The sequence below is a fragment of the Plecotus auritus genome, assembly GCF_963455305.1.
Source record: "Plecotus auritus genome assembly, chromosome: 1".
In the NCBI taxonomy this organism is placed as follows: Eukaryota; Metazoa; Chordata; class Mammalia; order Chiroptera; family Vespertilionidae; genus Plecotus; species Plecotus auritus.
In genome coordinates, this window is record NC_137770.1 from 238,753,077 (window position 1) to 238,825,165 (window position 72,089).

Genomic DNA, 72,089 nt, shown 5'->3' on the forward strand with positions numbered 1-72,089 from the left:
GGAAACACGCGTGCCAAACAGAACATTAGAGGAAGTGAATGACCTTCACTACTGCACATTTTATTTTTTTTCATCTTTTACATGAGAAACTATTTTTTTTCTTTTTTCCTCACTTGATTTTACCTCTTTAATTATTACATTTTTATTTTCAATCAATATTATTACTACTACCATTTTACCTTTTTTTTAAAGTGTCATTTTATTTTCTCTTTATTTGACTTTGAGATTAGTGTTCTACATTTTATTTTCATCTTTCTTTTAGCATCATTCTACTCTATCTCAACTCTGTCTTTATGCCATAACTCTCTTCCTAACTTTTGCCCTTTTGTTGTCCTGTTTATCTTACCCTTTTCCTGCTTTAGATTTTTCCTATTCTTTCTATTTACCCCCTGTTAAAATTTCACCCTACTTATATATCTAATTTCCAATCCCCTGCTCCGAGTTCATACATACCTCTCTCTTCTCTGTCTTCACTATCCAAAAAATTGTTTTTCTCTCTGTCCTTTTGTTGTTGTTTGCTTGAATGTTGATTATATCGATTTTTTATGCTTGTTTGTGAGATTGTTTTGCTTATTCTTTTTTTTTGTTTTGTTTTCTTTTTCTGTTTGCTTAGTTTTTGTTTGTTTTTTGCATCTCTTTTTCCTTGCCTTGCTTGATATTAGTTGTTGTTTGTAGATTGTATTCATCTCCAGGTACTTGTTGCTGGCATTTGCTGGGATTAGTGACTGTTCTATTGGAGTTTTCTCCCCATATATATGTAGTTTATTCCCCTTTTCTTTCTTATTCTCTTTCTTTTCTCTCTTACTTTTTTTTTTCCTTTTCCCAATTTCATTTTGGCACTCCTTTTTTTTTTTTTCCTCTTCTTCTTTCTCTCCTATCTCCTAATTTGCCTTTCTCTGGTGGTCACCTTTATTTGGGGTTATTAATATTGTGAATACATTTCTGTTCAGTGCCTTGTGTATTGTACCTGGTTGTGTTGTATTTTGTGCCTTTAAATCAACATAGGAGAGAGAGAACTACATAACCAGACACCCAGAGAAGAGAGACCATGGGGAGACAAAGAAACAGCTCGCATATGAAAGAAAAGCAGGCATCACCAGAAAAGGAAGTAAACGAAATGGAGGCAAGCAACCTGCCAGAGAAAGAATTCAGAGAAATGGTCATAAGGTGGCGGAAAAGAATGGAAGACAAATTTGACAATGTGAATAAGAACCAAGAGGAAATGAAGAAGAACACAGAAGAAATGAAAAATGACATCGCTGCTATAAAGAACTCAACAGAAAGCATCAAGAGTAGACTAGAAGAAGTAGAGCACTGCATCAGTGAGCTAGAAGACAAGGTAGGAAAAAATATCCAAGTAGAGCAGCTTCTAGAAAAAAAATTAAAAAGCAGGAGGAGAGCCTAAGGCAGGGGTGGGCAAACTTTTTGACTCGAGGGCCACAATGGGTTCTTAAACTGGACCAGAGGGCCAGAACAAAAGCATGGATGGAGTGTTTGTGTGAACTAATATAAATTCAAAGTAAACATCATTACATAAAAGGGTACGGTCTTTTTTTTTATTTCAATAGTTTTATTCATTTCAAACATTTTAACAAGAAGAATGTAAAAACTAATTATTATAATTTGAAACTTCAAAAAATGGAGGAATCATAGCACAATAACATACCTTATATTGAAGATGGCAAAGGCAAAATAAAATTGCCTAACAAAGGAAGGGTACAAAAGCCTTTCAAATTAAACTTAAATATAATAAAATAATTTAAAACTAAAACAAATAGAAAAGAACAAAATGTGTAAACAGTAAATGCGGTTAGTGGCCATGGTAGCGTTACTGATACCGCCTCCGTATCAGCAAAAAAATGCAGCCGCAGCATGGCTAGTGTGACATGTCCTCTGTGTGTCTTTTTCCCTGCTGCGCGAGTCCGCAGTGGGAAAAAAAACTGCAGTGGATACAAGCCCTAAAAGCTGAAAGTCTTTGTTGTTTTATTAACAAGTCATTGTGATGTACAGAATGTGGGAACAGGAAAAAATTGTGTTTGAGTAGAGCTCTTAATCTTACCTCAGAAAGGCTCTGATACTGTGCTCTCCAGGGGCATGTCTCCCTACATCACCACGATAACGTGTCTACGCATTCCCAGGGTGATGTTGGGAGACACATCTGCGGGCATTACAAGGAGCCTCTGGAAGATTGAGAGGTTGTTCCTTCTACTGAATGAGCGGATATAAATCCGCCCACTCAGAAGAAGGAGCTGCGGCCGTGTTTCCCAACGTTGCCATGTTAACACTGCTGCTGGTGAAGGAGCGGAGGGGAGAGCAAGAGAACCCTCCGCTCTTTCGGCTCTGCGGGCTGGATAGAACAGCCGAACAGGCCGGATCCGGCCCACGGGCCATAGTTTGCCCATGGCTAGCCTAAGGGAACTTTGGGACAACACGAAACAAAACAACATCCGCATAATAGGGGTTCCAGAAGGAAAGGAAACTGAGCAAGGAATAGAAATCCTGTTTGAATCATTAAAATGTCCATACTACCCAAAGCAATCTATAGATTCAATGCACTCCCCATTAAAATACCAATGGCATATTTCACAGACCTAGAAAGAACTCTCCAAAAATTCATCTGGAATAAAAAAAGATCCCAAATAGACACAGCAATCCTGAGAAAGAAGAACAAAGTAGCAGGGATCTCAATACCAGATCTCAAGCTGTATTACAAAGCCACTGTTCTCAAAACTGCCTGGTACTGGCACAAGAACAGACATATAGATCAATGGAATAGAATAGAGAACCCAGATATTGATCCAAATCACTACGCTCAATTAATATTTGACAAAGGAGGCATGAACATACAATGGAGTCAAGACAGTCTCTTCAATAAATGGTGTTGGGAAAATTGGACAGATACATGCAAAAAAATGAAACTAGACCACCAACTTACACCATACACAAAAATAAACTCAAAATGGATCAAGGACTTAAACATACGACGAGAAACCATAAAAATACTAGAGGAATCCACAGCCAGAAATATCTCTGACATATGCCGAAGCAATTTCTTCACTGATACTGCTCCTAGGGCAATGGAAACTGAAGAGAAAATAAACAAATGGGACTACATCAAAATAAAAAGCTTTTGCAAAGCAAAAGAAACCATCAACAAAACAACAAGAAAGCTCACTGCATGGGAGAACATTTTTGCCAATGATATCAACGATAAGGGTTTAATCTCCAACATTTACAGGGAACTCATGCAGCTTAACAAAAAGAAGATAAACAACCCAATAAAAAAATGGGCAACTGATCTAAATAGACACTTTTCAAAAGAAGACAGAAGGAAGGCTAAGAGACATATGAAAACCTGCTCAAAGTCACTAATCATCAGAGAGATGCAAATCAAAACAACAATGCAGTACGATCTCACACCTGTCAGAATGGCTATCATCAACAAATGACAAGTGCTGGCAAGGATGCAGAGAAAAAGGAACCCTCATGCACTGCTGGTGGGAATGCAGACTGGTGCAGCAACTGTGGAGAACAGTATGAAGTTTCCTCAAAAAACTAAAAATGGAACTCCCATTTGACCCAGTGACCCCACTTCTAGGAATATATCCCTAGTACTAGAAACACAAATCAGAAAGGATATATGCACCCCTATGTTCATAGCAGCACAATTCACCATAGCTAAGATTTGGAAACAGCCTGGGTGCCTGTCAGCAGATGACTGGATCAGAAAACTATGGTACATCTACACAATGGAATACTACACTGCAGTAAAAAAGAAGGAGTTCTTACCATTTGCAACAACATTGATGTAGATGGAGAGCATTATGCTAAGTGAAATAAGCCAGGCAGAGAAAGATAAACATCACATGATCTCACTCATTTGTGGAATATAATGAACAACATAAACTGATGAACAAAAATAGATCCAGAGACAGAGAAACATCAATCAGAACATCAAACGTCAGGGAAGGTAGGGGAGGGTGGGGGTAAGGGGGAGAGATCAACCAAAGGACTTATATGCATGCATGTAAGCCTAATCAATGGACACAGACAACAGGGGGGTGGGGGCATGAATGGGAGGTGGGGGTAATGGGGGAATAAGGACACATATGTAATACCTTAATCAATAAAGAAATTTAAAAAAAATAAATTAAATAAAATATAAAAGGAGCTCTCATAGCAACTACTAGATGCACATAGTAGTGATGGATAGAAGGGGTGAACTAGAGAAGTTGTTTAGATGTTTAAGGGAGCATCCTAAGAGCAACAGACAGTGAATAAAGAGCTTGAAGTAAGAAAGTGTCATGATCATATTTATATTTTAGAAAGATATTTTTATATTAAGCAACCTCATGGATGTACAGGATATGTCTTTCCATTTGGTCAGCCCTGGTTTCAAATATTGGCTCTATGACTTGCACACAGGATGTACTTGGGGAAGTTGCATAATCTTTCTATATCTCAGTTATCTCATCCATGGAATGAGAAACTATATATACATATATAAAAGCCTAAGCGACCATTCAACCAGTAGCTATGATGCACACTGACCACCAGGGGGCAGACACTCAACACACAGGCATGGAAACATGGAACAGACTAATGAATCTCAGAGGGAAGGAGGAAGGGGGAGGGCAGGAAGAGATTAACCAACAATCTTATATGCATACTAGAGGCCCGGTGCATGGATTTGTGAACCAGTGGGGGTCCCTCAGCCTGGCCTGTGGGGTCTGGGCTGAAACCAGCAGTCTGACATCCCCTGAGGGGTCCTGGATTGCGAGAGGGCACAGGCCAGGCCGAGTGACCCCACCAGTGCACGAATTTGTGCGCCAGGCCTCTAGTAATATCCTATCTAATAAAGAGATAATATGCAAATTGACTGTCACTCTAACACACAGATGGCCGCCCCCATGTGAACACAAGATGGCCACCACAAGATAGCTGGCAGGAGAGGGCAGTTGGGAGGGACCAGGCCTGCAAGGGAGGGTAGTTGGGGGCGATCAGGCCTGCAGGAGAGGGCAGTTAGGGGTGACTGGGCCAGCAGGGGAGGGAAGTTGGGGGAGACCAGGCCGGCAAGGGAGGGCAGTTAGGGGCAATTGGGCTAGCAGGGGAGGGCAGTTAAGGGCAACCAGGTTGGCAGGGGAGGGCAGTTGGGGATGACCAGGCCTGCAGGGGAGGGCAGTTGTGGGGAGACCAGGCCTGCATTGAAGGACAGTTAGGGGAGACCAGGCCAGCAGAGGAGGGCAGTTGGGGGGGACCATGCCTGCAGGGGAGGACAGTTAGGGGCGACCAGGTGGCATGGGAGGGCAGTTAAGAGTAACTAGGCCTGCAGGGGAGGGCAGTTAGGGGCAATCAGGCTGGCAGGGGAGCAGTTAGGTGACAATCAGGCTGGCAGAGGAGTGGTTAGGGGGTGATCAGGCTGGCAGGCAAAAGCGTTTAGGGGTAATCAGGTAGGCAGGCAGGCAACCAGTTGGGAGCCAACTGGATTGTGAGAGGAATGTCCCAGATTGGAGATGGTGCAGGCTGGGCTGGGCTGAGGGACACACTCCCCCCATGCATGAATTTCATGTACCAGGCCTCTAGTACACCAATAAAAGAGTAACATGCTAATTGACCATACCTTCATGACACCCACCAGCCAATCAGAAGTGAATATGCAAATTAACCCAACAAAGGTGGCAGGTTGATTTGCATACACAGGCACCTAACAGCCAGGGGCAAGGCAACAATGCAGGCGTTACGCACCACCCCAGCTGCTCCGGGCCTCTGGGCAGCATGGGAAGGTGGAAAGGCGGCGAAGGTGGTGCTGGCAGCCAGGGGAAGGAAGGCCCATTCTTGCATGAATCTTCGTGCATTGGGCCTTTAGTAATAATAATAATAATATCCTTGCAAGGTTTCTGGGAAAGTTAAATGAGTTAATGCATGTAAAGCACTTGGAATAGTGATAAAAATAAAGTAAGTGCTTATCTATTTTTTTCAAATAAGAATTTTGGGTTTTGCATATAAATAAAATTTACTCTTAAAATTTTTATAGATATTTTTTATAGATATACTAAAAATAGTATATTTTCCCCATTTCTCTGTCTAGTTCAGTGGTTCTCAACCTTTCTAATGCCGTGACCCTTTAATACAGTTCCCCATGTTGTGGTGACCCCCAACCATAAAATTATTTTCATTGCTACTTAATAACTGTAATTTTGCTACTGTTATGAATCGTAATGTAAATATTTCTGATGGTCTTAGGTGACCCTGCTAGCGGTTCTCAACCTGTGGGTTGCCCACAGATTGAGAACTGCTGCTGTAGAGCCTAAGACCATCGGAAAACACAGATATTTACATTACGATTCATAACAGTAGCAAAACACAGATATTTACATTACGACTCCAGTTGCTTATAACTAGGCCAATAAAACACATTAATGTTATATTTTTATCTTATATTCATGCAAAATTTTGTTATTATTATAAAATATTGTTAGTAGGTCCCTAGAGTTTTGTAGATAAATGGAATAAAGATCAGCAAATGAAAACAGCTTTATTTTTTTTTTTGCCTACATCTAAATTACTTAATTCCTTTTCTCTTATAATACTTTTTCTACAGAATTTTGGAAAATGTAAGGTAGAAAAGATAAAAGGGGATAAATGGTGATGGAAGGAGACTTTCCTTGGGATGGTGAGCATACAGTACGATAGATGGATGATGCATTATAGATTTATACACCTGAAACCTATATAATTTTATTAACTAATGTCACCCCAATAAATTAAATAAAAAATTTAAAAAGGTAATGAAGGAAATAATTTTAATAAAATAATAAAATTAGCCTAAAATATATTAAATAAGAATGCGGAGAGCTTTCACTCCTGGCCATAAATAGTATAGACAAGAGATTCATTGTCATGTTTTAAAGAACTACAAAATTAGAAAAATATACCTGAAACAGCTGTTTCAGTAGATAGAGAATAAGCAGTACAGGACTATGATCTTTGAAAGGAGGAAAAGAGTGGAAGAAAGCCCTGTGGAAAAAAAGGGACGCATCTCAAAAATTCACTAACGACTCAACTGTATGATACTAAAGAGTACATACTGTACATGTTCTAGAAACCTACTCTATGGTGATAGACAGCATATCAGTGGTTATTTTAAACTGGACATGAGAAGGTGAGAGTTGGCTGGAAAAAACAAGGGAACCTTTTGGGGTGACGGAAATACTTTATATCTTTTTTTTTTTTTTTTTTTTTTTTTTTTTTTTTTTTTTACTTTATATCTTGATTGTGGTGATAGTTACAAGAATGTACATATTTGTCAAAACTCATCAATCTGTGCACTTAAAATGGATGCAATTATTTTCATGTAAATTACACCTCAGTAAATTGTCATATTTGAAAACATGAGAATGGTGAAAATAAGCATCCCTTTCCGGTAATTTCTTTTTCATAGGAAACGGTTCATGTTTCCTAGATTTTCATTTTCTTGTCATAGGGCTATATCTTAAATTGGGTGCCCTTGAAACAGACTCTGAAATGAAGATTTGTGTGAAGGAGTTCCACTGGAAAGTGCACGCAGGAAAGCACCTGTAAGAAGGTAGGGGAGGTGTGATTGAGCAAATGGAAAATTGAACTGTGAAGCAACATTGGCCACAGCTATTCCACGAGGAGCTAAGGCTCTTCAGAGCTGTCTAAAAAATGAGAGAAGAGGACAGCGATTTTATATTTCTGTATCAACCAGCTTTGAGATGTGAGCTGTCCCCAAAACATAATGGACCATATACACTGAATGGTAACTTGGGCAAAACAGCCCCCTTGGCAAAAAGTAATTCTTATAGAGAGAGAGAAGCTGGGAGCCATCAGCCACCAACGCTCACACAATGAGGAAATGAGTCTTCCCATCTGAATACCTGGGTAACATACCACAGTGCCCACTAGAGTTGTGTGTAGTATTCTCTGATTGCTCTTTTCATCTTTGCTTATGTGTACTTCCTCTTCAATATTTAATTTATTTTTTTCTCGATTAGATTTACAGTGGGTGTATCTACTTTTAGTGGGCTTTTTAGCAATCAGCTTTTGGATTGATTCATTATTTCTATTATGTTTATTTTATTATATTCCATTTTAATCTTGATTAATTCCTTCTTCCTTTTTTTCTTTTTTGCTTATTTTTATTTTATTAATTTATTAAAGTAAGTGTTATTTTTTCTTTTTCTTTACTGGTAAAGATATAATGGAGATACTTATTGATTCTCAGATTTTCTTTATGTATCATTCTATGTCCCATAGGTTTGGGTACTAAGTTTTGTGGGGATTTTTTGCAGCTTATAATTTGTCTTTTAAAATTCCTTTTGTTTCAAGTTTATTAGAGTTTTCTATAGTTTCCAAAAGGTAAAACTTTTGTCAACTTTTAATTACTTATTTTAATTTTTATTGACTTAGGGGGAGAATAAAAAAATGTTTTAACCAAAATTTAAAAATAAATAAAATAATTATGATGAGAATATATCTTATAAAATTATTTTTTTAATTTTGAAGGTTAATTTATAATCAAGTAAGTGATTGATTTTTGTAAATATTTGATGGACAAATAAAAATAAGTATATTTCCTTCCTAAATTGTTGCACTTACATAATATCCCTTGTTTTAGTCAATGCATTTAACCTTGAAATCATGTATGTCATAAAATAACGCCTGCTTTCTTTCTGTTTGCATTTGCCTTTTTGCTTTTGTATCTCTTCAACCCACCTTAATTTTCTATCTTTATCACTTTTTAAGTACAGGTATAGATATAGATATACAGATATAAACATAGAAATAAATATAGTTTTTAAGGCATATACTAGTTTTATATTTTAACACAACTGAAAATCTTTGTCCTTTAAAGGGGAAAACTAAGAGTGCCCATATTCTGTATGACTTGATTTCTTCTTTTCATGATAATTTTGATTCCTTATTTTACTTTACTATTTTTTTCATTTTCTTGTGTGTTGGCGGTTTAGATCAAATTGATATTCTATTTTTTACCTTGTTAATTTGGAAGTTCTATTATTTACATGTCATGGTGACCACCTTCTTTTTCCTTGTTCTCATAATCACAAAATTATTTATTCCTTTGAGAAAACCATATACCAACTATTTCCCCTCCACCAAAGCCTTTTATCCCCTCCCTTTGCTCCACCCAAATCAGCGTTTTATCTCCTCCTTTCCTCCACCCCAGGATCCAGATTATTGCTTTTAATTCTAGATAATTATTTGATTTTTCTTTACAATAAATCAGTATGTATCTCCTCTTTTAAGATCCATTGTTTGTCATTTATATTACATATCCCCAATGTGTAATATAATCTTCAATCTAATTTTCAGAAAGAAAGAGGAATTGAGGCTGATTCTGTACCCTTATTCCTCTTCTCCTCATCTTCCCTTGTTTTAAAATATTGGTTATTGTCTTAATATTTCACCCTAGAACCTAGGGATCCTTTTCAGTGTTGATTTGTTTCTTTGTTCCTCTTCTGAAGTGTCAACCCAAGTCTCATAAATCTATCTTTAAGTCTCTTATTTCCTCACCAGAGGCCCAACGCACGAAATTCGTGCAAGAGTAGGCCTTCCTTCCCCCAGCTGCCAGCAGGCACCCAGGACCAGGTCTTCCCTCACAGCACCAGCTTTGTCCAGAAGGTCATCTGGAAGGACGACCAGTCTAAGTAGCATATTATGCCTTTATTATTATAGATTTCCCACTTGTTTTGCTTTTTACATTGGGACTATAGAAAGGAGTAGTGAGAAGATAGAAAATTAAAGGGATGAGATAGTTTCCATGGGATATCCTAAAATATGAGATCTTAACATCCCTGCCCCCCATATTTCACCCTGTATTATCTGAGGTATAGGAAACAGATTAGCTAGGTTAAGCCATAACTCTGCTCCTTGAAACTGATTGTAGGTTACTCATTTGCACCCTTTGGTAGAAGAGCTTATAACTACACCATACTTCAGTTGGGCTCAGTCCATGGAAGGACAGTGTCAGGAGTGCCTCCTGCCCTGTATCAACTAGTTAAGAACTTTTCCTCCCCTTGTGGAGAGAAGTGATCCAGAAAAGATTACAGACCACCAGGTAACTCTCCCCACCATGAACAGTCATGAGAAATAGTCCTTTGATCTCCATTTCACCAGGGACAGCAAAGAACAGCTAGCCTGAGACATAAAGGGCTCAGGTATGTAGGTTCTACCACTGATAGTGATAACTGTTACCATCCAGTGATCTACCGTGTGTTCTACCATGTGCCAGTGATCTTCCATGCACTGCAAAATTTAACCCTCCTAGAGCCGTGCAGGGTAGGTGAGGATCAGAAACATAAAGTAACACATCCAGGGCCTCACAGCACCTAAGTGCTGGAGCTGGAATTCACCCCAAGGACTGTCAGACTCCAGTGCCCCCTTCTTTCCAGATGACCCCACTGATGCTGTCACAGAATGAACAGCATAAACAAACACTCCACATAAATCAGATATCATAAAAATGAACCCAAGACGTGGACATAAATAGCAACTGCCTATAACTCTTGCCACATATTTAAGATTTCTCCTTTCTGCTAAGAAATGTCCCATTCCAAAGGTGGAACCAAATAGTGGAAGCGATAGTGTTCTGAATCAGGCCTCCCCCGCCCCCCAAAAATGGAAGCCCCACAAACCCAGAAACAACCCTTTCCCAGAATATTGAGGAGACTATTGCAGAAATCCCAAGAGAGGGAGAGAAAACAGCAAGGTATGGGAACACTTTCACTAGAGAGAAGCCACCGCGTTGCCTCCAGCTGGCTGGCACGGGTCTGTGCAGTTAGAGTGACCCCACAGGAAAGAACATTGCTCCCTCAGCCCAAGTGTTTGGACTGTCACTGCCTTACCCTAACACACACAGTGAGTGTGGTGAGCGATTGGGACTTGACAGTTAGATGTAGGCTTGAATCCAGACTATGATGCCATGAACTGTGTTTCTTAACTTATCTGAGTCTCAGGTTCTCCTTCAGATAAACATGGATGAAAAGACCACCCAAAGAGTTGGAAAAGTAAATAAACTAACATTTATAAAAGTACTTGGCACATAGCAGGTGTTTAATGAATGATGATCACCCTCCCTTTTAGCACACAACATTTGAAAATATTATTTTCAAAGTCACTTCTTCCAAAAACTAGCCCTGTAGCATTCTGCTATTGGGGCCAGAGATAGGATGGGGGAGATTCTATAGTTAACAAATGTTAGGGAAAAAAATATGCTTTTCCCCTCCTTTAAATTCACAATTAACATTATTCTTTTAAAGGCTCTGAGAATTCCCACTATATTAAGAAAAGTTTCCTAAATTCATTTGGTCACTAAAATGTTTCTATAGTATTGTAACACCAAGTTCCATCCAGAGAACACATTTAGAGAAAAACAATATTTTTAAAGGAGATTGTAGTTCTTTTATACAAATGCCACCAAGTGTCAGAAAGAAATCCATTTTTTCATTATATTTATATTACTTTTATCTGAGGCACCTAAAAATACCCAGAGATAAATTGCCAGCTATTGAGATAGGCAGGCAGATCTGATCCTCATATTATAGCATCGCAGCTGCCAAGAGACATGCTCTGATCCAGGAAAGATTGAAAGCAACAATCAGAAGCTAGGAAAAAATCAGTGTAGAGCATTTCTTAAACCGAGAAAGACAGCAAAATACACATCATCCTCTCCAGAGACAAGGACAGGCAAAGCCTCTTGTCCTCCAAAGCACCCAGTGTGTTCCCCTCTGAGAGCATGTATAGGAGAGAGCACCAACTAAGCTTGGAAGCCAGTACTGGAATTCAAACTCTGTAGGTTGCAGTTCCTTTCCTTAGTTAGAAAATAGGGCTCACATTATGTTGATTAGATAAGATCTTATATGCAAAACACTATGGTATAGTCAATGTTCAATTTAACTAAAGCGTGTAGAAAATCGATATGCATGCCAATTTAGAACCTCAATGGCCTTAGAATTTACCTATTACAACCCTCTAATTTTACAGATGGTGAAACCAAAGCCCAGAGAATGAAGTGGTTTGTCCAAGGTCACACAGTTCATTAGTGACAGAGCTAAGACTTAAACTTGGGTTTCCTGACTTTTAATATAGAGATCTTCCCACTGTACCTCAAAGATCAGATTCATCTTCACTTGTGTTTAACATCACATGAGCACAAAATTAAGCTGAATATAGCAATGGATCTCATGAGTAAATATGAAATCCTCTTATCTAATATATTCAGGGGAAAAGGAAATTCTGGTTAATCAAAGAATCTGCCTCACGGAAATTAAAAAATTCTCTCCACAAAAAGGTCAGGGAGCCGTGATATACACCACACATAGATTAATGACTTTCAAATCATGGGAAAGCAATACAGTTCACCTTTGAAACTAGGCTGGACATAATTTCCTCTGTCTTTGATGACTTTGGATTCTCACATTGCCTTAAGGCACCCACGATGAATATCAATCATCAGCATACCGAGGGCATACACTCAGAGTCCCACTCTGAGATTGCACTGCGTGTGCAGGGCTGGTTAATAGAGCTCTGGGTTAATGGAAATCCAGGTAGCAGAGGGGTGCTGGGTACAGATTTATGACCAATTTCCAGGAACTCAGTAATTTAGGAGATTTTGCACCTTTTTTTTTTTAATTTGAGATAGTCTATTGCTCAATATTTTACCTATTTCAAAATTAAAAGTCAGCATCATAAAACAGAAAAACAGTGTAGATAGTTCACAGAGCCTCAAGACATGAATGAAATTTGCAAGGCAACAATTTGCATGTCATCCTTTAAAAGATAAGGAAGGAGAGGCCCAACAGGTACCAAATTAGAGGCAGAAAAGTGACTTGAACCTGAGAATCCCAACTCTTTGCTGCAATCGGATGCAGAATCTTACATTTGATTTTTTACTTTTCATCCAGGAGAGTCCCAGGGACACTACCAGAAATTAAGGGGAGAGAGTTTGAGAGAAGACAAATCTGGGTTACAGCCGCCATGGAAAGCAAGAAGCAGTGTCTGCTCCAAAGAATGAAAACTCCTCGACTTAGTTACAGCTAACCTGCCCCTGAACGTATGGAACTCGCCCCACACATGCCCAGGAAGTTCTAACAGCACATGGGGGATGGAGCCAAAAGCCCCCTCTGACTGAGCGCTGTCCGGCTTCCAGATGCCTGATACCATCCCACCTGGGTGAACCCCAAATTCTTTCACACTAAATAAGTGCAATATGGAATTTACTGTCTTTTCCTAAATCTGACTTGCTTCCTGCATTCTCCATCTCAGTTGGTGGTAAAATCATCAACCCATTACCCAAACTAGAAACCTAGAATTCAACTGTAACTCTTGCCTCTCTCAGAATTGCTTATTTTTCCACCCAGGATTATGTCTTGATTGCTTTTTTAAAAATTCAGTCACAACTGCCACAGCCATAGTTCAGATTTCTACCATCCCTCATATAAATTACAACAGGATTTCTCCTGACATCACTGCAATACCCACCTCACCCCCAACCACCACCTGCTGAAAACTCTTTGATGTTTCCATTCAGGATAAAACTTCCCTAACAAGTTCCACCCACCCCCATTGCCCAACCCCTGTACACACAGAGTTATATTCCAGAAGTACCAATTCACACTGTGCTCTTTCTTATCTCTGTAATTTTGAGCATGGTAGTCTCTGTACCCAGAATGTCCTTTTTTTCTTACTTTTCTAAGACTATTTTACCTGAATATTTTCTGTTTATGCTCCAAGACTCAAGATGTCACCCTTTGCAGGAAGCCTTCCCTGGTCTCCACATCCAACCTGCAGAATGTATTAAGGACCCCTTCTCTGTTCTTCCAGAGTCCCTTGAAATCAATTCTCTCACTGCATCTAATACATCACTGTATAGAATATCCACCAAGGTGTCTGTTTTTCCGACTCTATAATAAGTAAATTGGCAGCAAGATCAAGACTCTGTCTTATTCCATTTTTTGTCCTCATACCCAGCACATCTACCAGGCTCTTAGTAAATGCTGACTTAACAACCAAGCAAACTAACTAATGAATTAGTCAGTGCTCTTTGCCATCTTTGCTGTCCTTTCTAATTAAGTTCACAGGGTACTATCTGCACCATCATGGGCCTGTCCTCCATACAGAACCATTTGCAATGAAGACAGAAGAGTTTTCTGACAAGCATGCAGTGAGCGAACAATCAGACAGGACTGGTGGGCAGATGCATCATTTCTTCCATATTGAACGTGTGGGGTTTCTTCTTTTAGATATGAACCCTCTGGATCACAAGAATGTCACGGCAACTACAAGGACTTACATTTGTACAACCCACAAGCATGACTGCATTTTAGCTTCACACCAGTTCTAGGAAGGTCATCCGAGCCAGTGTTATCCCCATTTTACAGACAGGAAAACTAAATTCATAGCAATTGTTAACCACACCGAAGTCCAAAGATAAGTTAAAGGAAAGGCTCAAATCCTACTATTCTCTTTGTCCTCTACACCATGCTGCTTCAAAATGTTTTTATTCAAAATAAAAATCAAGCCCGGCCGGCGTGGCTCAATGGTTGAGCATCAACCTATGAACCAGGAGGTCACAGTTCAATTCCCAGTCAGGGCACATGCCCAGGATGATCAATGATTCTCATCATTGATGTTTCTATTTCTCTCTCCCTCTCCCTTCCTCTCTGAAATTAATAAAAATATATTTTAAAAAATCAATGCATTCTTATTCCTGAATTAGCATCTTGACGCTGCTTTCCTGGTGCTCAGGAGAGTGCTGCACTTCTGGGCATTTGTTCACCAGCCACCTTGCCATCCTGAGGCTGGCTGCCCTTCCTCCTCCTCATGAGGGACAAACACAGCTTCCTTTAGGACCCAGTAACCCACTCTGTCCTGACACAGCTTGAGAGCTGCCTGACCCTCTCCCTACTCCTGGTTGCTTAGGAGCAAGAGAGCAAATTAGTATCTAAACAGTCTCCTTAGATGAAAGGCATAATTCATACAACAGGTCAAATCCTACCTAACAAATGTCACGGAACAGAAATCCTCGGGTGATGAGAAGATTCTGAGGCTTCAGCCATGGATCCTTTATAAAAAAGCAACCTTGATGTGACCAAATTCCAAATATGTTCGTGTGTGTGTGTGTGTGCATGCACACACACACACACACACACACACACTCCTATTATTTTAAGTTATTTTGTGCTCTGTTTTCTCTAGGGTTTTCCACATTAACTCATTAATCCCCATAACATGCCTATAAGAAAATCTTAATATCTCTGTTTATAACTGAGGAAATTAAGGCTTAGAGAGCTGTCCACTTCGTGGTTATGAAGACGTTAATCTACTCCACCAAATCCCAGCATGGCCACCTGCCTACTCCATGTAAGTTACTTGATCTCTATCGCCTCAGTTTCTTCCTTTGTGAACTGGAGCTAAGAATGATAACTTTCATCACAAGGCTCTGCTATTTTTAGGACCCCCATCTCTGCTCCAGGCAGTGGATGTAGAGAGTGTGTGGAGAATACACACGAGCTCCTATTCACCTTGACCCAGAAAGAACTCACTTCACTTACATCCCCACTCCATTGCTAGAACTAGTTGTAGACCCACGCCCACAAGCAAGAGGGCTGGAAATATGGTCTAGCAGTGTGCCACGGGAGAGGAAATTCCATAGTGAGTCCCAGAGGAAAACTAGGCACCCTGCTGTACTTTCCACATAGCTTCACTGTGAGGACTAAGTAAGATAGTATGTGTAAAGTTCCTAGCATATTATAAGCATGCAATAAATATTAATCATAACTATTCTTGATAGAACCAAGAGTAGAACTTGGATTTCATGATGTCTCCTCTAGTGTTTACGTCTTAACCATAGAGTACGTTACTTCTTTGGATTTATTGTACAGTCCTTGCCTTCTAAGAAATTGACAAACTGCAGGGGGATACTTAATGTTACCATAATTAAATCAATTTAAAACAGTTCGAGTAATAAATATTTACTTATTTAGTTAATTAATAGGTAGTTACTAAATATCTAGAATGGGCCAAATACCTTTAGTATTTAACATAGAGTTAAATCAGTGTTTTGTGGTAATATTTTCCTTTATTTCTCTTGTAGACTTGACATAATATCACTGCCAGAATTCTTGGAGCAGACACACAGCATATCCCAGTTGAGAGGGGTGTGGGTATCTGAGAATTGGTGCTATCTGTACACCATTTGCCCAACATGCTGCCTGAAAAGCAAGCCTGACTAGCAAACCTCCTGTCCTGGCAGAAATAACATTAAGAACATCATGCAAGTCATTAACATCTCCATCCCTAGGTTCCTTTACAAGGGCAAAACGCCAGGCAGCAGGCATTCAGTAATAAGATAAGGTTCTAAATGATTGGGCAATCCTAAATAATGAGAATATTTGACAGTGCCGGACGTATTTCCCTTCTTGTCACTATCCTCCTGCTCTCCTCTGAACTATGCCCTCTCTGCTGATTCCTACAACATTCAACCCAGGCATCTCTTAAGCCACTAGGTCATTCTGTTTCATGGAGCATCAGAGCTGAGCTTAAGGAACACAAGGAGGAAAGAAATTATATGGCAAAGAGGGAGGTTCCCGAAGTGTTTATTTCTGCTTGTTGATGAGTAATGATGTCAAACGTTCAATCATTCTGAACATTTATTACACAACCACTGTGTGCATAGCAAGTTCAAGAAGACACGACTCCTACCCACCAGTAGTCATCTTGCTTAAAATACAGTCTTAATTTTTCTATGTACCTTCTCAAGTTTAAAGTGGAAATACAAAAGAAACCTTTCAAACCTTCTACCAACGTGACTGTCCCTGTCAGAGTGGCTTTGTCCCTTAAAAAGCTCCCTCTTACAGCCATTGACAAGTTCAAGATGTCCAACAGGAAGGAGTCCCTGCAGGATTCCATCTATTGTTCTCTATCTTCTCTGAACCTACTAGCTCCGTCCTGATGCCTCTAGACTCAGTCCTACTTCCTAGAAAGTGCTTTCCACAACCTGTGTACATTTCAATGCCAGTTTTCCTTTGGGTATTATTTGAAACTCATTTCCCCTCCTCACATTTGATTCGTCTGCATATGCACATAGAAGTGGCAGTGGGGACACTCTTTAACCTTTGATATGACTCTCCAGTGGGTCTGCTTCTCTGAAAGGCCTGTCACCCAGATCCTGCTGTGGACAGTTCTCCTCTTCTGGAAGCCAGTCCTTCTGGGAGAGCCAACATAATGCCTCAGAAAGAGTCAGGCCTTGGTTCTTGCCAGTGTCCTGTCATTGGCCCACTGTGTGAACATAACCGATAACCTCCCCGCTTCATCATGTTTGCCATATCCATAATCCATTTGCATGTGTTGAATACTTTTCTTTAAATTTAAATAAAATTTAAAACTAAAATTTTTATGATAAACTTTAAAGCACCATGTAATCAGAAATGTCTTACCATCCATGAATCTTAAACATAACTATTAAAAATAATTCTATTGCCCTGGCCAGCGTCATTCAGTGGTGCAGGGGTGGGCAAACTTTTTGACTCGAGGACCACAATGGGTTCTTAAACTGGACTGGAGGGCCGGAACAAAAGCATGGATGGAGTGTTTGTGTGAACTAATATAAATTCAAAGTAAAAGAGCGGAGGGGAGAGCAAGAGAACCGGATAGAACAGCCGGATCCGGCCCACGGGCCGTAGTTTGCCCACGGCTGGGTTAGAGTGTTGACCTGCACACTAGAGGGCCTCGGGTTCAATTCTTTGGTTAAGGGCACATACCTGGGTGGCAAGTTCAATATCCAGCCCCTGTGTGGGAGGCAACCAATCGATGTGTCTCTTTCACATCAATGTTTCTCTCACTCTCTCCTCTCTTTATTTCCCTTTCCCCTTTTCCCTTCTCCCCTCTGCTAAAAAATCAATGGAAAAAAATATTCTCTGGTGAGGATTAACAAAAAATAATAATAATTTTATCTATGAATCTCCTAATATCATATATTACCACTGATACACATACAACACTGGGAAAACTCTCGGGTGACTTTTCAAGTAATCTCACCCTGTAAGGTGGAACTCTCCCTTGTACATGTAAAATCTCAGCAAACCCAGCGAAGCTGTGGATGTCTTATCGTCTACTAAACCGGCCTGCCCAGAGCCTTGTACTGCAGCTGCTGTTGAGTGCAATTCGACCTCTGCCTCTGGCTCGTTAGTCCATGTTTTCATCAACATCAAGGTCTTTTGACATCTGCTTCAAGGTCACACCTTACCTTGTTCCCTCACCTCCCCCAGGAAACCCTGATGGTGGCACCTGACTGCTGGCTGCAGGGTGAATCTGCCACTCTGGCATGAGTGTATTCCCCTTGCATGCAGGCACACTGTGCACATCCATGTACCTATTGTCTGGAGCTGCCTACTCTTAGCTTCTGTGATGGCCTTGAAAATGCACTTCACAAGAGCACTCAGCTTACAGAGTGTAATTGACAGAGATCTCACTGAAACTCTCAGCAGGGCTTGTGTGAGGCCCTGCCTTGCCTGGGCTGCCCCGGCCAGGGACTGAGTGTGGCACCGTCAGGCCCATCTCTGGGAGATACAGGATTCCTCCCAGCGTTAACTTGGGCTCCAGGAACCCCTGATGGCTTTGACTAACCTTCCTTCAACTGCACAGCTTACATCCACTACTATCCCCTTCTCTCTTCACATGGGGTCATATTTGCACAGCAATCTGATGGCCTTTCCAGTCTTCCCTGGCTCCCTCATTAATTTCTCTCATTTGGGTGTTTCTCCTAATAAAATCCTTACGTATTTAATCTCATGTTGATGTTTGCTTCTTAAAGGACCTGAACTTACACAGTTCCCCTCTGCTTTCTTTGTTTAGGTAGGAGAACTTGCTCAGCTGTGAGTTTCTTATTTTGTCACTGGTTTAGTGAAGGAGCTTTAGACAATAAAGAAATCAAGTTTATTCTTTCTCTCTGCTGCAGACCTGCAAAGCTGCCCCGTGAACCCATTTCCCCCCTGCCTATAATCTTGGGTAGGTTTTATAGCAGTTAGAATTAGGTTTTATTAGGAAAAATGGAAACCCTGAAAGTACTGGTAAGTGGCTTAAATAAGATAGAAGTTTATTTATATCATTAAAAAAGCCTCGGGCTGAAATGTCCAGGATGGTATTGCAAATTCATGTTCCTCAGGAACTCGGGATCTTTCTAGCCCACTGCTCCCCCAAACCTAAAGTGTGACATTCCTCCCCTGTCTTCATAGCCCAAAATGACTGCTGGAGACCCAGCTAACACCTCTGTAAATATAACATCTCCATAGACCAGGTAAAATAACCATGATTAATATGCTAAGGCTCTAATGAAAAAAACAGAGCATGGAAGAACAGATATAATGTAAGCAGAGAGATGGAAACTCTAAGAAAGTCTCAAATGGAAATGCCAGAAATTATAAACACTATAACAGAAATGAAGACTAGCATTTACCAACTTTCTTTTTGGCTAGGTGAAGCCTGAGTGTTTACTGATAGGATGTGAGAAGAACTGATGTGTGCAACTTTGAAGGAGCACGCCCTCTATGGTAGTCATTAGGACTATTCCCTTACATTTACTGTAGGGTTGTACTGCCTGACTCTGATGTGAAATGTGGCCCTGGGATCATTTCTGGTTAATAGGTAAAGGACAAAGCCATTTAACTTCTGATACAAGACTTTCCAGCTGCCCTTCTCTTGCTACAGTCCCTACCTATGCTTCAGACGATGCATGTCCATCATCTGGTATTCCTGGGTGTGAGAAACATGAAACAAAACCCCTAGTAGTCCATAAAAAACACATCACACAAACAAAAATAAGCCACTAATATTTTCCAGCCTCTTCCAACCAATACTTCCTTCCCTTCTCCTCTCCGTATTCACCCTAGCTGATATGCAGACTGCTGCTGAGCCCACTTGAATCCTTGGACAACATCCTAGTGATACAAGAGCAACAAAATGGAAAGAGCCTGGGTCACTGAAGAATTCATAGAGCAAAGCCGTACTATCTTATCTGTGAAAGAGAAATACACTTCCATTTTGTTTCAAACCTTCTATTTAGTTATAAGTGAACCTATGTCTTAATTAATAAAGTAGGCCACACATCCTCTGGGGTTGCTTACTCTTCAGTCACAAAGAAACCTGAAAGATCCCTTTGCTACCATAACATTATACATTTGAAGTTCTGTGCTTTACCTAAGCATTTATAAACATATTTGGATATACCATTGCACTAATTGTTGGATATTATGAAGTGTTAAATGAAAACACTAAATACTATCACCTATGTGTCTATAACCATGGGGAGAAGTTTGAGCCCAGGCCTACCTTGGCTTTTGTTTAAAACTCAATTTTAACTTGAGTTTATGAGTGTAAATATAAGTTGAAAAGAGTGCCATCACTGAAATATTGCCAAGAATATGGAAGTCAAAATGGTGTCCAGCAGGGAACTCGGTGTTTACAATGGGAACTCCCCCAAGTGAGATTAAAAAACAAAACAGGCACATGATATAAAGCCTTTGTTAAAATAGCCAGTGTATAATCAGGGGTGATTACAATACTTGAAATTAAGAAACATCCCATTTCTCCAATTCAATCATGTACCAAATATAGTCACATAAATAGTGTATATTCCCTAACTCTTTGTATGGTTGTATCACTTATGATGTAATCTGCAAGATGGTAAATTTTCAAGAACAGAAACTATAACTCAAACTGAATTAAATTTTAAAAGGGAGCTAACTCGCTCTGACTGGAAAACTAAATATGGCTTCAGAAAATGCTTCATCAAGCAGCTAAAACAATGACCAAAATCTGGTTTCTCTGTGTCCTATTTCTGGGTACACTTTTAGTTGTTGGCTTCGATCTCTAAGGCACCTCCATACCTCTCTTCTCATCTCAAGATGGTTCCCTTGTTTATCTACATTACGGAAGAATATGCTACCCAACCACTCAACAAAAGTCTGGAATCCAAGTTTGATTGAACTAGCTGAAGGCATGTGTCCATCCCTGAGCAGAAAAGGCGAGGGCTGAGCCACATGATTAATCTTTTCTGGGGTGGAGTCAGCATCCTCTGAAACATGAGGAAGAGATAGATAGCTGCAGCTAGGTGCATTCATGCTATTTGAATTGTAACAAAGAGCATGAAAACCTTGCCCATGACATCATCCCACATTTAATTCTCTTTTGTTCCCACCTGTCAACTAAAAGGAGAAGACTCTTGAAATTTAGAGATCAGAGCCAAGAAGGTAGAAGAAGCAGAAGAAATCTCTGAATGAGAAAGTGGAAGCCAGACACACCCATGAGACCATGACATGAGTGAGAAACACCTTCATAATGCTTAGGCACTGCAACAGTAAGCATTACTTTAACTAATACAATACTGCCAAGAACAGTGGAGTGATGCTTCCAACAGTAGGGCAAATAGATGCTGGACAGACCAAAATAAGCAATATGCCCTGCAACAACGGTTTTCAAAATTTGGATTATCTTTATATAAAATGGAAGCAATTATGCCGCCAGAGACATCTCAGTCTACGTACATTTTCTTTTATAGAAGAGGAGCACTGTAATGACTTAGCCACAAACCAAATAAACAAAGCAGCAATTGCCTCTTGTACTATAATAAGCCTTTGCAAACATGCCCTGCGTTTGCACATGGCTTCCTTAATAAATGGATGCTATTTTCTTATGTTCACCAGCAGTCATATCAAATAAGAGATGCAATTTAAATTTGCTCTGCCTCTCAGGGAACCACTCTTCAATAGAACTAGCATTTTCTAAAAATGAAAAAAAAAATGTATTTTTTTAAAATCTCTTCCTCTTCGTTGTTAATGTGCAAGCAGAAAGCAGACAGAAGAAAGCAAAACCCGAGAGGCATAGAGAAGGCAATATAGAAGAAGCTGTGAACCAGCTCCAAAGCCAGTGACAGAGGCAAAGAATAGTGACTGGTTGAAGCCCAAGCCAATTAGCTCCTATCCTAAATGGAATATGCCCAGAGTATAGCGAGATTGGTACCAAGTTTAAAGTATAAGCAGGTGTTCAAAAAAACCTGACATGCCAGATGACAGACAAGTACATGCTTTGCCTGGAGAGCTCTTTCCTCTTCAAATGGATAAATTCAACTCATCTTGCAGATCTCTGCTGAAATATCATTGCCTTGGGACCGCTTCTGATGAAAATTCCCTCCTCACCTCCATGTAGTTATTCCTCCCCTTATAATTACCTTAATAACCTTCACTCTTCTTCCATAGCTGTTCTCATTACTGTAATTACAGAGTTATCTGTGTAATTATTTAAGGCCTGTCTTCCACCTAGAGTGAGACTACTATGCAGCAATGACTATGTTGCCTCGTTCACCTGTATATTTCCAGGGCCTGGCACAGTGCTTGGCACGTAGCAGAAACTCATTCATTCCAATGGCATTCTGGTAGATGGTGGGGCTGGCATCAAGGACCAAGTGCCTAAGTACATTTTAGCCTGACATTTTCCTTTTGGCCAATTTTGAAGAAAGAAATAAAAAGCCTAGAAACCAATGATACATTGTCTCTTAAATTATCTCCGAAATCATCTGTTTTGTAAAACACTTGGAAATATTGTAGGAATTTTTCTTTGGACTCTTTTCCTTGGAGACAAATGCTATCACATCACTACATACAGACTAATAGCTCTAAAATTATATCCCCTCACTTCTTTCCCTGGAGGAAAACTATGGCCCAGCCCATGAACTTTAGATCGATCTCTATTCCATCAGTCATATTTTGTCACTTCCCTGCTACATATTCCCAAGTCCCTTCCCCTCTTTGAAAGAGCCCCATTTTTCTCATATTTTATAATGGTCTCAATGTACAACTCAAAAGATTTTAAAAATGGAAAAAAGATCATATGGGTAAACTGTCTAGCTCTGGGTCTACGACACAGCACCAATGTCCTATTATCTTCCCTTTCTTTTCATGGCACTCCCTGTCCTAAAGTCCTCTCTGCCATTCACTCCTACTGCAGTCTCTAGACTTTGCTTCCACTTGTCTCCATATTCAAATCCACTTCCAACTCAGAGCAGAAAGGTTTTAATCATCTAACTCAAAGACCTCAATGATTGACAGGGTTTTAATTTTTAAGCTAACATTTATTGATATTTCTATAATCTTATTTAATACAACCACCCTATGAGATGGGCACTATTTATTAATCACCCATTGTCGATGAGAACCCTGAGGCTCATAGAGGGTAAGTAACTTGTCCAATGTGACATGGTTTGGAAATGTGGGCCTGGAATTCAAAGCCAGTTCTGCCTGACTCCAAATCCACTCTTTCCACAGCTCCAGGCTGCCTTTCCACTTTTTTCTGTTACTATCCTTGTTCCACTCAAATAGTGAAATCTGGCCATGGAAAATTGTCTGGTTAGTTGCCAAATCTAGACCAAAATTGTGTTACTACATGTGGGTGGCACAGCCAATATTTACTGTAACAGACACCTTAGCAGATGGCTTTGACCTCAGCTACTGTCATCATGATGCATTTGTAGTGACAGACAGAACAGAGTGGGGGGGAAAGAGTATTTGAATAATGGAAACAATCTTAAAGGTATCAGTCAACCTGGAAGAAATTCTTGATCCCCAACTAAAATCACAACCACTTCAAAAGGTATATTTTTCAGCTGAGGTCATTTGGAGGCTTAAGAAAGAGTCACTGTTCTTTAACTAGTTTAACTTAATTCTGTAATAACAATTGGATACGGAAATAGCAATGACCATTTAAATGTGGTTGCTATACTCAGATTACAATCAATTCAGAAAACCTAGAAGAATTTACATTCAAATATTATTGACCAGTAGCCTAGACCTGTTCACACTGAAAATATTAACTCAGATGCATGGAAGATTTCAGAGCAGAAGGTCAACATGAGATTCTAAAGGGGTTCAAATGAGTTGGAGACCCAAAACCAGGGACTCCAAAGATGAGAACACTCTAATAAGGCCAGAAGAAATACTACCTTCCTAGTTAAGGTATTCAGTGCACTACAGTACGGTAAAAGTTTGGTCATTTAATGCCATACTCCAATACTCCTCTACATGAGATGTATGTGTGTGTGTGTGTGTGTGTGTGTGTGTGTGTGTGTGTACCTGTGTGTATGAGTTTATACTTCCACTGAATATTAATAACAACACAAGTTCATTTTTCTACAATTTGGGCTACATCCTCAAACATAAAATCCTTTAATTGCCTTGACAAACTCTTGAGTCTTTATCCCTCATCAAGTATTTTTAAATGTAGCTGTACCAAGGCTAGGTGACAGTAACTTTTTTTGTATTCACTTTTTTTGTATTCAGACACAAATGCCATCAAAAGCCCTCACTGCTCTGGCCAGTGTTGCTCAGTGGTTGGATCATCATCCTGTATACCCAAAGGTCAAGGGTTCGATTCCCCGACAGGGCACATACCTAGGTTGCAGGTTAAATCCCCTTTTGAGGTATGTGTGGGAGGCAGCCAATCAATGTTTCCTTCTCACATCAATGTTTCTCTTTCTCCCTTCCCTCTCTTTAAAAAAACAACTCACTAGCAGAACCATTTTCCTGGCAACCTACCTTGCTTCCTCTTTACTCAAGATGCATTTTTTAAGGTCTATTCTATGTTAGGCCTGTGTTGTGAGATACCTTCAAGGGACTCACAAGCAGAGAAGATCAGACACGGACAGAAGTTGAACTACTAGTAAAATGTTGTGGTTCCCAGGATAAAAGTTGGTGCAGGACACAGCGACAGCACCAAAGAGGAAGTGTTGGATTCTATGTGGGCAATAATGGCTCTCAAAACATTTAAAAGATTGTGAAAATATGAGCTAAATCTAGAAAGAGAAGTGAGCACTGCTGCTTTATTACAGAGAGAGAGAGAGAGAGAGAGAGAGAGAGAGAGAGAGAGAGAGAGAGAGAGAGAACGAGGGAGAGAGATTGAACCTTAACATAGAATTTTTAATACTAACATCCATGGCAGTGGTGGTATTCTATCACCAGGATCTTGGGCCCACATTCAGAGCTCTGCAGTAGGCCAGTTCCCTAAAACACATCCAGGAGTCCTTTCTTCTATTAAGTACAACCCAGGTTCCTGCCATCTGTAAGAAATTCTGACCCCCTGATGATTTTGAAGGGGATGACTAGACAGAACCTCTCCAAATCATGAATACAAACCTTGAAGTCAGTTTAGCACCAGAAATTGGTAGTAGCCACAGTAGGCATGACAAGCAAGGGGAGTAGTCCTATGAGTTTGACAAAGGCCTGGTGGGATGGAAACCACAATAACAGTAATAGCTGAAATGGACTGTTGTCAATTTTTTATGCTTATTGTGTGTTATGAATACTTTTATATTTTATAAGCATCAACTAATTTAATCCTCAATTTTATGTATAAGAATTATCCCCATTTGATAGATGAGAAAGTCAGGGCAGAGAGAGGGGTTAGGTAGCTTGCCCAAGGTCACAGAGCTAATGAAGAGGGCACCTAAGCAGGAGGCAAACCCAGGAGGTCTCAGTGCAAAGTTCATGCTGAGGATCTCTTTGCTAGAAGGCTGCAAAACCAACAGTGCTGTCTAATGAGTTTGCTAGGAGTCAGATTGCAGGAGGATTAGCAAACTTGACCCTGGAGCACAAGTCACGAGGTCTATGCTGGGCAGTCTCCTCCCTGCAGAGCTAGCAGTCAGGGCCTGCTGCTGATGCAAAGGCAGAAAAGGCAGCATATTTCACTGGGGTTTGATGTCCTTTCTCTGAAGCCTGAAATCAATGATGACAATAGTTTCCCTGCAATTAGTACAATAGAAGTCCCTTTCACCTAACCAATTAAAAAGATGCATAGAATCTTCTAGAAATAGTTCCCGCCCAATTAACACTTCCACGACTTTCAGGGCCCAGAATTTTCTATTGCAAGTCTGTTTGCATGATCTTTATATTAATTCTTCCAAAATGACATTTTATCAGAAAGAGTATCGCCATTTAACTTCCCTGCGTCAATATTAACGATGGAATTTGTGTGTTTATTGGGTAAAAATTGGGTCCTGACAATCAAGCAGTCAATTGTGGGGCCCATGAGCTCATTCATCAGGGCTTCTCAATTGCTTTTTTAATTTCTTCTGTTGACATTGACCCTGCGTGAGGTTATTTATAAAAATCTTTATGAATATAATTTATGACTTAATTTTAACAAGTATTAGATGGATGTTACCACAGAGTCCATGACCTGAGGTGGTGAAGATTTCCTATCAGGTAGCATCAAGATTCATTTAAATTTCTCATTTTGTAATTTCTGTTCTGTTTCCCTCACAGCACGAAGGGTCAAATATAAATGAAATGAGAGAAAGTGTCTCTCACATTAACTGTTCTTTATTGATTCCTTGGAGCAGAAATGTAGATCTTTCCAAAGCAATTGGAGTGTTGGAAAAACAAACAACCTAAAGGAAGACAAAGAATGTTTTTATGTGACTCTACAACAATAATGCTATAAATGAGATGTTTTCCAATGTATGCAGTATGTTCTACATTACAGTATTCCTAAGTTTATATTTTTAAATGAAAAACAGAAACATATAGAGTGTCCCAGAAAAATGTATACAAGCACTTTGAGTAATTATAAAGGCAGTGTTTATTATAATACATTCCATTTTCAAAATGGAGCTATCAGCTGTTAGAGTGTGTATACATTTTTGGAAGAAACCCTATGTATTTTTACTGGAAAGGTCTTAAAAATGTGCTCATTCAAGGATTTCAAATTGACCACCTACAGGATACTATTTGGTCTATACAGAGTTTTAAAAATACGAAAATGTTAGTATTAACAAAATACTAAAATGAATATTAGGATTAACATAAAGGGCTCAATTTCTAACTTATTTTGAAAACTCAAAAGATGGCAATACCGTGCCCATACCTCCCCATGGCAATAATGACCCCTCTAGGAATAGTCTGAGCTCTCTCTTGTTGTCACAGTCCCACCACTCATCTCTGTCTTATACCGCATACGCTTCACCCTCTCATATTACTAGTCTGATCCCTGCAGGCTTTGACGTTGTCAACCCCTACTCTTGTTCAACTACCGAGGTTTACAGATAAAAACACTGAGAACCAGCGAGATTAAGTAACATGTCCACACATCTAGGACAAGGACTAGGTCCCAGCCTCCTAACCCATGCCACACTACCTATTTTCTTAGCGTAAATTTTGCTCTTAACTATACCTATTGGACATATGGATACATATTATTTAATACATCATTGAGCGTAATAAATAGGTAAATATTATTGAGCCTCTGGTCTTGCCAAAGATATTTGTAATAATGATAACCTAATTTACTGATCCGAACAGAATGCTTTACCACCTGCAGATCTGTCATCAAGAAATACTAGCTGTGAGGATTGCTCAGAATAACATGTGATGCCATGTTATAGTGATTTCTGTCTGATGCCTGCAGTAGTGATTAGGCAGTCCTCTAATCACGAGTGCTGCTGAGCCTGAAAACTGAACATGGTTTTAGAAGAGGCTAATAATAAAAAAGACTAAGAAACATTCCTGTGTTAAGCAGACAAGATAGCCCAATGATCCACATCTCCAGGTATTCAGGCTCTTAAGTAACTATCCTCTTTTTGAGTGAGGACTGGACTCAGTGACTCACTACTAATGAATAGACCATGGCAGGAGTAATGGTACATCACTTGCAAAGATTACATTATAATAGACTGTGGCTTCTGTCTTGAGGGGCTCTTGCTTGCTTGCTCTTGGATTGCTTGCCCTGGGAGAAGTCAGCTGCTGTGTTGTGAAGCAGCCCTGTGAAGAGGGCCTTGTGGTGAGAGACAGGCTTGCCAACAACCACACGACTGAGCTGAAAGCAGAGCCCCCGCCCAGTCTATACTCTATATGACACCATAACCCCATTCTGAACTGCAACCTCATGAGAAATTTTGAGCTCTAAGAATCCAAATAAGCCATTCCCAGCTTTCTGACCCACACAAAGTATGAAATAATAAGTGGTTGCTGTTTTAAGCCACAAGTTTTGGGATCATTTGTTACACAGCAATAATCAAACAAACAGATAGAGATCAAGATTCCTAATTTACCCATGTGTGGTGAGCCACTTAAATATTTACCACATATTGCCAAAAATGTATACATATACTAGTATGTGCATGTGTGTATATACATAAACACATATGTGTATGTATATGTATTTATCAGAAATGTGGACTCATACTGATTAAAAATACACACATATGCCCTGGCCGGTTTTGATCAGTGGTTAGAGGGTTAGTCTGTGGAGGCTGAAGGGTCACAGGTCCGATTCCTGGTCAAACACACGTTCTTCGGTTGCAGGTCCAATCCCTAACCCCAGTCGAGGTGCGTGAAGGAGGCAACCAATCAATGTGCCTCTCTTACATCTATGTTTCTCTCTCTCTCCTCTTCTATCTCTCTTCCATTCTCTCTAAAAAAAAAAAATACACACATATGAGTAAAACAGAATTGTGTTCAAATTCTGACTCAGTCATTTATTAGCTAGATGACCTTGGAAAGATACTCAGCCTTCATTTCCTCATCTGCAAATTAATGTTAGCAATCTCAGTGCATTTTCTAAATGATTCTACTTTAATACTTAATCATACTATTGCAATGACTGGTTGCAGTCCACTCTGAGGTCAGATCCAGCTCTAGGGGAAGGTCATCCATGTATTCTAAGTCACCTCGGCTTTGTGGTATGCTCTACACACACCCCCTAGATTAGGCTCACCTTTCCTGGGAAGCTTTATGAGCATCAGACTGACCCACCTGTGAAATGGTGTTTATAGACACCTTCCCTGTGAAGATGATATGTGATATGTGTCCAAACGCCATGTACTGTTCAGGGTACAGTGAGTAGTTGAACCTTTGGTCATGAGGCTTTCATGCTGTTCAACATGAGTAGAAGAGACCTGTCTGAATAAACTTATTTTTAGCCAAAGTTCAAGATTTCTAAGCTATAATTCTACAGATTATGACTTTCTCTTCATTCTCATAATTAACATCTTTGGCTTGCTCACTCCCTACAGGGAAAATAAATTTTCACAGAGCAGCTTGCTCAGGATTATTTATGGATGTAAAAATGTGCCATCCAAGGTCGGCAATAGCTCAGTCCAACCGTGTTTGTGTAGGAGGTTGTGGTTGTTTTTCTGTGTTATCAAACCCCAAAAAAGTAAGTCTGAGCAATTATTCACAATTTGATGAAAATTATTTAGAACCTGTTTAAATTTGCTCCTTTATTTAAAAAAATTTATTGAGCATCCTTCCTTTGGGGAGTAAGCAAACACAAAGACAGATGAGATGCCACACTTAAAGTAGATTATAATCTAATGGCAGAGAGATGTTTAAAGAAAGAATAATAATACAATTCATGACAAAGAGGTTCAACACTTTAATGTAATGGAGGAGCATGGGCTATTGAAAGCAGGAAGGAGACAGTGCTTGGGGACACAGTGGAATAATTCTAGGAAGAGAGAGAATTTGAGTTAAGCCTTGAATGGTGAACTGGAACATAATCATAGGTGGAGAAATGAAGAGGTTGACAGCCTTCCAGGTCCAATCATACAAACAAAGTCAAGAAAGTATGGAAGGTTTTTCAAACACTTCAAGAATATTGAACTTAAGGTATATGAAGATTATAGTGGAAGATGAGGATGGAATGGGAAGATGAGCCCAGATCAGGAAAATTATCCAGAAGACATGAAGAAACAAAGGCATAAACCGGGGCAGGAGCAGTTAAAATGAAAAGTAAGGTCAACAGATTCAAGGATGGCAGTCAACTTCGAAAAGAACTGTCACAATTAGAAATCTGATTGAATGCATTTATTATTTTATTTTTTGGTTTTTGGTTTTGTGTGAAGCAAAAAGGTGAAATATAGGAGAAGCAATAGAAGATATGAAAATAGCCCTGACTTAGGTGGCCCAGTTGCTTGGAGTGTTGTTGTCTCTTACACCAAAAGGTTGCTGGTTCAATTTCTAGTCAGGGCACATACCTAGATTGTGGGTTCAGTCCCCAGATAGGAGATAACTGATAGCTCTCTCTCTCTCTCTCTCTCTCTCTCTCTCTCTCTCTCCCCCCCCCCCCGCTTCTTCTCTTCTAAAAATCAATAAAAACATATCCTCAGATGAGGATATAAAAGAGACATGAAAATAATGAGACAATAAAAAAGAAGGAATATAGCCAAAAAAAAAGATTAATAGTGGAAGACATTAAAAGGATAGTTGAGGAAATATCCCATTTGAGGAGTCAGTGGGACATTCAGGGTTTAAGACAGTGGAAAGTTTAAAGCTAATGAGGGCATGAAGGGGAAGTAATTAAGGGAATTGCTTTAAAGACTAAATGCCACATAGTACAAAGGAAAGTCCAATCCAGATCTTGTACAAATTCTCAGGAAGCTTAGCATTCAGCTCAGTCTTGAAATACATTGCTCCTATAAACTACAACAGAGACAAGCGAACTTGTTCTTCAAAAGCCAGATAGTATTTTAAGCTTGCTTTGGTCTCTGTTGCAACAATTCAATATGCAACAGCAGTGATAGACAATGCACAAACAAATGGGCATGGCTCTGTTCCAATAAAACTTTACTTACAAACACAGGTGTCCAGCCTGCAAGCTGTCATTTACCAACTCCTGCAGCAAATGCTTTATGATTCCACTTTATTCAGTAAAGATCACATCATGTTTATTAATAATGTAAACCATAGTAAAAAAAAGAATAACTACCACTAATAGGGTGCTTACTATGTGTCAGATACTTTCTAAACATTTAGTTTAATATAAACTATAATAGTTTACTTGACATAAAACTGTGAGGTACAGATTACTACCTCCTTTTATCAGTGAAGAAGTTGAGGATCATAGAGATTAATTTGCCCAAAGTCACTGATAAATGATGGAATGAGATAGGGCTTTCCCTTTGGCAGTACACTAGACTAGCTATTCTGAAAAATCCCTCCTACTGAAAACTATCTAGATCCGTGGTTGGCAAACTGCGGCTCGCGAGCCACATGCAGCTCTTTGGCTCCTTGAGTGTGGCTCTTCCACAAAATACCACGGCCTGGGCGAGTCTATTTTGAAGAAGTGGCGTTAGAAGAAGTTTAAGTTTAAAAAATTTGGCTCTCAAAAGAAATTTCAGTCGTTGTACTGTTGATATTTGGCTCTGTTGACTAATGTGTTTGCCGATCACTGATCTAGATGCTATATCAATTACAGCCAATATGGTTGAAAAGGCCATTTCTGAGCTCAACAGAAAGCCATAGAAATCCCAAGACCAAAAAAATTAGCCTCATATTGTAAAGGTAGTAGGAAGTAAATACAAATGCCGACACTTCTCGGCTGGCAGGCGGTAGTGGTGGGAAGCCAAGGGAAACCAGGACTGATGGTCACACGGAGAAGGGACTTTCCATACAATAAACCCAAGGCCTGCATATAGCAGGACGTGTAGATTGGGCTCCATCCTCAGTCAAAGATCAGATCAGAAATACAGATCAGAAAACAAAATATCCACCTCCTGTCAGATAGTGGGGGAGGGGGCACCTGTCTCATTCTGATACATGTCCCCTTTAGCTCTGGCATTTCTCTGGGCTGAAATCTATTTTGTCTGGTATTGATAAGGCCACACTCACTTTCCCATGCTTGCACTTTCCATGCTCCATCTTTTTTAATCCTTTTACTTACATCTCCCTTTGTGCATTTATAAATTGATAGAACTGATGACCTACAGACAAACAGATATAATTCAAACATAGAAATGAACTTTTAAAAATTGAATGATATAGCCAAAAAGAAGACTATCTGGGAGCAAGACCTCAGGGCAGGCTCTAGGAGCTGAGAGTCATTCCTGGCTGACAGCTAGCAGACAATGGAGCTCAGTCCTACACCCACAAGGAAATGAATCCTACCAGCAACCAATGAATTTGAATCTTAGCCTCAGACCAGAACTGCAGCCCAGTGAGACTCTAAGCACAGAATCCAGTTGCACTGTTGCCAGACTTCTGACCTACGCAACAGTGAGATGATAAATAGGTGTTTTAAGCCACTAAATTTGCCACTATCTGTTACACAGCAACAGAAAATGTTTATAAATATATAACTGTACTTGCTGGATCAATTATGACTAATTTGAGAAAGAGTCTTCCTAGCATAGTGGATGTAAATTGTCTAAGCATCTTCCAACTCTGAGATTCTGTAATTTCAATAACAACCTTCTCTGATAATGTATCATGTTAGCTGCTTATTTAAAAATAACCTCTTGAATTTAACTGATGACATACTTTTTCATATCTGTGAGATGTTTCTTCCTAGAAACTGTATAAAATAAAATCCAGAAAAGATACATCAGAAAAAAATCATTAAGCACCTTAAAATTAATATGTAAATGTAATGTAGTTAACATTGAGAGGACTGACCCAATCAGATATCAGAACATATCATAAAGCCTTTAATCAAATCAGGATGACACTAGCATGGAAATAGAGAATAATCCCAGGATATATAAATGTTTAGCATATGACAAATACAGTAGCTCAATTTAATGGAGATAATATATCCTATCTAAAAAATAAAATTGGCTAAGAAGACAAAAATCATTGTAAGAATGTCTAGGAAACTACTAATCAAAAGTAAAGAAAGCCTTTTAATCAAGATTGGGAAGCAAGAAGATACTTTTAAAATAAAAAAAGACAGAGGTATTTGTCTATACAAAGGTCTTTTTAAAATATGTATATGGCAAAAGATAATACAAACAACCAATTGACAAATGATTGGGAAATTTTTTAACATAGGCAAGAATAACTATCATAGAGGGTTGGGCAAAGTAGGTTTACAGTTGTGAGTACATGAAACACAAAGTTTATTCTTATTATTTATTTATTTATTATTATATTACTTGTCTTATTATTGTTGTTATTATTATTGTTTTATATCCATACTCATGAATTATCTTTTAGGTGGTGACAGCTGGTGAGTTAATCTCCTTTTGTCCACTCCTGTATATAAATCTTTCTTGTAAACTGTCAAGAAAAATAAAATTCAATACACAAAAACAGGCAATGGACTTAAATAGACATTTCATTAAAAATCAAATTCAAATGACCCCCCAAATATTAGAAAATATTCAAATTTTCTAATACCTAGGAAAATGTAAATTAAATTCAGCTTATACCTTCATAAAGCAAACAAAAATTGAAAATACTTTGGGACAGCACGGATGGACCTGGAAAATATTATGCTAAGTGAAATAAGCCAAACTGAGAAAGACAAATATCACATGATCTCACTTATTTGTGGAATCTAATGAACAAAATGAACTGACCAACAAAATAAGACCCGAAACATGGAGGCATGGAACAGACTGACATACCTCTCGGTGGAGATGGGAGGACAAGAAGAGATAAACCAAAGAGCTTATATACTTATATGCATAGCCCATAGATATGGGAAATAGAGTAGTGAAGACCTGGGGGGTGGGTAGGGGCTGGGAGAAGGGCAGTTAAAGGGGGGACAATGGGAGATATCTGTAATATTATCAACAATAAAAAAATTGAAAACAGCTATAATACTTATTTTTGGTGGTAATGTGAGGGAAATTGTACTTAAATTAGTGCTACATGAAATATTCCTATGTTTTGGGAAGCAAGCTGATAACATCTATTAAGATTAAAACTTTACATTTTCTATACCCGGAAACCCCACTCCTGGAATTGCATAACAACCACAAATGCATAACAATCTGTGTAGACGGATGCTTCCCACAGCTTTGTTTGTAGTGACAAAACCTGAGAGCAACGTAAAGCACTCATTAACAAGAGAATACTTGAATAAATTATGGTGCATTGACATCATGGAATATTATGCGGCCATCAAGAAGAATGAAATAGAGCTCAGAGCTCTTCCAGTTATTGAGGATTGGGAGAATTTTTATTAACTAATATAATATTAGTGTGACTAGAGTGAATTATGTGATAGAGCAATGAGGCTGGAGAAATATGTTCCAGTGAGACAACATGGGCCCCCTACCCTGTGCTAATGTGTTTGAAGGCTCTACCAACTATATGGTAAAAAGAATAATAAGGAAAGGTAAGCCCTGCAGAAAGCTACGCCATCTCAATTAATCCAAGGCAACTCTGATGTTCCTATCTTACCTTCCCATTTGTTTCTTATGTTTTCCTCACTTCCTTTTACATTTTCTCTTTTTTTGTTTTCTTTTCCTTTTTTTTGTTAATCCTCACCCGAGAATATTTTCCCATTGATTTTTAGGGAGAAACATCGATGTGAGAGAAACACATCGACTGGTTGCCTCCTGTGGGAGCCCTGATCAGGACCAGGGCCTGGGCTGGGAAGGAACCTGCAACCAAGGTACGTGCCCTTGACCTGAATAGAACCCGGGACCGTTCGGTCCTCAGGCCAATGCTTTATCCACTGAGCCAAACCGGCTGGAGCCCCTTTTAGGTTTTCTAAAGAGTAGGATCCAATAGTGAAAAAATGAATACAGAAGAGATGAGGGACAACTGGTATTGCAGCTAAGTGATTATCGTGCTGAGATCCCTCCAATAAAATGCCACCCAATCGGGGTCTGGAAGAAACTGTTTTCCAAATACGCTACACTGCTCTTTTGGTAATTTGATTGTGGTGACAGGTCAGTCAGGCTGTAATTGGTTTTAATTGGCCTCCCTACTGCTATAATATTCTTTACCTACATGCAAACTGTCAAAAAGCAGGGAGAAGGGAGGGCAAAGGAAAGGGAGGGAGGGAGGGGGGAGGCTGGTTCATTTTCCACCTTCTTGAAATGCCACATAAATTGTTTTCAACCTGTCTCACAAGCAAATGCCCCACTTTCCAGTGTAAATGAGGGGAAATATGTCATCGCAGCAGCTCTTAGAAAGAAATGGCTGATCCCTTCAGCAGCGGACAATGAACTCAATTCCATCTTTTGTAGAACAATGTGTTGTTTCCAGAGCCCAGGGAGGAGAGAAAAAAATCTCTACATCCCCTCCGTAGTTTCCTCTGGTAAAATGTGATTTGAGGGGGCTGCCAGAAACTAGGAAAATTTCATAAAATCAAGCAAATATTTTTAAAGACACAAAATGTTGGTATTGTTAAGCATATGGGGACTGTGTCTTTATAGGTATCCTATAGTCCACAAGACAGGAGTAGTAGGGCAATTTTTGACTGGCATTAAAATAATTGTGTTCATGTTTAAATTGTATTAAACATATACTATTGTTTTTTATTCAAGACTATTCTATCATTTCAGGAACTCCTACCTCTGAGGAGCCGCTGTCATTCCCAGAAGTCTCCTGGGAAACTGACCTCTAAGGATTCTTCATTTTTTAAATGATGGGAGAGATCGATGAAGATCATCCCAGGACCAGTCTACTCCAGGGTGCACAGTTCTATCTCCTTTCTTCCCATAAACCCGTTCAGCATAGGTCATAGCTCATGCAGCCCAACAACAGAGGGCAAGTAGAGACACTCATGAACACTCCAGTTCCCTACTGCCTCTTGCCTTCTAGTAGAGATAAGGCAACAGTTGTGAATGCATGGAGTTGGCAGCCATTGCTATTCCCTCACCCCTATCCCTCATCCTGAGAGCCCCTATCTGAGCAATCTGGTACACCCAGACCCTCATCCTCAACATAACTATTGGTTTTCAGAGATAAAAGAGACATGTATCCATTTAGTCCAGTGGTCCATTAGATAGTGAAGCTAAACCTCCACTTATGAACCTCCGGAGGTATTGAATTGAGGCAGCCTCTTTCAACTTGGAAAAAACTAATAATTCCAAAGGTCTTCCTTTATGTGTGATGGAATTGTGCCACTCTATTCAATACTTATTGCAAGGCTGTTCCACACATGTCTATTCAACACAAAGCTTATCAACCCCTTGATCTCTTCATCTACTTCCATTAATTCCAGTTCTGTTACTTGGTAGAATATAAATAAGACTAACCCTTCCTTCATATGACAGCCTTTGAACATTATGCACCTCCTCCAATACTCCAACAAACACAACGTCTCTCTTCTCACTGAACATCCCCAATTCCTTGAAAATTTTCTCTTTATCAATGGCTTCAAATTGCTTTACCATTTTTGATACTCTCCTGTTAATATTCTCAAGGTTATGTGTGTTATTGTTCATTTGTGGCCTCCAAAACTGAATATAATATTCCAGAAATGAACTGAGCAGCCCAAGGTAGAGTAGAAGCACCTTCTTATTCACTGTGAATGTTAGGTCTCCAATACTGCTGCCAACGGCCACATTACCTTTGTAGGAACTATGTAACATTGAAGGGTTTGTGTTTAGTTAAAATACATAAGGTATATTTCATGTGACCCGCAGTATTGTTATCAATAATAATACTATTTGATCAAATTTTCTTACCTGTGTGGTTGCTCACGTTTCACCAATCTTTTCTCAATATTTACCACTCTGTGATATATAAAAGTACTAAGCCATTTGGGCAGATGAGAAGATCAAGGCTCAAAATGTTAATTATCTTGCCCAAGTTGGTTCATCCAAACAGAAGCTCAGCCAAAACTAAAATCAGACTCCTGACTCCCAGCCCAGTGCTTTTGTACTTTGGTTATTATGTTTTCCCTCTGAAAGACAAACCTTTTAACAAGCCAATGTGTTTTCATATGACTTTTTAAACTGGGTATCTCTTACTTTTCCTTTTTCCAGGCATGAAAGCAGACATTAAGGCATTACTGAGTTTATCTGGTCATAAGAGTCAATTATCACTACGGTTATCATACCACTTTAGAACATTCCTGAACAATGTGGATCAACTTACATCCCATACTCATTGGTCATAGTGGGGTCTGTGGGTGGGGGGGAGAAATTCCTCTGAGTTGTTGCTTCCTTTGCAGTTGGAAGAATGGTGACAGCTCTCTGCTTATAAGTTAGACAGTTTGAGAAAAAAATTAGTCTCTGAGCCTTTTGCCTTGTCTTTTCCCCAGCAGGGTCCTGCTGCTCTCTGCTCAGCATAACAGACCATTAAACATGCTGAGGCTGATGTAATGACTCATGTAGCATGTTCGCTCCTTCCCATCACAATAATCACCAGTTTCTGTAATATTCTGTTTGTTAAAACCAAGCAATAACGTAAGTCTTCATAAAAGGAACCCTCAATTAAAGGGAATTTGTTTCCCCTGCATCTCAGCACAAAGAATCAAATGACAGTGAGACAAGCTAATAGACATTTTAAAGACACAAGGACAAAATACTTCCAGTTGCTGATATGGGGTCAGAACATAGTGAATTGTGTGAGCAAGCCGATAAAGACAAAAATCCCAAATCCTGAGTTCCCATTAAAGATGTGACCCATTGTCTACTAAGCTCATTCACTAATTCATTAAATCACACAAGCGGAGTCAGGAGACAGATACTGAGCTGAGAGTAGGATGCCAAGATAAAGAGACCGTCCCAGCTTTCAGGAAGCTCCCACTCTGGTGGTGGGGAAAAACACGCACATGCACACACACCACACATGCACACACACACACACACACACACACACACACAAACTGCATTAGCCAGGACTCTGATTATAAGGGAGGCTAACACAAACTGACTTAAATGAAAAAAGAAGTGGTTATGTCATTGGAAGTGCCCAGTTGCTTTAGGCACCTCTGAATGCAGATATTCAAATAATCCGCAGAATTCCGTCTCCATCAAAAACTCTGCTTTTGCCCAGCAGACGTGGCTCAGTCTTTGAGCATCAATCTATGAACCAGGAGGTCACAGTTTGATTCCAGATCAGGGCACATGCCTGGGTTTCAGGCTCGATCTCCAGTAAGGGGCGTGCAGGAGGCAGCAGATCAATGATTCTCTCCCATAATTGATATTCCTCTCTCTCTCTCCCTCTCCCTTCCTCTCTGAAATCAATAAAAATGCATTTTAAAAAAACAACACTCTGCTTTCTTCCATGTTGGTTTCTGTTACTGTCAATTTCTACACTTTTGGTGGCAAAATCCCCTCCAGCCCATCAGGTCTGGCAAAACCAATGGCAAGATCTTTTCCAATAATTCCAGCAAAAGCACTGGGCTTGACTCATCAGGCCTGTGATATGCATCTTTTTCTAAACCAACCAGTGGTCAGGGGGGGTCTGTTACCCCTGTCTCCTCACCAAGCAGGAAGGAGGGTCAGCTCCACTTAAACCACATAAACTGAGGACGTGAATTTAAAAATCAAGGTGTTCTTACCAAACAAAAGAGAAATGGAAGCTGGCCAGATAAAACTGCAGGTGCCTTCGATGGTTACATATATACTGATGTGCAATAAAGTGTTACAGGTTAGAGAAACATATACAGAACTTGGGAGGACACAGAAGAGGCGGGGAGCTAATTCTATCTATGGGAGGGAAACCGTGAAACAGCCTGGCCTGCTTGGAGGAATGTAGAAAATCCCTCCACTTCACCTCCCCCTATCTCTGCTGTCCCTGGATCCTCACAGGTTTGTCTACCTTTACCAGGAGGCCTCCACCTGCTCCAGGTCTTGAGCGGACACTCAGAGTGACATGATGTGTATCAAAGGGCTCCACCCTGCTCTGACTGGTTTGGCTCAGTGGATAGAGCGTCAGCCTGCAGACTGAAGGGTCCCAGGTTCGATTCCGGTCAAGGGCATGTACCTTGGTTGCGGGCACATCCCCAGTAGGGGGTGTACAGGAGGCAGCTGATCGATGTTTCTCTCTCATCGATGTTTCTAACTCTCTATCCCTCTCCCTTCCTCTCTGTAAAAAATCAATAAAAATATATATATATATAAAAAAAGGGGCTCCTCCCTGGGTGTGGTCAGGCTCTCAGCACTAAAATCCAGGGTGGGCTAAACTCCTGGAAGATGTGAGAAAGCATGGAGCAGAGAACAGCCATTCCATCTGAGGTCTCTCCTAGACCAACCTGTCTCTGACCAATAACATATGAGTGAGGTCCAACCGAGACCAGCAAAAGAATGGCCCAGCTGAGCCCAACCCAAATTGCCAACCCACAGAATTCTGAACTAAAGGAAGGGTTGTCACTTAAACCACTAAATGCTAGGATGGTTTATTACAAAGCAAAAGCTAACTGATATACCTAATAATTGAATAATCTTGACACTGTGCTCTGTAAAAAAAAAAAAAAAAAAACCTCAAGAAAAATTCAGATCTCTTGGTTTCCATATTTAATGTTCTTTTAGGCCACAATATTATTTCCTATAATGTTTTAAAAATGAAATCCAAAGGTTCATATCACAGATTCCCTTCTTCGTAGTGGCAAATGCACCTGAATCTTGGTTTTTAATTAGTGACAGCTTCTGAAATTATCCTGGAATCTCCCAAAGGTGTTTGCTTTGATCACACACCATTATCCCTCCATGAACTAATATACTTCCCTTTGTCAAAACAAACATGGGCTCCAACGATCATAAATGCACCAGGTAAGTGCATTACAATTTTTAAGAGGCTTCAGACCCTCACAGATGATTCTGATCCAGGGAACCTTAAAATTAATAAACTGTGAAAGCTGTATCTTTAGTCCTTGTTGGATGAAAATGAACATTAATACCCTGCTGATGAGTCATTAACACATGTCAACAGTAAGAAACAAAACAACACTGTTGCTTTCATTCGGAGAGTCCCAGTTAATTAAGTTGATAGTGCAAGTCAGAATGCTGAAACTCAGGTTTATGAGGAACCACAAACCTGATTAGCTTATTTAATAATAATATTTCTAATGGCTATAGGGCATCTTTTTTAAAAAACAATAACTAAAATAGTAAAGCGGGGTTTTACAGGGAAGAGAGAGAAAATATCAGCTCAGAAAGTCATCCCAGGCATGTCTGCCTTCCTATACACACTGTGAAAACATAATTCCCAACTCATTATGGAGGCAAAGGTAGGAGTGGAGAGAAATGTTAATTGGGCAGCAGCTCGGTTAGCTAAATTCAGATGGGGCAATATCACATGGACTAATGGAATAAGCCATAAAATTTTAAACTCCAGGCAGGCTACTGCAAGTGGCTTTTAAAGAAGCAAGCCAGGTCCCTTTCTCCAAAAGCCACAAACAGGAAACTGGGAATTCGATATCTGTGCAGAATGACACACTTCACTCTGGAGAAATTGATAAGCAGTGAGTGAAATTTGCAGAAATGAAGGGTTAACGTCAGCTCTTATAGCAATGTCCTTATTATAATATACAACTAATGCTGGAGTAGAAGAGAATAGAATAAATGAAAACTGGGAATTCAGCTTAAGACACCAGAAAGTTAACTATCAGGTATTCATAGGCCTTAAAGCAATCATTTTCCTTCGTCATAAGCAGCACCATTTACCCATCGTACTGGTGATGGGCATGTGGGTGGTTTCCATTTTACAAGCAATGCTGCTGTGAACTAGCTTGTATGTGTCTCTTGGTGCACAGGTTTTTTTTAACCTGGGGAATTTTTGCTAGATATTGATGCCCTGGCCCCCATCACAGACCAACTAAATGACTGATTCAGAATATAGGGTGGCGAGGTGGAGGAGAAAGGAAGGTTGTATAAGTGTGGGAAGGTGGAGTGTCAAACATATTTTCAAACATTTAATATATAAATATTCAAATTTTACCAACTGTCCAAATTTTACCAAAATATATTTGACACCTGTTTTATTTTCCAGTTGAGGACCCAGTTAAGATCCACTCCTTGCATTTAATTGCATGCCTCTGCTAACTTTTTTAATCTAGGACAGTCTCTACCTTTTCTCATGATGTTGACTTTTTAAAGACTCCAGACCAGTTGTCTTATAGAACATCCCACATTCTAGACCATTTTCTTACAATGTCATTTATTTTGATCCTCTATCCTATTTCCTGTAAGCTGGAAGTTAGGTATAGAGACTTGATTAGATTCCATTTATACCTTCTTAGTAAGAACACTTGTAGGTGATGCATCACATCAGGAGATTCTTGATGTCAGGGTGCCCCCAGTGTTACTGGTACTAAGATTAGTCACTTGGGTAAGGGGGCAATTGCTCTATCTCTGCAAGATAACTTTTTCTTAATTGAAATAAAGATGAATGGCCTCTGCAATTCTAGGTAACTTTGACAAGAATGGTTCTCAAACTTGTCTCCCATGTCAGTGGAAAAAATTGGGGCATTTGGAGAATTTCAGAAAATTTGAGGAAGCAATGATTGTCCTTAGTACTTTCTTTCCTCATTCAAGAGCCTGAATATGGAAATCAGCTATAGAATTTACTAAGTATCTGCTCTGTTTGGGACCCATTATACTTTATCTCATTTAATCCTCACAACATCATGAGGTCATCATTACTCTTAAAATTTTTTTAAAGAGAATCTGAGGCCCTGAAAGATCAAATCACAGAGTCACAAAATAGCACAAAGCTAGCATTCAACTCAGGTTTATGTGATTCCAAAGCCTCTTATCACAGTACTGTCTTTTCCCTCCTAACCCACATCTCCTTTCCTAGAGGCCTGAAACCCTCAATGAGAGACACCAATCTATCTGTCACTCCCACTTGGTTGGATCAGTCTCCCACCACTTTCTTAGCCCTTCTGACACTGTTCTCACCCTGAATCAAGCCAGTGGAAAAAACTGCCAATATCCTCCAGGTAGGTAGGACCCAGTGTTGCACTGACCACTATGGGATGTCTAAAATATCCCATATGAATGACCATTGAGAGTCGGAAGTCATAGGCAAGGTAGACAGAAGGGAGGCTATAAAGACATATGCCAAAGAACCACTTCAAATAAACAAACTTGCTGTGCTATTTTAGCACAAAAAGCCAAATTCTGCTATCCCAAAAGGCATGTTGGCCTTTGTTCAGAGTGGTCACCAGTCATCTTGGCAGCAGCAGTCCTCAGGAATTCTTGAACATCATGGCACCAACCCCCTGATGGTATCATAACTGAGTTTCCTTGTCCGCCAGTCTACTCCCCAAAGGAAGCCAAGTGGTCACACCATGGCTGCAGAGCTCATGTGGGTGGACAATGTGATGCAGTGGAATGAGCCTGAGCTTCAGGGACAGGCCTGGGTTTCAACCCTGGTTCTACCATTCTGCAACTGTATTATCTCGAGCAAGTTACTTAGCTTCAGCTTTGACATCTTTAAAACAAGGATCCTGGTGTTCCCATAAATGAGTTGTCTGAAGGATGGTAAAAAATAACACATAAAGCTCCTGACACATATGTTTATTAAATAAATACACAAGGGCCTGAATGCCAAAAAGAAAAAGCAAGACTGCCTACCTGGGTATAGTCCTAAATTTGAGGATCTCTGAGTTTTGAGGAAATGAATCAGACCAAGTCTGTGTGTCCTCTAATTGTCTCAAGATACTGCTTTGATCCTGAAGGCACGCATTCATTCAACAATCAATAGTTGATACTCACTCTTGGACCAAGCATAAATCACATTCATTTAAAAAATAATAAAATCTGGTCCCTCCCTAGTGTTGCTCACAGATTAAGTGGCAAAGGCAAAATAATCATGGTATAACAAGTGCTATAAGCTATGGGCACACAGAGGAAGGAGGCATATATTGTCTAGGAAGATAAGAAAAGATTTACCAGAAGTGACATTGGAGTGAATGTTGATGAATGAGTGGCTAATATCAGGTTTTTCTTAAGGAGAAAACTGTCTTGATTATGAAAGTATTCTGATAAAGTTTGCCTAGCAAGCAAGCATTGGAAAAAGGCATTAAGAGAATACAAATCCTCTCTGCCTTGGAAACAAAAAGAAATTTAAGTGGTAGTGAAAAGCAGAGAAGAGAGAATAGAGCAACACAACTAATAACTGGACCTTGTGGAGTGAACCAATATGTTAGACTTGCCAAAGGACTCAAAATCAGAGATGAATAATAGCCTATCTTGATTTGTTTGCATTGCTATAAAGACCCCAAGGGGACAGAATTGTGCTTCCCTAGGACCATAAAAGTAGAGCTGTAGTCAATTGGATCTAAATATCAAAGGGCAGAGTGAAATCCCTGATCACAGACTGACAGAGAGAGAAATAACACAGAAGGAGGGTAATTTCACACATGGGAATATGGTGGTAATGGGGGAGCCAAAGAAGGTGAGGCTTGGGAGTGGCAAGAGCACAAAAGACAAAGAGAATGTAGGACACACACACCTTTAACTGATCTTTCCTGAGAATAATTCATTTTGTGAAAACAAGAATTCCACCTCTGGGAGTCAGACCAGAATTAGTCTAGGATGCTGTTTCTGTAATTCCATCTCTGTGCTCATAGGACTCTACTTGTACAGAGTTCCTCGTGCCTACATTCTCTTCAGGAGCAGGGAAGAGGGTTCATACATCTCTGTATTGCCAATACCTAGCACAAAGCACGTGGTGGGCATTGCACAAATACTCAGTGAGTGAATGTTTGCTCTCTTGGACTCCACTTCTGAAGATATAACTGTCATTTAAATGTCTTAGTTTTTTATTTCAATCCATAATAATGGTTTTCGTTTATTAAATTCTCACTATATGCCAGGAATCTTACTAGATGCTTTAAGCACATTATTTCTTTTATTTTTCTTGTGGTGCACCATTCCTGGAGGTACTGCAATACTGGGTCCATGTGTGGAGTGGATGAAGCAAGCTCCTATTCTCTCTCCCTGCTCCAAAAATACATTTAATATAATGTCCTTGGATAGAGGACGAATCAGATATTAAACTGATAAGAACAGATACTGCACTTGATCTTACCCAAAAGGCCAAGAAGCAATTCACATTATTTCTTATTATCCTACTAGTGGCCTGGTGCATGAAATTCAGTCAGACATCCTTCTCACAGTCTGGGACCGCTGGCTCCTAACCGCTCACCTGGCTGTCTGCCTGATTGCCCCTAACCCCCCTGCCTGTGTCGGCTCCAGGCCACTGGAGCCACCACACCAGCTCAGACAGGGCTCCCATCTCTTTCTCTGTCTCTGCTCCAGGCCTCACCTGTGCGTGCAACCTCCTCCTCTCTGGTCATGACCCATTACGGCATCCCGGCCTAATTTGATATTACCTCTTTATATATATAGATATAATGGAAGCCTAATGTGAAAATTGTCCCCTCGGGAGTTCGACCACTCGCTATGATGTGCGCTGACCAACAGGGGGCAGCGCAAAATATAGCAGGCATTGGTGACACAGCACTGGCAGCAGGCGGCAGTGGAGGCGCTGCCTGCCCTGATGGGCACCGATGAGAGTGGGACCACAGTGGGAAGGTGGAGCAGGTAAGCGGGCGGTGCCAAGCCAAGGTGGGTGCAAGCGAGGGCCAATCACCCTGCAGATGGTGACCAGTGGCAGCGGGGGCGGGGGGAGAGGTGGAAGGGCCCAGATTGATCACCCCGCAAGTGGGATGGTGGAGTAGGTTAGGGGGCGGCACCAGGCCATGGCAGGGCTGTGGGGCTGCTAGGCTGGGGGTGCAAGCTGGGGCACAACCCCCGCAGGCCACCCCAAGGGACTCCATCTGTGCATAAATTTGTGCACTAGGCCTCTAGTTTTAGGATAAGCGCAATTTTTATAGAATCTACAATAGCACCTGGTATATAGGAAATACTCAAAAAAACAGTTCTTGAATAAATATATAAAGGAAAGAAGGAAGAATCAGAGGCTCAGAGAGATGAAGAGACCTGCCTAAGGTCACTCTGGTTGTTAATGACAAAGTAAAACAAATGTCCATGGATTCACTGCTAATCTAGAATTCTTCACAGTATAATATTTTTTTAAATATATTTTATTGATATTTTACAGAGAAGAAGGGAGAGGGATAGAGAGCTAGAAACATTGATGAGAGAGAAACATCGATCAGCTGCCTCCTGCACACCTCCCACTGGGGATGTGCCCGCAACCAAAGTACATGCCCTTGACCGGAATCGAACCCGGGACCCTTCAGTCTGCAGGTTGATGCTCTATCCACTGAGCCAAAGCGGTTTCGGCCAAAGTATAATATTAAGACTGAAGGACCTTGAAGGTTGCTTTCTGCTTGTGGTTCACTGAATAATGGTTTCCCAAGGATGTCAACCTCTGAATTCCGGTTTCTATGAACATGTTACTTTAAATGGTAAAAGGATATTTGCAGATGTGATGACAGGTTATCCTGGATTATTCAGGTAGGCCCAATTTAAAAAACACACAAATCTACACTAATAAAAGAGAAACATGCAAACTGACCAACACTCCGCTACACCCACCAGCCAATCAGGAGCAAGTATGCAAATTAACCCAACAAAGATGGCAGCGGCCACAGAGCTGGAGTGAGCAGGTGGCTTGGGTTGCCCCCGGTGATGGAGGAAGCCAAGCTTCCCGCCCACCCTGGCCGGCCCTGGCCTCCACTCAAGGCTACAAAGTTTCAATTATAGAAGATAAATAAATCCCAGATACCTGCTTCCAGCCAGCCCTGGCCTCCGCTCAAGGAGGCGCTGAAAAAAAAAAGAAAAAGAAAAGAAGGAGGGGCTGGGAGCTTGGGTCGCCGGGGGTTGTGGCCAGCCTGCAAACAGCCCTCAGCCCCTCATCCAGGCTGGCCACACCCCCATGGCCCGATCCCTATAAACAGGCAGTCGAACATCCCTCGAGGGGTCCCAGATCGGAGAGGGTACAGGCTGAGCTGAGACACCCCCTCCCGTGCACGAATTTTGTGCATCGGGCCTCTAGTGTTCTTATAAGAAGGAGACAGAATGAGATTTGACTACAGAAAAGGAGTTTCAAAGTGATAGAGCATAAGAAAATCTCAACCGGACATTGCTGTCTTTGAAGATGGAGGAAGAGGCAGCCTCGTGGAAACTGTAAGGAAACACACTCTTCAAGTCTCCTGCCAAAATCTTGAACTTAACCCAATAAAACTTACTTTAGACTTCTCAGCTCCAGAAATTTGAGATAATAAATTTGTGTTGTTTTAAGCTACTAAATTTGTGGTCACTTGTTACCATAGCAATAAGATACTAATAAATTGCTCTAATAGTTTTAATAGGTCATAAATGTAAAATAAGGACTCTTTTGTCCCAGAGTTTTATACCACAGACTTCTTTGACTTATATTTATTGTTAAACTAATAATATATACTGGCCTCTTCTCTAAGAACCTTTAAGGCTTGGCTTTGAGAAGATATCCTTTTGTTTGCCAGTTTCTATTATTGCTACCAAGAAATAGCTCTCATGCTAATATTTCCTTTATATGTAATTTGATTTTTCTCTCTGATTACTTTTCAGATCTTTTTTCTCTGGTGTTCTACAATTTCATTATGAAAAACTGAGTCTAATTTAATCTGATTGGGATATTTTGTATTTCCTGAATCTGAGAATTCATGTCTTTTGAGTCTAAAAATTCCCCAGTCACTCTCTCTTTTCACATCTTTTCAGATCTCTCTACCTTGAATTATTATTAGACAGTTGTATTCTATCATTTTGGTAATGATCTCAGGAAATGAGAACTACAGGCAATCCAGAAAAGCCCCTACAAGACTTAGAGATGCTATGCTCCCAAGCCCAATCTCTAGACTAGAAGATAAAGATATCCACTACCAATGAAGTACCGATGGGACGGTCAAGAATTTGTCAATTTTTTCAGTAATTAGGGCTACATTTTTCAGTTAAATCAAATGAAAGGGTCACCATTAGTAGTTCTCTACAAAATGTTTTTAGGACAGAAACAGTGTTGAATCCATTTTTGTGCAATATTATATGTAGACTAAAGAACATATACAAAATAAACATTAATGAATGAAGTATAATTATAAAAATAATCAGGGTATCTACAGTCCTGCTTAAGATAGAGAATGCTATCAATAGCTCCAAATATGTTCACTTCCCCAATCTAAGTCTTATAGAAATACTCATTCTTATAATACCCTTACCAAAAATAACTATCTCAGTTTTGTTTATAATTCCCTTTCGGAAAAATGTGCATCCTCAAACCATATATTGTTCAGCTTTCTCCTGTTTATCTGTAAATGGAACCATTCTGTTTGCACTCTTCAGTGTCTGAATTTCATCAGGTTCATGTATATAGTTGCAGTTCATTTGTTTTGCTGTTTTTTAGTATTCCATTGACTATTTCCATTTACTATCCCTATGTCTACTTCACTTACTATTTAGTATTTATGGACTCATATAATGTTTATACCTTTACTTTCACAAATAATACTGCTACACATAGTCTTGTACCTACCTCCTGGAGAAGTGAGTTTCTTGAGGTTTATAATTAAGAGTAGAATTGCTGAGTCCTAGGAAACTTATTTTAGTTATCTACTGCTGTAGGATGATGTTACCACAGAAGTGTAGCAACATAGAAAGGCATGTTTATTATCTCACATTTTCTTGGGTCAGAAATCCCAACACAGCTTAGCTGGATCCTCAGCTTCAAGGGTCTTTGACCAGGCTGCAATCAAGAAGTGAGCCAGAGTTGGGGTCTCATTGGACTGTTCAATTGGGAAGAAGCTGCTTCCAAGTTCATGTAGTTTTTGGTGGCATTCAATTCCACGTGAGCTGCTGGACCAGCGGCTTCACTTCCTTACTTGCTTTCCACCCGCAGCTGCTTGTTATTTGGACTTGGGCACAGAGCAACTGAGAATGTGGCAGCTTGTATCATCAAAGCCAGCAAGACAGAGCATCTGCTAGCAACATGGAAGTCAGAATTTTATGCGATCTATTCACAGGAGGGACATTCCATCACTTGTGCCATAGTCTACGGAAGCATGTCACAGACCTGCTTCAGGAGGGAACTTACATGGTGTAAATTCCAGGAGGTGGAGATCCTTGGGAATCAGCATAGCGTCCATTTACCCCATGTGTTTTAAATCATACAGCATAATCCCAAATTGTTTTCCTAAGTGGTTGTATCAATTTATATCCCCACCTACAATAATTGAAAGTGCTTGGTCTTTTACACCCTCATCAATATTTGTTACTGGCACACAGTTTTTTATTGCCTCTGTTAGATACAAAATGTGTCATTTAGTTGTGGTTTGAAATTGCATTTCTCTGATTATTGGTGAGGTTTAACATCTCACATATTTCAGTCATTCTTGTGTTCTGTGAAATTACACTTGCGTCTCTTGCTCTTTTTTCCTATTGTCTTGTCTTCACTCATTGAATTTTAGGAGTTATTTTATCATTTATTCACCTGGAATCTAATACCTTACCTATTTTATGTGTTAAAATAGCCTTTCCCAATTTGTGGCTTTAGTTTTAATCAGATAAATTTATTATTTTTAGTGAAACTAAAATATATAACTCTATTCACTAGAGACTCTTATTAACAGATTCAGTTACAAGATGCATGAAAACTTTGCTAAATGCATTTGTTATTGAGACAGATGGTGTCACGAGCACATTAACTATCCATTCATCTGGATTTTCTAAGTTCTCCTGTCTGTGTCAAGAAAGCAAAATTCCTGGAGCATTTTATCTCTTCGCTCTGGCAAAGCATCGAAACAGGAATGAAGAGACCTGGGTCCAAGCTCCAGTTCTAATAGAAACTAGCTGAGATTTTAGAGAAGTCACTTACATTCCTGGGTTTCCAATTTCCTCATTTGTAAAAGGAAAAAATTGGGTTATAGGGTCCCAAAGTTCTTTCCAGCTCTAAAATTCTGTCATCCTCTAAATGCCTTCACTAGGGAGACCCACTGCCCTTATCAAAAATCTAAATACAAATCTTCCATTTGAACAGAGGTGCTGTATCTCCTATAAAACACAGTTGACATGTATAGACACTTAATCACTCAATGTCATGATGTAATTCCAGAAAAAAACAATTTCCCTGAATATGAAATATAAGTCCCAGATATGTACAAGTTAATGATGGTTATCTAAGATTGGTAAAAACTGCTTACTCCCTATTAAATGCAAGGCTGTAGCATAAGTACAGTAAGAAAAAGTTAGGAAAATTACTACCTGCTTGCAAAAAAAAATGCAGCTTAGTAAATATTGGTAAGTATATATAAATGTCCATAATGCAAGTTACAAGTATGAAACCAAAATCATAGTATTCCCTTGACATTTGAGAATTCGCAGTTTAGTTTTAACTATTTAAAAGCAAATTTGAAAGCCTGTATGCTCTAATTTGCCAAGAAATTTGTATTGGGGAATTATCCAGAACTCAGATATTGAACCTCTTTCACAGAATTACTTAAGCCAAACTGGCATTCTGGAAGCTTGTTTTAACAGATGTCCCTTGCCAGTATAATATAGCACATGTTATATTTTCAATAAAAGTTAATGATCAAATTAAATAAAATAAATTTATTTATATGTATTTTAATTACTCCCTAAGTTAAAAAAAAGGATGGTATTTTCAAATTATATTCTAGCATCATTGTGTATTTCCTCTTGCTTTTCCTGGAATCTAAAATGAAGCTGCCTGTTTCACAGCGGACATCTTTGGGGAAATAATAGGATTTACAGTGTATTCATTTGTAATGGTGCATAGTTAATAATAATAATGGCTGGCATTTATGGAGTAATTACTATGTCCTGAGCACATATAAAAGCACAGGCTCTGTAGCCAACCTGCCTGGGCTTCAATCCCTTTTCTACCTCTTAGTAACTACAATTATTATCATCATTATTATTCCCCACAACAATCACATGAGGGATTTACTATTATAAAACTCATCTATAGATAAGAAACTGAAGCAAAGGAAAGTTAAACACTGTCCCCAAGTCAGAGGGATAGTCAATGGTAAAGATGGTGTTGAACTCCAGAAAACATGTCCCTAATCAACAACCAACAAATACTTATTAAGCACCAAACATGTTCCAGGCTTTGGTTTAGATACTGGGTGTACAATGGGAAACAAAATCACCAGGTCCCTGCTCTAAAGAAACTTAACATCCTACCGGGGCATGTACAGAAGGAGACAAAGGCAGTACACAAGTAAATAAATACATTAACAATTCTGAATGGTGCTATTTTAGCCCCAAAATTATACTAAAATAGGGAAACATGATAGTGATCAGAGTCATTGGGGTTGGAAACAAGGGAGGATTTAGGTAGGAATGGTCAGGAAAGACTTCTCTAAGGAGGTAAGATCTGAGTGATCTGAGATGATCTGGAGGAAGAGCTTTCAAGACAAAGGGGAGGGAAAGTTCAAAGTCTTTCAGGAGGAAACCAATTTAGACTGATTAAGAAGCTACAAGAAAGCAAATAAACTTGGAGAATAATAAACAAAGAAAGAGGAGCATCAGAGGTCGTGATGAGTGATTGGGTCATAAATGATTGGATGGATGGATGGATGGATGGATGGATGGATGGATGGATGGACGGACGGATAAATGGATGGGTGGAAAATACACTCAGCCCAATGTAAGGTTACTTATATATTGAAATATTTATTGAATATCTGTTATGCACCCGGAATAATTCTAGGCACTGGGGATACACGAGTTAACAAAATTTTTTTAAAGACAAAAATCCCTGCCCTAATGGAACATTACCTTAGGGAGGAACAGATAATAAATAAATGTATTAAGTAAAGGATATAGCAAGTTAAAAAAATAAAACATGGAAGAAGGATGGCAAGGGCAAGAGGTGCAGTTTTAAGTAGGGCAGTTGGGAAAGGACTCTGATAAGGTGATTGCTCACCAAGATTTGAAGGTCATGCAGAGGAGACACGTGCAGGACAGAAGAGAGTCTAAGAAGTGAGAGAGCAAGTGCACAGGCCTTGTATAAGAGTATGCCTGGCACGTTTGAGTAGCTGCGAAGACACCGAACAGACCAGAGCAGGTGAGTGAGGTTAGGGCAATGGGCAAGATCCTATAAGAAAGGATGAGGAGTAAATAACTTAAGAACTCTGGCTTTTACTCTGAGTGAAATGAAAAGCCATCTAAGGGTTTTGAACAAAAATACAGGATTTTACATAGTTTAAAAGGATCACTCTAACTTCCATATTGAGATATTCCTGAAGCAAATCAAGAGTAGAACAGGAAGACCAGTTAGGAAGCTAAACATTAATCTAAAATGAAAGGCCAAATTGAAATCTTGACTATATTGCCCATAGAAACCTTGCTGCATACGATGTCTAGGTTTGGTGGTACTACTGAACAATGTCTTAGGAGGAACTAGGATAGGGAGCTTGACTTGTGATGCTCATGACAACTTAGAGCTATCTGGGCAAGAAGGCATATCCCTGCAATAATCCAGTGAGCATAACCCTGGGCAATAGCAACATCCTCTGGCAGGATCAGTCATTGCTCTGTGTCCACTTCTTCCTACATTTTGGTCTCTGGTTTCTCTGTTTCCCAAGGTTCTGGTCCACAGCTCCTTCCTGCTTCAGATCACAGCACCTTCTAGTGATCTCCAAGTAATTAAATCTGGCTGCCACTCAGGATCCCACCTTGCAAATGATGAACTAAACATCACTCCCTTGATGCTTTCTAGGACATACTCCACTTTCCCCTCTGTCCATGTGGCCTTGAACCAGACATACCAATAGAAAGAAATCTCTCAAGTTCCAAACAGTGCATTTAAACTAAATTTTAGGACAAAGCCTGAATATCAACTCGGTTGACTGAATAATAAAAAAACTTCTTGAGATGATAATCCCAGCTTCTGCCTCACCCCTCCACCACCAACCCTCCTCCATATTACCTGGAGGCATAGCCAGGTTATAACGTGTTGCCCATCATCTCAACAGAACTGCCTGCAATACAAAATAAATCCTCTGCTCATATGGTTGAAAAGCTGGATGACTAATTGCAAAGAAGACCAGTAATTTGCTGATAGAAATTGAGGTCATGTAGGCAAAATGTAAATACTTTGCTCCGGGATAATCTTTCAAACTGACTAAAAGAACTGTGACTCTCTAACAAGTTGGATATGAGTCAAAGCCTTTATCTTATTTCACTCTGTTGTTTTTGTGGGCTCTCTATTCTTCCACCATTTCTTCATATGTTAATTTAATATTGACTGTGTATGCTACACATTACACAGCACTTTTTACACTTATATTAATTTATCTTCATGATATTCTATTTGAGAGGAAAAACAATCCAGTCAAAAAAACAGGATTCAAAAACAACCCACTGAATGGGAGAACATATTTGCCAATAATACATCTGATAAGGGGTTAATATCCAAAATTTATAAAGAACTCATACAACTCAACACCAAATAAAGCAGACAATACAATCCAATTTTAAAAAATGGGCAAATGACAGAAATAGACACTTCTCCAAAGAGGACATACAGATGGCCAATAGACATGTGAAAAGATGCTCAATGATGCTAATCAGAAAAATGCACATTAAAATTACAATGATATATCATCTAACATCTGTCAGAATGGCTATCATCAATAAATCAACAAACAACACATTGGAGAGGATGTGGAGAGGATGTGGAGAAAAGGGAACCCTTGTGCACTGTTGGTGGGAATGCAGATTGGTGCAGCCACTGTGGAAAGCAGTATTGAGTTACCTCAAAACATTAAAATGGGACGCCTTATGATCCAGCAATTCCACTTCTGGGAATATATCCAAAGAAACCCAAAACACTAATTTGAAAGAATAAATGGATGCCTATATTCATTGCAGTGTCATTTACAATAGCCAGCTGTGGAAACAATCCAAGTGCCCATCAATAGACGAGTGGATAAAAAGCTGTGGTACATATATACAATGCAATATTACTTGGCCATAAAAAAGAAGGAAATGTACCATTTGCATCAGAGAAAGACAAATACCATATGACTTCACTTATATGTGGAATCTGAAGAACAATATAAATGACCAAACAAAGCAGAAATAGACTCATAGATATAGAAAACAAACTGATGGCTGCCAGAGGGAAGAGGGTTAGGAGGCTGGGTGGAAAAAGGTGAAGGGATTGAAACGCACAGATTGGTAGTTACAAAATAGTCATGAGGATATAAAGTACAGCATAGGGAATAGAGTCAATAATATTGTAATAACTATGAATGGTGCCAGTTGGGTGCTTGGCATATTGGGGGGAACACTTTGTAAAGAATATGATTGTCTAATTAACATGCTATACACCTGAAACTAATACAAAATAATATTGAATGGAAACTGTAATTTTTAAAAAATAATTTAAAAAAAGCCAAAACCGGTTTGGCTCAGTGGATAGAGCGTCGGCCTGTGGACTGAAGGGTCCCGGGTTCGATTCCGGTCAAGGGCATGTACCTTGGTTGCGGGCACATCCCCAGTGGGAGGTGTGCAGGAGGCAGCTGATCGATGTTTCTCTCATCAATGTTTCTAGCTCTCTATCCCTCTCCCTTCCTCACTGTAAAATATCAATAAAATATATTTTTAAAAAAATAAAAAATAAAAATAAAATAAAATAAAAAATAATTTAAGACTAGGGTTCAAAGTCAGAAGGGATAAAGTCCCAGATTGTTACTCAACAATCATGCCCTTGGGCCAGTCACCTCTCTGCCCTCATCTGACTCTGTAAAACCAGGTAACACCTGTTCTGCACCCAGGGGTGTTTTGAAGTCGTGTGACATATGAAGATCATATTTATGTGAACATGAAAATTACAAACCTCCACATAATGGCTAGTTATTATGGAAGAGGACGTATTGATATTTTCTAATCCAAGGACTGCAAACAATAAATCATTGCATAAAATCAACTAGATACATAAAATATTTCTCTTTATTCATTCTGGGGTAAATACTTCCTGATTCTGTTAAATTTTTAAATCTAGTAATTTCACCATTGGATAAGTGATAAATAGAAAGTAAAAAGAAAAGATGGTTGGTGGTCATGGATATTTTCCCTAAGGATGTGACATTTAACTAAGCTGTGAAAGAAGTAGTTATCAGCGGGCTATGGAAGTGTGTGGGAGAAGCAGGAAGCATGGGGTACTTTCACCCCCAAGCTAAGTGAACCCAAGTGGGCCTGGAGAGCAAGAGGGCCAATGGCAGGAGAGGGGACTGGAGAGGCAGTAGGGATGGTGCAGGGACTGATAGGACATGCTAAGGATTTGGGAATTTCTCCCAACATCAATGGAGAACTTGCGCATCCTGCCAGAGGAGTCTTCCTGAAGCATGGCCCTTCCTGCCACTTCTCTGTGTCGGCACGTCTAGTAATTACACCTTCAGAGCAAAGTCTTTCCCTTAGCCATGTGGTCAAGTGCTTCATGATCAGGGATGAACCCATAATTTCAGGCGTTTCTCCCACTCCTCCCCTATATGTATCTCTTACTCTAGCCAAGTCCATGTGCCCTGTGCTGCGAACACCACCACACAAAGTGTCCGTTTTCACAACTGGCTCACGCCATTTCCTCTGCCTGAAATGTCCTCCTTTCTCTTTCTGCCCTTCTCTTTCTGGCAAAGACCTACCCATATTTTGTGGGCTGGTTCTAAGACCAAGGTCTCCAAGAGGACTTCACAAATTCTCCCAGACATACAGGGCTCCGAACATGCCTACAGCTCAGTCCCTGCCTTCGGGTGCTCACCATGGTGATTTGGATAGTTTTCTTTTCTCCTGTACTGTATTCATAAGCTGTTTGACACATGGCCCACAACCCAATCATCTCTGTGTTCCATGTGCCTAGTCCATAACAGAGGTGAATGCATGGTAAATGAGGGCATGCTAAGTAAAAAAAAATATATATTAACCTCACTGCTAAACCCAGATTGCACTTTTAGCTCTTAATATGATAGTTATTGATGTTATCTCTATAAAAGTAAAATAGCGTTTTTTATTTGCAGCTAATTTTCAAAGTGTCGTGTACTTAGAGTTTCACATGATTTTGCTATCACACAAAATATCACCTACAATATGGTAGCAATCTAGCAAGTCCTTCCACAAACAAGGAAATATATTTCCTCAGTGGAAGAAAGGGGTAGTTTTCAACTGTTCTGGGTGAGTTATTCAAAGAAATATAAAGTAAAAATAATCAATGTTACATAAATTACATAAAATCTGCCTTTACTGGTAAGCATTTGTTTTTCTCCTTGCCACTGAGATAGCTCGTCAGTTACCATTAGTTGTGTGTGTCTTTTTTTAACTTTCAGGTAGGTTAATCTTTTAAGTCTTAATGTGCACTTTCATTAAAGGCTCACATGTGGTTAAAAAAATAATTCCTTTTTCTTGGTTTCATATATTAGTCGGAACAGAGAAGCCTAAGGCAACTGCCTAGTTTGGGCTACATTCTCTAAGATTCCAGACTTTTCCAGAAACTTGAGCAACACAGCTTTCTATAGACACTAGGCAAAGACCAAGCAATTAGTAAGTAGCAAATCAAATTCCATAAACAATGCCATCCCTGAATGACAATTTCACTTTCATGTCGCTTCTGCTAGTCTCTTCATTTTAACCTTAACAATGGACTAAACTGACTAAAACAGATTTTAAAAAATGTAATGATTTTGGACAGGTTTGCTTCCCCATTCAGCTAAATTTCTACCTAAATGAGGGAATAAGTAAAATGACACATAATTCTGCATGCTTCATGGTATCCCACTTTAAAAAGGTATGTCCCAAGTTCCAAAGATGAGTTGAACTAGAAACAAAACCATGGTTAAAGATAAGGGGGAAATGATATAAGGAAGAACAATATCACTGAAAAAAATCGGTGTTTGCATACATAAGTAACAGTATTTTATATTTCACTTTTTTATTCAAGAAACCATTATTGATTTCTTGCTATGACCACATGTGCTCAAAGCGGTGAGAATGCCAAGGTAAACAAGACGTGGAGCGCACCTCCTGGAGAGGAAGACGCGGAAAGCAACAGTCACAGCACGCGTGGAATGACCGAACCTTCGGGGAGGTGGGTTAAAGCCTGTGCCACATGGAATAAGGGTCCCAGCTGGAGGGAGTGGGTGAAGAGCTTCCAGGAAGAGGGAACATCTGGGTGGAGACTCGAAGTGTGAGTGGAACAAGACAGAAAAGTGGACTTCACAAGGATTGCTTAAAACCGTGCTTTGGACTCACAAGGTGAAAAACGAGTAGCATAATTTCACGAACTTCATTCAAAAATCAGCACACAACTTTATAGTCCAACACACAGTCTATATATAAAACATTTTAAACAATGGGAATAATTACAATATTGCTGCACCCTCTTAGTATTTGTCCAGCACCATTTCATATGCATTGCCTCATTTAACCCTCTCACTGATCCTATGAAATAAGCAATATCGTTATCCTCACTCTATACATGAGAAAACAAAACCTTAAAGAAAAGAGTTAAGTAACTTGCTTAAGAGCACTCAGCTAATTAGTGGTAGAGCTAGGATTCAAACCCTCATCTGACAGCAAAATGCAGCTTCTCCTCTAAGCAAATGGATACATAAAAATACACAGAGATGATGCGCATGTTTTAATGTGTTGCATCATGGATGGAGGAGCTGTTTCTGAGAACTCTGTAACATAACATGCTGCAAAGGAACCTGCAGATTATTCTCAGGCAGAATAGCCTTTATGTGTTAGACACTGATCCAATTATTGATACTAATTTAAAGTATCGCTATTAGAATCCTCTCTGCTTTCATCCCAGGCTTTTCCATAACTAGCCAACCCCATAACAAAACTGGCCCCAGCTTTCTGGACAAACCTGCAGGGGTTACAGAAAGGCTAAAATGTGGGCACACCGACTTACTTCCTTAATTACTGAACAAAGTGCAAGTGGTAACCAGGGGAAAATAAAATGCCTCCCTTTATTAACTAGACAAGTACAATAGCAAAATTATGGTCTCTAAGCCATGTTTACCTTGCAGTAACTCCTGAGCAAATTTACTCCCACTAGACAGGAATGGATAATTGCACTCAAGGTAAGATGATAATATTTTTTTTAAGTAAATTAAAAATCCCAATAATTAAAGATTGCCCATGAAATGAAGCTAAGGCTAATTAGACATGGTAAATGATAAGAGAAATTCATATTATGTTATCTAACTAAAGCGAAAATTTTTTTATGTGATTCTCAGTTATAGAATGGGCTGTTTTTATTTAATAAGCTCAGTGAATATGATCCTCGCTATAATAACTTTGCCTTCTCTACCCATTCATTACTATTAGACACAGACCTTGACAAAAAACAAAAAACACCACATCATTCTCTTAACTTGGTTTATACCCCAGTGATTGGTATTTGGCAATTTAGCCAAATCGGAGGATAGGGGAATGACACGGGGTTTCTTCAGATTTACTAGCAGCCAATGTTTGTGAGTCCTCTTTTGCCCTGCACACGCCATCACCACCCGTACCTGCACCCCATGTTTGAGAAATTGCAAAACTGAAGAGATAATTAATTTAGAGCTTTACAATAAAATCAGCCTAGTTCAAGAGCCATCTCTCTTCTGTTTTCTCTTTCAATTCTTATTGCATTTATGTTCCATGCTGGAATTTAGAGGCAGATGCACGTGACATCACAAAGACCGTCTGTTTTTGTTCTTCCTTGTGCAGGCTTCTTTCAATTCCAAGGATGCAGGGAGAGCAAGCAATCAAAGATTAACCCACTGGGGCCCACAGACATTTGCATTGCAGAGGTTAACCATAGTTCAAACGCCTATGTTTATGTACAGTTCAACCATACAAAAACCACATTTTAAATACTTACATTCAGTGTATATTTTTAAATATAGGAAAGGAAACACATCAGTAGGTCTTCGATCTAGAGGCTTAATGAGATTTCAGAAAGCATCAATGATTACGGTGCCGAGAAATTAAAAAAATTAATCTAGTTATGGATAGATGATTATATGTATAAACCCACACACATGTGCACAGACACATATACATAGTCTGATGCTTTGGGAAATGTTACTATTTTTGATAAGCTTGTATATATGCATCACCTCTCTTGTCAAAGACATAAAAGAATTCTTTGCTTTTTTTTTTTTTTTTTTCTTAAAAGGGTAAAGGCCATTTAACCAAACTGCTGGACAGAATCTCTTGCTAATGAACAAGAATCAGGCAGAATGTTAAAATAGTATTATTTGCTTTCAATGCATTTCAGCCCCAAATGGACTAAACAGTGGTGTCAGCAAGTGAAGGGAAGATAAGGGACAGACTAAGAATACATCATGTGGAAAAAATTGCATTAGGCCAAGGGAACAATATTCTTCAAATACAGCTGAGGCTGGGATATTAGGAAATAAAATTTAAACAAGGAGAAGGAGAAGTTGAGCGTAGGTCCTGCTGAAACAGTGCTCTGGCATTGTCCAATTTGAACAGGTATTTAAATATGAGAAATTTATAATCTGCCGAATATACGTATATATGCATATATGTGAATACACAAATATATGAACGTATATAAAACGAATGCCCGTGGGGGTTAATTGTTTTCCAGGAAAGATAAGAATTACCTTTGCACAAAAGAACATAATCTTATCTTCAGTCCAATACCAGGTTAAATGATATTCATGCAGTGTCCTGCATGCAGAACAGCAGGCATGCATTAGGGCAGAATTGCTGAAATTAACCTTCCTCTGCTTCTTTGGATTTTAAGAGGCCAAGATCAAAGACCAAGCCCCATCCAACCCATTAAAATAAAAACAGAAATTATTGGGGGCTGGGAAGGATCTCCAAGGAAAATTACCTCCTCCCTGTTAGTACCAAGCTCTGTAGCAAAGAACTTCACTTTATTTAGCTCCTTGTTAATACGCTACCTATAATTCCACCAAGAAGCAGGCTGGTTTGAATGTGTGTGTGGCGGGGGGCGGGGAAGGGTTGTTTATGAAGAAAAATAAAAAGGAAAGAGCTAGAGTTTTAAATCGGACTTCCTGAGCTCATAGATAAACCTGCTCAGTGTATATGTACCATTTGTAAATGTGGGAGCGACCCTGAGACCCAGCTATCTTTGCGGAGATCTATCGCTGTGCTTATTTATTCCTGTGCATTATCCTGTAATGGCCCCACAGAGATGATCTTCTTTCAGTACCATCTGCGCCTAGGAAAAACAAGAACATACACTACACCTGTTACAAGCTTCCCCGCATTCTAAGCCTTTTCTCCTGGCAAAATGGAAAATCATGGAAGCAAGAAACAGGAATCACCAGCTGATCGGAAGAGACAGATCTGATTCTGGCACATTTTAATCAAGTTCCTAACTGGTCCTGAAACTGGGAAAGTGAACCATTTGGCCCCTTGAGTGATCTATAGGGCATGTCAGTGCTTAACACCAAAAACGTGGCCAGCTGGCTATGCAAAGACTGCCTTGGGCTTTGCCTTGCACTGCTATAACTCCTTCCAGAAACATTGTCTGGCATGAATATTTGTGATCAACAGACTAAGAAATCAAAAAACTTGCTTGACATCAGTATTTGTGAAGTATATCTAAATTAATCTGATCAATATTCACTGAGTCCCTCCTCGGGGGCCAGGCAGTACCCTAGCCACTGAAGAAGACAGTCTTCACACCAGGACAGAAATCGGCAGGCTCCTGCACTTGCTTCTCTGCGCTTTGCATTCGTCAGCTTCTTCCTGCTCCACTAAGGGTGGCCCAGAAGCAGTGTTGACTGCAAGCCAGCTTTCTAAGAGTTCCTGGGAGACAGCTATTTTTCTAAAGACCTCCCAAAGGCTTCTCCTGCCCATGTAGCTTCATGAAAACTACACTGATGAAAAATTAGCTGTTGTATGCTGGGGCGGGGGGACAATTGTCTGGGGCTACACTTGTTCCATGTTCCGGTGTTTTTAAGATTACTCTTTTAGGCTGGCAAGATGGCGACCGGCAGGAAGGTAGGGAGGGAGAGTGTCTGAGGGAGTGAGGGAGCGATAGAGGTGTGTGTGGACGAGTGTGGTGTGTGTGAGTGAAATAGGGACAGTTAGACCCTGCAGTTCTTCCAGGGGGTTGCCAATCCGGGCAGTCTTAGAGGGCAAAACCCTGCGGCCGCCACAAGGAGGACACCGGCGGCACAGAGACCACGCCATCTTGAAGAACAGAACTGCTTGAGACTAGGATGCTAGCCTCGCCACCACCCAGTCTGGTCTCGGAAGCAAACCAGGACTCTACAGCCGCTCTGGTAGAAGACCTGCCACCACAGCTGCAGACCCAGGGACACCAAGACTCCAGGCACCCAGCTGCAGATTTGTGTGAGTCACAAAGCCAATCCCCCTCCCCCGCCACCCCCCCCCTCCCCCGCAGCAACATAGAAACTACCAGACCCCAGCCGCACAATAAGGCTTTCTGCACACACAAAGCAGTGGCGACTCTGCCTGACTTTGAGCCTTGGTGTCAGACACGGGAAGTTTGTTTCCCGCGACTAGTCTCCATTTGCAGGCAGGGAGACTGAGTGGAATTCAAGCTTAGCCGCTCATTCGCTCATTTGTAGGGAGGCAGTTTCTGCAACCAGATCCCGTGCCCACGCAGGGAAGGGAGACAGCGCTGAACTTGAGCCCGGACTTGACCCCGAACTCAGGGAATTTGTTTTCCACGACTCGTCTCCACGCCCAGGCAGGAAGACAGTCCTGAATTTGAGCATAAGTGCACGACCTTGGGGAGATTATTTTCTGTGACCAGATCCTACGCCCACGCAGGGAGACAGCACTGAATTTGAGCCTGGGGGTGCAAACCCAGGGAGTTTGTTTCCCATGACCAGACCCTGAACCTTAGCAGAGAGGCTGCAGTGAATTTGAACCTGGATGTGCGGTCTCAGGGAGTTTGTTCCCCACAACCAGACCCCATACCCACACAGGAAGGCAGCGCTGAATTTGAGCCTGGGTACATGGACACAGGAGTTTGTTTTCCACAGTGCACACCCACGTGACCAGACCCCACACCCACACTAAGGGGCAGAACCACCTGACTTTGATTCAGGGCAAGCGCACACAGAAGGCTGTTTACCGCAGGGCAGAAGGGGACCTCCTGCCAACACAGTGTGACTGAGCAACCCGGTCTCCCGGGCAGATCAGGGACCCTGAATCTCCACACAAGAGGCAGCATTGATGACCAGTGACTAGACTCCGTTCCTCATTACATGTGCCTGAGATCCCTGATTCCCAGTACACTCACACTAAGAGCCAGTGACTCCAATTCTTGGCGCATGTGCACACAGGGACCTGATTCTCAGTGTGAGGTAGCACCAAGAAACAGAGACTCTGATACTCGATTCTCGGCATGGACACAGGGAGCCTCTGATTCCTGACACGCAATAGGGGACTTTGATTTTTGGCACACGCCAGTGGGTTCTCTGTTTCAACGTGGTGCAGGCAGGGTCCCTGATTCTAGGTGCACACACGAGGCCACACTAAGCGCCTGTGTCTCTGACCCAGGGCGAGCGTGGTTCCCACCAACCCACAGTAACCACACATCTTGGTATCAGAGTTCTTCAGTGACACTTGGGGGGTGCAAAACTCCCACTGCACATGGTCCAGGCTCCCGCAACTCAACATTTGAACCTTCTGGTGATAGTCAGAATGGGGAGACAACAAAGCAATCCCCAGAGGAAAGAAAAGGAGGAATCGCCAAGTAAGGAAATAAGTGAAACGGAAGCATGAAACATGGCAGAAAAAGAATTTAGAGCAATGGTCATACAGTTCATACACCGGATGGATGAGAAAATCAACAACCTATGCAAAAATCAGGAAGAAATGAAAAATGATATAGCTAAAATCAAAAACACCATGGAAGGCTTCAACAGTAGACTAGAAGAAGCAGAGGACTGAATCAGCACATTAGAAGATCAGGTACAGAAACAAGCCCATCTGAAAAGCACCTAGAGAAAAAAATTAAAAAGCAGGAGGAGAGCCTAAGGGAGCTTTAGAACAATGCAAAACAAAATAACATACGTATAATAGGGATGCCAGAAGGACAAGAAGAGCAGCAAGGATTAGATAATTTATTTGAAGAAATAACGACAGAAAACTTCCCTGATATGGGGAAGAAAAAAATTACTCAAGTACAAAGAGTCCCAAGCAAGATGATGAATCCCAAAAGACCCACACCAAGACATGCCATAATTACAATGGCAAATGTTTTCGACAAAGAGAGAATCTTAAAGTCTGCAAGAGAGAGACAGAGAGTTACCTACAAAGGAACCCCCATCAGATTATCAAATGATCAACAGAAACACATCAAGCTAGAAGGGAATGGAAGGAGATATACAAAGTGATGCAAAGCAAGGGACTCAATCCAAGAATACTCTATCCAGCAAGACTATCAATCAAAATTGAAGTGGAAATCAGGAGCTTCACAGACAAAAAAAGGCTAAGGGAGTTTATCACTACCAAATCAGCAATGCAAGAAATGCTAAAGGGAATGCTGTAAAAAGAAGAAACAAAAAGGTAAGAAGGAACACAGCCTCAAAAAATAAAAATGGCTACAAACAAGTACCTTTCAATAATAACTTTAAACGTAAATGGACTAAATGCTCCAATCAAAAGACATCGAGTGGCTGAATGGATAAAAAAACATTACCCATATATATGCTGTCTACAAGAGACCCACCTTAGAACAAGGGACTCACACAGACTGAAAGTGAAGGGATGGAAAAATATCTTTCAGGCAAATGGAAATGAAAAAAAAAGCTGGGGTATCAATACTTATATCTGACAAAATAGACCTCAAAGTGAAGGCCATAATGAGAGATAAGGAAGGCTACTTCATAATACTAAAGGGATCGATACAACAAGAGGATATAACCCTGGTAAACATATATGTACCCAATGCAGGAGCACCCAAATACATAAAAAAATCTCCTGGAAGATATCAAGAGAAAGAAAGACAACAATACAATCATAGTAGGAGACTTTAATAGAGCACTGACATCACTGGATAAATCCTCTAGACAAAAAATCAGCAAAGAAACAACAATCCTAAATGACTCACTAGATCACATGGACTTAATTGACATCTTCAGGACATTTCACCCCAAAGCTGCGGAATATATGTTCTTCTCAAGTGCACATGGGACATTTTCAAAAATAGACCACATACTGGGTCACAAGCAAAGTCTCCCCAAATTCAAGAACATTGAAATCATACCAAGCATCTTTTCAGATCACAATGGCATAATATTAGAAATAAACTACAATAAAAACAATCCAAAACACTCAAACACTTGGAAGCTGAATAGCATGTTATTAAATATTGATTGGGTTACCAATGAGGTCAAAGAAGAAATTAAAAACCTTCTGGAAACTAATGACAATAAAAACACAACAATCCAAAACCTATGGGACACAATGAAAGCAGTCCTGAAAGGGAAGTTTATAGCTCTACAGGCCTACCTCAAAAAACAAGAAAAAATGGTAGTAAATCATTTAACACTACAATTCAAAGAATTAGAAAGAGAGCAACAAGAAAAGCCCAGAGTGAGCAGAAGGAAGGAGATAATAAAGATTAGAGCAGAAATAAATGACATAGAGACCAAATAAATAATACAAAAGATCAATGAAACCAAGAGCTGGTTCTTTGAAAGGATAAACAAGATTGATGAACCTCTAGCCAGGCTCACCAAGAAGCAAAGAGAGAGGACTCAAATAAACAAAATCAGAAATCATAGAGGCAAAATAACAACAGACCCCACAGAAATACAAAGGATTGTTAAAAAATATTATGAGCAACTCTATTCCAATAAACTAGACAACCTGGAGGAAATGGACATATTCCTAGAAAATACAACCTTCCAAAACTCAGTCAGGAAGATTCTAAAAATCTCAATAGGCCAATAACTATGGAAGAAATTGAAGCAGTCATCAAAAAGCTTCCAGCAAACAAAAGCCTAGGCCTAGATGGCTTCACAGGAGAGTTATACCAAACATTCAAGGAAGAACTAAAACCTATCCTCCTCAGACTATTCCAAAAAATTCAAGAGGAAGGAACACTTCCAAATTCATTCTATGAAGCCAGCATCACCCTAATACCAAAACCAGATAAAGACAACACAATGAAAGAAAATTACAGGCCAATATCCCTCATGAACATAGATGCCAAAATCCTCAAAAAAATTCTAGCAAATCGGATCCAGCAGTACATCAGAAAGATCATATACCATGACCAAGCAGGATTTATACCAAGGATGCAAGGATGGTACAATATCCGCAAATCAATAAACGTGATACATCACATAAACAAATTGAGGGGGGGAAATCACATAGTCATATCAATTGATGCAGATAAACCATTTGACAAAATCCAACACCCTTTCTTGATAAAAACTCTCAGCAAGGTGGGAATAGAAGGATCATACCTCAACATAATAAAAGCCATATATAATAAACCTACAGCCAGCATCACACTCAATGGACTAAAACTAAAACCATTTCCCCTAAGAACAGGAACAAGACAGGGATGCCCTCTCTCACCACTCCTGTTCGACATAATACTGGAAATACTAGCCATTGCTATCAGACAAGAAGAAGGAATAAAATGCATCCAAACTGGAAAAGAAGAAGTAAAACTGTCCTTATTTGCAGACGACATGATACTGTACATAGAAAACCCGAAAGACTCCATCAAAAAATTATTTGGCAATGTAGCAGGATACAAAATTAACGACAAGAAATCTATGGCATTTCTATACACCAATAGTGAACTTACAGAAAAACAGACTAAAAAAGCAATCTCATTTACCATCGTACCAAAAAAATTAAGATACCTAGGAATAAACTTAACTAAAGAGGTAAAAGACCTATATGCAAAAAACTACAGGACACTGAAAAAATAGGTAGAGGAAGATATAAACAGATGGAAAAACATACCGTGTTCAGGGATTGGGAGAATCAACATCATCAAAATGTCCATTCTACCCAAAGCAATCTATAGATTCAATGCAATCCCCATTAAAATACCAACGGCATATTTCACAGACTTAGAACGAACTCTCCAAAAATTCATCTGGAATAAAAAAAGACCCCGAATAGCTGCAGCAATCCTGAGAAAGAACAAAGTAGGTGGGATCTCAATACCAGATTTCAAGCTCTATTACAAAACCACTGTTCTCAAAACAGCCTGGTACTGGCACAAGAACAGACATATAGATCAATGGAATAGAATAGAGAGCCCAGAAATTGACCCAAACCACTATGCCCAATTAATATTTGACAAAGGAGGCATGAACATACAATGGAGTCAAGACAGCCTCTTCAATAAATGGTGTTGGGAAAATTGGACATATACATGCAAAAAAATGAAACTAGACCACCAACTTACACCATACACAAAAATTAACTCAAAATGGATCAAGGACTTAAACATAAGATGGGAAACCATAAAAATACTAGAGGAATCCACAGGCAGCAAAATCTCAGATATATACCGAAGGAACTTCTTCACTGATACTGCTCCTAGGGCAATGGAAACTAAAGAGGAAATAAACAAATGGGACTACATCAAAATAAAAAGCTTTTGCACAGCAAAAGAAACCATCAACAAAACAACAAGAATGACCACTGTATTGGAGAGCATATTTGCCAATGATATCAACGATAAGGGTTTAATCTCCAACATTTACAGGGAACTCATACAACTCAACAAAAGGAAGATAAACAATCCAATCAAAAAATGGGCAATGGACCTAAATAGAAACTTTTCGAAAGAAGACAGAAGGAAGGCCAAGAGACATATGAAAATATGCTCAAAGTCACTAATTATTCGAGAGATGCAAATCAAAACGACAATGCAGTACCATCTCATACCTGTCAGAATGGCTATCATCAACAAATCAATAAATGACAAATGTTGGCGAGGATGCGAAGAAAAAGGAACCCTGGTGCACTGCTGGTGGGAATGCAGATTGGTGCAGTCACTGTGGAGAACAGTATGGAGTTTCCTCAAAAAACTAAAAATGGAACTCCCATTTGACCCAGTAATACCACTTCTAGGAATATATCCCAAGAAGCTAGAAACATCAATCAGAAAGGATATGCACCCCTATGTTCATAGCAGCACAATTTACAATAGCTAAGATTTGGAAACAGCCTAAGTGCCCATCAGCAGATGAGTGGATTAAAAAACTTTGGTACATATACACAATGGAATACTATGCTGCGCTAAAAAAGAAGGAATTCCTACCATTTGCAACAACATGGATGGAACTGGAGAGCATTATGCTAAGTGAAATAAGCCAGGCAGAGAAAGATAAACATCACATGATCTCACTCATTTGTGGAATATAATGAACAACATAAACTGATGAACAAAAACAGTTCCAGAGACAGAGAAACATCGATCAGACCATCAAACCTCGGAGGGAAGGTAAGGGAGGGTGGTGGTAAGGGGGAGAGATCAACCAAAGGACTTGTATGCATGCATATGGGCCTAACCAATGGACACAGACAACAGGGGGGTGAGGGCATGAGTGGGGGGGGATAAGGGGGTAATGGGGGAAGAAGGACACATACATAACACCTTAATCAATAAAGAAATTAAAAAAAAGATTACTCTTTTACTGCAGGTTGTGTCCTTCCTTATCAATGTATCACATAAAGAACTCTTTATTGGCATCAGCTACATTGCTCCGGTGTTGCACTGAAGTTTATGAAGAATGCACAAGATTTTAGTATTCAACATTGGAAGCAACAAAGTTTTCATTTTAATGTAAATTTTAATTTAATAAGTAAATTTTAATTCAAAATGTTCTAGAAAACCTACACTCTTCCAGGCACTAGTAGTTACATATCATCAGAGTTCCTCATGGGTCCTTAATCTTATCTGAGGAACACAGTTCACCTGAAGCAAACTGTGATACCCAATTGTATGCTATGACCATGAATCCTACATGAATAGAAACAAGAGAGAGAGAACAAGTGGGATGGAAAAAATCAGGGAAGGCTTTGTGGATGAGGTGGGATTTGATATGGGCTTTCAGAAGGAAAGGACCTCTACATGAGAGAGAAAAAGGAAAGACAGTCCAAAGAGAGGTGATCACAGCAACCAGGAACAGCGGTAGGATAAACCAATACAATTCTATCAACAGGGGTAGAAAATGTCACCCACCCTATGGAGCCATAGTGCTGTATGAGTGTAAGTATGGGAATGAGTGTGTGTATCATTGCATATTATAAAAGGTATGTCTAACTATATATATATATATATATATATATATATATATATATATATATGCACACACACACACATATATATATATATATGTAATGTATATGTATATGGGTGGGCAAAAGTAGGTTTACGGTTGTGAGTACACTCAACACAGACTTTATCCTTGTGTTACTACTAGTATTTATTAATTATTGTATTTTCCATATGAACAACTGTAAACCTACCTTTGCCCCACCCCTATTTACACATTACATGTGTGTGACAGAGGGGTAAAGACAGATAGACAGAGACTATTTGATCTATTTATAATGCATTCTTATAGAATTGCTCTATGGAATAATACCATTCCAAACTGCCATACCATGCCGATGTACATTATAAAGAAATATCATTAAAATTCTCATCCCACAATTAGAATTACATCTTGTAAAATGCTTATCTCCCTTTTGAACAGACAGCCTCAGGAACAAATGGATGTAGTGTCTACTGATTAAATGTGTTAATATTTCACATTCCCATTTTGAGAGGAGAACCTTGGAGAGGAGACTGTAGAATGCTCTCATGTGCCGACATATCTGAATTAATTACCACCTCACAGGAAGCAGACCTAGGCATTGTTATGGACAGCCCAATAGAAATATTTGTTGAATGCATGGCAGTGGTCAAAAAGTGCATAAATTAGACTATATTAAGAAGTGAGTAGAAATATGAAAAATGCCATATAGCTGTAACATAAGTCAATGGGGCATCTTCACTTTTATGTATAATGCATGCAACTCATGTCACTTTTCCTACAAAGACAGATGCCTTTGGGGCTGATAGGAAATGCAAAGGTCACCGAAGACCTGTGTATGTGGCAGGAATAAGGAGAATGTCCCTGCAATATAAGATGAAAATGGCTTTGCCCCTTTCATGCAAGGAGGAGAGAGGGACAGGACTACACATTCCAGCGCTCATGAATTCACACTAATGATGAGGAAATACCGTCACAAGGACATGAAATTATCCCAGAGGGAAACATGAGCTGGAAAAACCAATAAGATGCAAGTGCTGTGCACTTTCATTTGAATCTGTCCAATTTCCTTTCTTCACTGAACATGGACTCAGAGCCCTTGAATCCCTCAGTGAGGGTCCCAATAGGTCTGCTCTGTGAGGAAAAGGGTAAGGTCATAGGGAGGTCACAATAAAAAAAGCTGAGGTTATGTTCACTAATGTGCTTTCTCATGTTTCCTGACTGAAAAGGGAACAGGTACAAATAGTTCAAAGCCTGTTTTAACTGATCGAAGGCCCAGCACCTTAAAAGTATAAGAGTAATGAAGAGAGCAGACTCTACACCCAATGATCCAGGTTCAAAGTCCAACTTGGGCACATGTTAGCTGTGTTATCTTAGGCAAGTTACCTAGCCTTTCTGTGTCTTCATTTCGTCCTCATTAAAATAAACATGGTAATATAGACTCTATTTATAAGGTGGTTGTGAAGGCTTCAATACATAGAAGGGCTTTAGAGTTGTGCTTGGAAGGTAGTATTGGCCATCACTCACTTAATCATTGTTCATGGGCTTAAAACACAAACTTCATGGAGGGCTTGTACATGACAGACACCATAAATCCCTGCAACTCCAGATAGCACTATAGATACTTTCATTTGCAGATAAGAAAACAAAAACAGAGGAGATAAGTAATTTTCCCAAGGTCCTATAGCTAGTATGTGATGGATCCTAGATATGAACCCAGGTGGTCTGGCTCCAGAATCTGAGCCTTAAATCTTTATATTTCAGCCACTTGCAATTATTGGGTTCCCTTTCCCTATCTTCAAAGCAAAGTTGATACTTCTCTTTTTTTGTTATTGTTTTATTTGTTTTTCTTTGCTTTGTTGCTTTAGTAGAGGTTGGGTGCAGGGAGGGCAGAGATAGTAGCTACGTATAGAAGCTCCTCAAGGGCAAAGCCCTCATGACTGCCTAAAACAGAACCTGACACATAGTAGGTGTTTGAAATGCATTTGTTAAATGTAAATGATGAACCAATGTATGCCCAAAGAAGTGTATGAGACATGAGAATATTCATCATTATGCAGGACAAAATGTGTGTTTGTTGGGGAGGTGTAAAAGTTGAAAACAGCTATTATTTTTGAAGGGTTAGTAAATCGTTTTTGAGTTAGTAGAAGCAATAAGAGGGAAGAAGAAGATAGGTGGACGATGCTTAAAGCTTCCTGCTGTGTGTAGCTTTCTGGAAGCTCCCAGGAAAGTGAGAAATGATATATCTGTTCTGTATCTATCAGACACTCACTACTGTTATTTCAGTGATTGCATTTAAATTAGGGATATTGGAGGAAGACAGGGCGGGGGTCAGTGGTATAAGATGAGGGAAGGGCTAAGAGACAGTAGAGAGCAGCATAGGGGGGCTCCAGAATTTCCCTGTGGGAAGCACTGAGTCACAGCACACTTAGGTGATACTACAAAATGTGTATTGAATTTGCCTAAGACTTCAGTTTTTCTTAAATTGTGTGTTGATCTGGAATGTATCTGTAGATAGATCTAGAATGTGGTAGAAGTCTGTCCCTACTCTAAGTATCCCTTGGCTCTGCTCTTAAAAGGTAGACACTTGGTTACCGTGGAGAGTAGATCTGTGGGGCCAAAAATGAAAGCAGAGCAAGAGAGAGTTGAACAAAAAAAATTGTGAGAGTGGCATCCAAAAGGAGGCCAGATGAAGTTCAACAAGATTCCAAGTCTAGGAGGCATTTTTGGACTCATTCACACTCCATCCACCACCAGCATTTGCCCTTTCATCATGGCTGAGCACAGGAGCCAAGGCTCTCCCTACCTGGGGACAGCAGCTGGGCTGGTTGAGTTCTGCTCTGTGTGGCCATTGAGAATTTCTCCAATCAGAGCCAGTGTGTCACTGACCTGAGGAGAATCGCAGCCCCCTTCAGCACCCCATTCTGCAGAGGGGCCTGCTGGGAAAGCAAGCAAGTGCTGGAATTGGGTGAAGAGACTTTCAGGCATCAGCCTAACTCAACTTTTCACCAGCTTTCCTGTTGCTCTCCTAATCTATCACTTGGCTTCTTTTGTAATATGAACAAACACTTGTGAGAATAGGGACAAACCAGCAATTATTGAGGCTCTACTATGCGCAGACATTTTTTACAAGCATCAAAACAACTCTGTAAAGAGGTCTTGTTATCCTATTTTTATCATTGAGTTCAGAGACATAAAATGTGCCGACAGTTACAAACTTAGAATTAACAAAACTAAATTCAAACACTGTCCAGAAAAACTCAAAGCTCTTTCCACTACACTGTGTTGCCTCCAAGCATAGGCCATGTTTGTAGGCTTTATCAGCCAGCCCATAGCACTGATATTAGGGTCCCACATCAGCCAGCCTATAGCACTGATATTAGTCAGGGTCCCACACAGATGGGATACTCACAACAAGATGATTTGAAAAGGGTTTATTTACAAAGGGGCTGTTAACAAAAGTGGGGTGAATGGGAAACATAAGGGTTAGTGTAATAACCTGGAGCCAACCACGCAACTGAGCTGGTGACACTCAGAAGCCCATAGAGGAAAGAGAGGGTATGATTACCAGAATCTCCAGAGGAGGAGGTAATGTTAGGTCAGCCCCTGAGGTTAACCCTCTCGTGAAAGGTAATGACCTTGTCAGGGATACATTCAGTCCAAAGAGACCTTGTTGGAAAGGTAAAAATATCCCAATAATACTCTTCTCTCGCCCTCCATCTTCTTCCAGGGGCCTGTTGCTCCCAAATAAAACTCAAATGTAGCCCTGTTGATAGAGCCCATATAAATCAGCCTACTCAGAGAGTAGGGGAAAGAGAATGAAGAGGAAAATCAGGAGGAATAAAAGGAAGATATGCACCACTGCACTGGTTTAAAAAAGAAAAGAAAAACAGGGCAAAATCATATACCTTCTTACAGCTTTCCCTAAAAGCAACCCAACTCATCAAGATCACTGGATGTGCTGGTTTTCCAAGCTCCTTGGAGAGCAATGTCAGTGTCTATGGAACACAGGATCTACTCAATCTAGTGAGTGTTTTCTGGCATGTGTAAGGATAGGCTCCAGTCCAAACTCACAATGGTCCACAAGATCACCAGACCATGATAATATGGGGTGATACCACCATGACCCACATGATGACCAGGTCACATAAACCTGGGATGAGGAGGTGAAGGGTAAAGGGGAGAAAAGCAAAATGGTGTGGATGCTGCCCAATGACTGCCCCCACTGACATTCACACTCAGCCTCCACTCCAGGGTTGGTGGTCCAGCCAGGAAATAGCAATCTCAATCATATATGAAAAGTGATTATCCTAAGCAAGGAAGAAAACAGCCCTGAGACTACACTCAGAAATGTCAAGATAGATTCAAATTGTTAACCTTTCTACTTGGGCATTTTAAAGAAAGTGTTTTTGTCAAGCCATTGAAATGCTCTGTCTGCTTGGCTGACAATGCATCCTAAAAATTCATGTCTTTGCTAAAAAAGCTTTTTCTCTTGTGATCTCAAGTCTGAAGCCCTTTTCCAAGCACCTCTTGTTCTTTCCTCTTAGGAATAAGAAAGACAGACTGCATAGTTGGCTGTCTTTTGCTCCTTTGTTACCTTATTCTTTTGTTGGTCTCTTCAATCACCAAGAATTTTATGGAAGGCCTACCAGACATGACAATCACATTGTGATTTACAAAATTGTTTTATTTCCTCATGATTTATAGTCACAACAAACCTCATGACGTTAGCTTGCAGAATATTAGTGCCCCCCACCCTTTTTTTCAGACAGGGAAACTGAGCCATCAAAAGAATTAACTTCTTATTTATAGTGACACTAGAGGCCCAATGCATGAAGATTTGTGCAAGAATAGGCGTTCTTTCCCCTGGATACCAGCACCCGGACCTGGGCCTTCGCTCTGGCCACCACCTTCTGCCTCCGCTCCAGCCCGGAGCTGCCTTCCGCCTTTGTGCACTTCCCAGAAGCAACCATCTTTGTCGTGGCAATTTGCATATTCCCTCCTTATTGGCTGTGGGCACTGCCATCTTTGTTGTGAAGTGATGGTCAATTTGCATATTCTGTCTTTATTAGATAGGATGGCATAGAACAGCCCACTGTGGCCTCCAAGGCACAACATCAAGGATGGGGAATCTT